At 36.4% G+C, this 72,089-nt stretch overlaps 3 protein-coding genes and 1 non-coding gene across 5 annotated transcripts; all 4 read right to left on the bottom strand.

Moving 5' to 3' along the window:
• Positions 1 to 13,466: 13,466 nt before the first annotated feature.
• LOC122039614 (auxin-responsive protein IAA27-like) lies at positions 13,467 to 14,113 on the bottom strand. Of its 2 annotated transcripts, none has more exons than XM_042599150.1 (2): positions 14,053 to 14,113; positions 13,467 to 13,947 (listed from the first exon to the last, which is right to left on the bottom strand). In XM_042599150.1, the coding sequence occupies exon 2, from the start codon at positions 13,939 to 13,941 to the stop codon at positions 13,477 to 13,479; it is 465 nt and encodes a 154-aa protein (XP_042455084.1). In that variant the 5' UTR covers positions 13,942 to 13,947; positions 14,053 to 14,113; the 3' UTR covers positions 13,467 to 13,476. The 2 variants fall into 2 exon arrangements, with proteins under 2 accessions (XP_042455084.1, XP_042455085.1); XM_042599151.1 differs by having other exon boundaries at positions 14,032 to 14,113.
• Positions 14,114 to 15,971: 1,858 nt separating this feature from the next.
• Positions 15,972 to 16,076, bottom strand: LOC122044632. The gene has a single exon (XR_006129663.1). It is a non-coding gene; the product is annotated as a small nucleolar RNA R71 (small nucleolar RNA).
• Positions 16,077 to 69,709: 53,633 nt separating this feature from the next.
• LOC122043650 lies at positions 69,710 to 70,204 on the bottom strand (the record flags this gene model as incomplete). Its single annotated transcript, XM_042604255.1, has 2 exons — positions 69,710 to 69,846; positions 69,934 to 70,204. Coding segments are annotated over 2 exons (408 nt in total), but the record flags the coding sequence as incomplete, so codon positions are not given.
• Positions 70,203 to 71,265, bottom strand: LOC122039615. The gene has a single exon (XM_042599152.1). It carries the CDS (start codon positions 71,216 to 71,218, stop codon positions 70,220 to 70,222), a length of 999 nt encoding a protein of 332 aa, XP_042455086.1. The 5' UTR covers positions 71,219 to 71,265; the 3' UTR covers positions 70,203 to 70,219.
• Positions 71,266 to 72,089: the final 824 nt, after the last annotated feature.

Genomic DNA, 72,089 nt, shown 5'->3' on the forward strand with positions numbered 1-72,089 from the left:
TTAGTGTTGGATTTTATTACAGTAGAAGATTTCATTTAATATCAAGCTACAATGTTATGTTAGCTTCGGGTAATGGAGTTTTAGTTCCTTAGAATGGTATTTCTTTCAGTATCAATTGCCATGCTATATTAGCTTGCATCTGTTTATGAATTGTTGTTCATATTAGAAGGAATTCCATAAATATTATCAGCCACGTTCTGTTAATTTTTACCTTAGTATTGAAGTGTTAGAAGTTTAAGAGAAATTCCAAGCTTTACATAGGTTTGAAAATCCCAGCAGGTTTTAGCTTGAGTTGGTTTTTGGAAAATTGAAAACTGCCAAGGAAATTGAGTTGTCTACTTTTTGGTTGATGACCGTTATGTGAATTGATTCCTTATCCTGTAAGCATACGGTTTTGTATTACAAGTTCTAGATGCTAATCATGCACTGAATCCTTTGAATTGAGACTAAAGATGATTTGAATTGATGTTCTGCCATTATAAAATTAGTAGACTGAATTTCATATCAGATTCGGTTTTATGTATTAGGTTTCAGATTTAGTTTGGGTGCATATGTTATGAACAATTAGTCTCAATCTTTAGGTTCCTAAAGTATGAAATAGTTTCAGTTTTTAGGTTGTTTGTGACCTTAACTAGCTTTAGTTTTGTGTTGAATTACTAAGTGTGAACAACCTTTGGAGCTACTATACACTTTAGCTCACTGTTTAATTGCCGAGGCAATCTTAGAGCTTATAGAGCAGAATTCTGTTAGCTTAGCGTGCAGAATTTTAAGTGCAGATTTCTTTCATTAAATGCAGATTTAGTTTAGTTCTTTAGCAAATGCAGCTTTCATTTATGCTATTAGTAGAGCACGAGCAGTATTTCTCATTTGCTATTAGAATAACATGAGCAACCTTTCTTTTAAAGCATTAAGGTTCTAGATATCTTTTTGTATACTAGCTTGAGGTGATTTGTTTGAGGCAAAATATAGATTTAGGTTTCTTTGCTATTTCAATATGCATGATTGTGTGTTACCTAGTTAGTGTCACTCATAGATGCATATGGAAAATATCCTAACAGTATTTTGGGTTTAAGAAAAGTATAAGAAAGATGAAGAAAAGTATAAGAAAGATAAAGAAAAGAAAGAAAAGGCCAATGCCTTAAGTAAATCCCAAGGTCAAGACTTTAGGGATTTTGGCACACAAGATGCTATTAAAATGCCAAGGCATTTAAAGAAGAAGTAATCAAGATAATAAGTATTTTACTTTTAAGAAGAGGCTAATACCCGACTTCCAAGGTTGTCGTTAAACAAATCCAGGTGTCCAATTTCAAGGTCTTGGCCCTGGTAGACCAAGGTCTGCTCTTTTAGGATTGGTGGCTCGCTACCCCAACCTATTAGGGAACACGTATAAGATGGTACTAAGCCTGGGCCCAAGAGAAGTTGATTATTATTTTCAAGTATTAAAGTATAAATTTTAAACAAGTGAAATAAAAGAATAAGTTTAGAGTAAAAGAAGTAAGTTTCACTTTATTTTAAAGATCAGCAAGTTTAGCTTTCTTTTATGCTAGCAGCTTTTACATGTTTAGTTTCTTACATGTTATTTATTTGCAAGTTGATGAGCATGTTTTGCTTTATATGTTAGTATTCCAGTAGTTTGCTTTCTTTATTAGTTTATGAGCATGATTAGCTACACATGTTTAGTATATCAGTTAGTTGATTTCTTTGCTATTTATGAGCATGAGTAGCTATACATGTTATCTTTTCTGTTAATTGATTTCTTTGCTATTTATGAGCATGAGTAGCTTTACATGTTAGCATTCAGTTTTAGCATGTTTTTATTTATATTCATGCATATCGAGTTTTTGTGAGTAGATAGCGCTCACTAAGCTTTATGCTTATAGACTGCACTTTCTCCTACTGCAGATAAAGGAAAGGAAAAGATTTAGCAAGGAAGGCGACAAGGTGGTGGTGATGAAGGTGTGTGATGGCTGGACTATGGGGAGATCAAGAGTTTGCTAAGGAATTGTCAAGACCTTTCTGTTTAGAGTTCTTTTTGGTTTTCCTTAAACGCTATTATGAAGTTGGGACTGTAATTGAGTTTATTCCGTACTTGTAGGCTGATATGTCCTATTGTTGGAGTTTTATATTTGTTTACTATTGTTAGAATAGTTTCCTTTGAGTTATTGTGTTATTATTACTGCGTGGTTGTGGAAAAATATGTTCCAGCCGCCTGTGGCTGAGTATATATTATTTGTATTGTTGATTTGGTCACCGGTACAAGGGAAACTTTGCCGAAATTTTTCGGTAGGGTTTCCATGTGATTTTTAATCATACCGGTTAAGTAGAGTTAGTAGTTAAGTAACGGTCATCCTTAGAGAGTAATAGTAGTAAGAAGGGTGGTTGTTACACCTTCTTCTCGATTAGGCTTTCTCCTTGGCTCCTTATCCCTCAAACATCGTGCAAGTCCTTCTTGTCCACTGGTGTACTCTTCCGCAGCACCTCGTCCCTTGGATGCACCGATCTTGTTGGCTTCTTTCTCGTGTTATCCTTTTCGCTAGCTATATCTTCCGCTCGAGTTCTTGTGTTTCTAAGCTCCTATACACTTAAACACAAGGATCAAACATAAACATGACATAATATAACTTGGTTGAGCACATCAAAACTACCATGGGGTATTTACAATTTCCCCCTTTTTGATGTGCATCAACCCAAGTTAAAGTTAGGGTTAAACCATAATGAAATAATATAATTAAGTATATTGCATTTAAAAAAAATTGCTATACATTGAATTAACTAACTAAGAATATTGCAAAATTCATACAAGGATAAAAATTCTTAAAATATCCTTACATCCCCTCAACTTGTACTTATTTCTCCCCCTTTGATCACATACAAAAAATAAAAAATAAAATAAAATAAACTATTAGAAAATTTGAAATATTTTTCTAGGGGTACATAACAAAAAATACCAGTAGGCCAATATTTTTTAGAAATAATTTCAAAAATATTCTATTTTTACTTATTAATCTTTTGTTTTGACAAAAATAATTTAAAAATTAATTTTTAGTTTTAAAAAATTCTAAATTTTTTTTGTTAAAATTAAACTAAATAATCTATATTAGCAGAAAGATTTTCACAATAAAATATTAGTTTCATCGAACATAATTAATTTATCTCATCAGGACAACTTAATTTTTGAAAATAAATTTTAAAAAATATACTTTAAATTCTAGAAATTATATTAATTGTTTTGGATATGTAAAATAGATTTTTTTAATGCCAAAAAAAAATCAAAGTTTCCAAATTTCTATTTTCTTTAATTTTTAATATTAAATATTAACTTTTCAAAAAAAATGTAATAATTCAGATAATATTCAAAATTTTTTATTAAGATATAGAACATTATGTTTTATTATAAAAAAATAATTTTTTTTTCAAAAACTAGTAAGAAAAATATTTTTAATTTTTAAAATACTATTCTCTTTAATAAATTCATAGAAAATTACTTAACAGTCATAAAATTTCAAAATTATTTCATTTAATAGAGAATATTATATTTTATCACAAAAAATAAATTTTTTAAAAATAACTCTATGAAATAATTTAATTTTAAAGATATAATTTTTGTTGAAAAATTCATAAAAAATGATACAGTGGTAAAAATTTTTAAAAAATTTTCCTACAGGTAAGTAGGAAATCCTCTTTTTCGAAAAAGTTATGTTCTAATTAATTTTGTATAGAAAGATTATGAAACAAAAAGAAAATTTTAAGCATGCAATAAAAATATTACCACAAATAAAAATTAGAACATGCATGAAAATTTAACTTGAGCATGATTTTAAAACCTAATATAGATTCCTACCTACTGAATTAATTAGAAATTTTTTAGGAACATATTTTTATAAATTTTTTATAATTTGACCCTTATAATATCTAAATACTAATTTAGTCCTTGATAATTTCTAACATGTTGAACATGTAAGCATGTATCATCCTTGTTTAATTTTTCTAATTGTTCTTTTAACTTTTTATTTTTAATTTTCAAATTATCAAAGTCTTCCCGTCTGCATACATTTACTAATGTTAACTTTAACTTTTTTTTTTTTTCTAATTTAACCATATTTCTAATAAGCATTTTAATAAACTGGTATGATTGTTCAGAAAATAAAGCATGTACCTCACTTACCCTGTGCTCTAATGCTCCTTCTTCATCGACGCTTTCTTCTGATGATGCTCCCCTTTTATCGATACTTTCTTCTGATGATGCTTCTCCTTTACCAATGCTCATCTCTAATGTGCTTTCTTCATCCCTCTGATAGTTCGCCACTAGTGCCAGTCCGACATAGGCTTCGATCTCAGACTCGGAGGACGATGATGTAACGACCCAATTTTCCCTATTTTGAGTTCTGAATATCTTTAAAAATATTGGAAAATGCTTTTAAAATATTCTAGAGATTTTTAGGAATTTTTAGAGTATTTTTATACAATTTTTTTAGTCCGTTTGGTATTTTTACCGAGTGGAGGAAGTTTGAAAAAAAAAATAATAATAAGTTGAAGAAACTGGGTTTCGAACCCACAGCCTCGGGCCCAAGCAGAACCGGCCCGACCAATCGAGCTAAGCTCGTTTTGTTAACCTTATATGGAGTGAATAATATTTAAGGTATAGTATTTGATAAAATAACCCTAGGTTATAAAAAGAGGTTAAGTTAAGAGAGGAAAACCTAAAATTTTCTCTCGAAATTTCTCTTCTCTTCTCATGCGACGGCGCCGACTCCTGCTCGGGCGAAAACGCAGCACCTCCTAGGGCTCCGTTTCCGGCGGCCGGCGAGGATTTCTTTTCGGGTGTTGTTCACAGATTCGTGGTCTCCTCGTCAAGGAGAACACGCGGATAGGAAGGGATCGCCGAGACCTTCACTTCATCCAAACCCTAGAGCACTTTCCCTCCGGTTGTAAGTTCAAGAACCCAAGGTGAGTTGCTTCTCACCTGCAGTAGGAGTAGTTCCGATTCGTTTATGTTTTCTGGTTGTTTGAGTTTCCTGTGAAGCATGCTAGGGTTGCTGTTTTACTGCCGTGTACTCTAAGAAGTTAGACAAAATCCTTTTGTGAAGTTTGATCTGTAAAGAATTCTTCGATTGGACTTAACAAAGGCTTAATACAAGATTTTTGATCTCTAATCTATGAAGAACCAACTATAGTTTCTGTGGTTTCGGGTTGGTTTATAATGGTTGCTGCCATAATTGTTAAATCCGAATATGCTAGGTGGATTATGGGATCATTTTATGGTTGAGTAAGTCAGATTTGAGTTTGTGCCATGCAATGGGTATAGATCAACCTTATTTGAGAGAGTCCTGTTGGTTTCTTTTAATGGCTTAATTTATTTCCTTAAGTTTAGAACCATGTTAGAACAGTTTGAAGTTAGAAGAGTAGTTAAGGAAATATTTTGCAATGAGCTAGGTTTTGGTTCCTTATATGCTTAATGTGCATGCTTAAAAGTATGATAACAGCAGCATTCTTTTAGTTGATAACTACATTAAAGCCTTAATCAGAATGCTCATGTTCCTTTACAAGTTTTATTAGTTTTGGCTTGGTTTTAATAAGCAATGAATATGAGATAGCTTGATTAAATTTTGGGCTTGTAGTTAGTTTTCTGTATTGCTGTTAGAAGTTTAAAAAAAAAAAAGAGACCAAAGTCTTAATAGAATCCCTAATCTTTTTAAGAATTGGGATCAGTAGCATATCAAGTGCTCAAAGAAATGCCAAGGCATTTTATCAGAAGAAGTATTTAAAGTAAGATATAAAGAAAAGTATTTTATTTTTAAAAAGGGCATGTACCGGACACAAGGTCCAAGGGATGGGCTCCAAGTTGCCCCTAGACATAAAGTCTAGAAGTGTCTTAATGGTTTTGGGATTAGCTACCTCAATTCTCATTAAGAAAGGCGCGCAAAGTGGTACAATGTCGGGCCCAAGTAAAGTTGAGTACTATTTTAAAGTATAAAAGTATTAAATTTGGAAACAAATAGAACAAGTTTCTTTTATCTAAATTGAAAGATTCTAACAAGATAAATTGTTGTTTCCTTTAGAGATGCATGATGTAGTTTCACTTCTATTTCATGTTGAGCATGTACCTCCTGTTTTCTTTTACGTATATGCAGTTCTTATCGGATTTTGTGAGTAGAAAGCACTCACTAAGCTTTTAGCTTATAGATGCTATTTTTCCTCCTACTGCAGATATGGATAAAAATAAAGGAAAGGCTAAAATGGCATAGAAGAAGGCGACAAGGAGACACTGGTGGTGTGTGTGTGGATGGCGGTGATGGAAGATTTGGGGACCTTGCTTTTAAATTTCTGCAAGTTAAATTATTTAGGTTTCTTCTTAAATAACTAGGAGAATTAATAAAAAATTCAGATTCTTTATGCTCTCCCTGTTTTACTGTTTTGAAGTTGATTAAATACGTTGGTTCTGTTGAGTACAATATGAATTGTTTGAGTTATATGAAATTCGCTTTTGGTGCATTGCTTAAATCTGGAGTTTCAGATTGTTGCCGTGGAGTTTGGAAAATTCAGATCCTTTCATGTTGCTTAAAAACTGTAAAGTCCTATATTATTGTAGCCTGAATTGTATTGCTTAAGCTTGAGAACTATTTCGGCCGTGATACTTATCTGCTCTTGTGTTATCTGTTGCTGCTGGAAGTTTGGTTTTTTTTTAATTGCAAAGTAACTTTCTGTGAAAACTGATATGCCATGAGTTTGCTCAAGATGAGTAATAGCCATATATGCTAATCTGTTAATGGTTGTTAGATGTATGTTTGGTAGAAGTACATGCAAAATGTTAACTGGTAGTTACAAATTTATCATGTGCAAGTTTGCTTAAATTCTTAATGTGAACAAATGATGGAATTCGTTTGCTGGGTTAACTAATTCAGGTTGCAAGTTTTAAATGCCTACACATTTGTGGCTATACATGTTAACTGGAATTCGTTTGCAAGTTAACTGAATTGGTTTACAGATCTTTACATGCCTATAAGTGTTAAATGCTAAACACTGTCATGGTAACATGTTAATATATTTTAGCATGATTGTTAAGCTTGGTTGAGAGTAGTACTGAGATAATTAGAAGTGATAGCATGTAAAAAAAAAAAAAACAACAACAGATATCATGACAAGTTTATTTTCTTTAAGTTAAGAGAAATTTCAGTTTAGTAGAACGAGTAGTAGGTAACGGTCGTCATCAGAGTAGTAGTGGTAAGGAGGGTGGTCGTTACAGATGATTCATCTCACGTAGCTTTTTATTTCTTTGTTAATCTAGATTTATGAATTTCAAAGGTAGAAAATAATTCTTCTAGATTACTTACCTCTAAGTCCCTAAAGATGTAGTATGCATCTATTAAGGTTGACCATTCTAGTATTCTTGGAAAAGTGTTAAGCGTATACCTTAGTGAATCTCAGTTGGTTACCTTTTCTCTGAGATTCATGAGTTTGGTGATTAACTCCTTTAGCTTGGCATGTAGTTGAGGGACCGTTTCACCTTCCTTCAGTTGAAGATGTGTCAGTTGGCTCCGAAGTAGATCTCTTCTTACAAGCTTGACTTTGGAAGATCCTTCATGAAGCTCTAGGAATTTTTCCCAAAGATCTTTTACAGACTTGTAGTCTCCGATCTTGTTGACCTCTTGTTGTGGCAGCGCACTCAGCAAATGGAATTCTGCTTTTCTGTTGGCCACAAATTTGGCTTGTTCTATCTTTGTCCAGTTGTCCTCTTTGTTTAGATTGCTATTGTTTTCGATAGGTACTACAAAACTATTTTTCAAAATTAGAAAAATATCAAAGTCTATTTTGAAGTATACCTATATTTGCTTCTTCCAATGGGCAAAGTCTCCTTGAAACTTAGGCGGGTGGATACTTGTTCCAACCATCGTCTTCTGTGCTTTTATTGGCGGTTAGTCCTTTTGAAATGGTTGGACTCTAATATCACTTATTGGTCCTGTGTGGACGGTAAGAGGGGGATGAATTACCTGCAAAATAAAAATAACCCCTTTCTCGTTCTTTTTACTTAATTACATAACACTATTAAATTTAACAAAAATGCAGTGCATAAAAAATGAACAACTAAAGAAAGTAAGAAGGCTAGATTTACTTAGTTACAACATAGGTGGTTATTAATCCAACACATTGAAAAGTTCTACTAGAAATACCTTCATTAAAGGCAGAGTATCCTCTTACAGACGTTGGCAGCTCAAGAAAAAGACTAGGAAAGATTATAGTAGTTGTTGTTCAAGTTGTTTTCTAATTCCTAGCTCCAGGGGATTTTTTATAGCTCTTGGAAAATGTTATCCGAATTTGGAAGGTGCTTTCAAGGTGGTCCAAGGCACCTTCAACATGCCAATTCTTATTACTGAAGATAAAATTTTATCTTCGGCTAACAATCATTCGAAGGTTCCTTCAATAGGTTGGAAGGCACCTTCGACACTGTTCATGGAAGGAGCCTTCCAAGCCATTGAAGGTGCCTTCCCTGAGGTAGATAGGCTCCTTTGCTGATCATCTTCGCGTGGGTGATGCTCGGTTAACCAGAGTTGAGCTCACTCGAACTCAACTTTGACCTTCTCCTCAGCAAGCTTCCTTCCTGGCTTCTCATCTCTCGAACATCGTGCATGTCCTTCTCATCGGACATCCACCGATGTACTTTCACTACAACAAAAATCCTCATAGACATCGGTTTTCCACCGGTGTCTATTTCATTTTCGACCGATGTCTATGAAGCCGATGTTAAAAGTCTGCCATTTTAGACATTGGGTTAAAACCGGTGTAGTATCACTTAACGACACCGGTCTTCGAATCGGTTATTAACCGGTGTAGTATCACTTAACGACACCGTTTCATCAACGGTGTAAAACCGATGTAATATTGTATGTTAATAACACCAGTTTTGGCAGTGGTAAATGACCGATGTAATATTAGTTAATAACATCGGTTTTGCAGCGGTGGAAAACCGATGTAATATGTATATTTTTTAACAGCACAAATTTGATTTCCGAAACAATGAAAAACCGACAATAATAAAAAAAAAACATAAATATTCACAAATTATACAAATATTTTTCATTCAACAATATCCATAAAATACACAAATATTCACAAATTATATAAATAATCTTCTTACAACAGTATCCATAAAATACTCAAACATTCTTTTTACATCAAAAGCTAGCTAATAGATATCAAAATCAAGGTAGAACATTCTTTTAACACATCAAGGTAGAACCGCACTTCAAATGTAATCTAGCATGCATTCAACCCACTCGAACCGCACTTCATCAATTTCAACTCTAGAGTACTTGAGATTTGTAAACTGTAAAAACACATAAATAATATATTAGTAAACCAAGACCAAAGATCATAGTTGAAAATGCAATAAGAGCACCAGGTAACAAGATGACTAATTGGAATGCTTAAAAAGATAAACATTCATCAATTATCTCAACCACATCATATAGTGATAGATCTATGAATAACAAGTTCAAATCTAACCCTTGCATCCTTTTGGGAGGCAATCTAATTTGATAAACGAGCAAAAAGATGATTTACTCAAAATTAGTTTGCATTTGTAAAAAACAATATCACTTCTGATACTTTATTTTGTACATTTTATCAGTTAAAAGGAAAAAAATACACTTACCACATTGAACACAACAGGGGCCTCTTTACCTGGAGACAAATTCATGTTCAGAAACAGATACTGAGACAAATCAAATTAATAGATGTGTAAATATTAGTGGAACTGTTTCTTTCGTTTTCGGTTACCTGTTTCAAGATCATGCCAAGGATGGGCAGCCACTGATCTCTTGGACAATGACGACAATATCCTTTCATTCAACTTTGGAGCTGCAACGTTCTCTTGTTGTCCACTCATATTTCTACATACATAACAACATAATAAGGAGTATTTGAGGAGATTGCAAGAGTTTATTGATAACAAAAGTCCAAGGTAACTCATGATCCATGAAAAAAATATATAGAGAGAAAACAAAAAACTAGCAATCTGGAAGTTTTGTGCCTTGGCATTATCAGACTTTCAGTAATATGATAGCTGACGTCAAATAGAATTGCAAATCCAAAAGATGGCCATTTGTTCCCCTATTATGGAAGTTAATTAACAATTGAACTTGTATCCAACAAATTAAAGAATGAAAAATTACTGGACAAGTTGGAAAATATGTTATTGTTTCATTTTTATGCTCGCATAATCATTGTGGTACTAATGAACCGTATACAAATTACAGGGCACTAATTGGATAATCAACCAACTGCTTGCATTTAAAGCAATGTAGAAGGTTTCATCACTTAACAAGACCTCATAAAAACAAGTCCTTCATCAAGTTCACCAGCATTACTACAGCAGATCGATAATTCACGAATAGTTTAATGATTTTAATGCAAGTAAATGATCAAAATCAAGACTAAAAGAGATTAAAGCAGGAACTAGAACCGAGAGTGCGATGCTTTTACCTTGACGAAGGAATCGGAAGCGATGAGACAGAACCAACAATTGAGTTATTGGAGATGGATACCAGCCATTCCCTATGACCTTGATGACTGTTATCACCATCATGGACTTTCACTGCTACTTGAAGGGGTTGCAGCCCATCCCTGAGATCTTCACTGATCAAACCTTTGTAAACTCTACCAAATCCTCCAACACCCAAAACATGATCCTGCCTAAAATTCCCAACTTATTACTGAAAATGCCATACTAATTAACTCATGCCATACTAATTAATATCTATAACATGCCATACTAATTAACTCATGTATCTTGACATCTACATACCGAAAATGGCTCCATATCATATCTATAAATGGGATGTCCCTTGCTGTCAGATTCTAATTGCTTTCTCTCATAATTCCTTGGTCGAATTACTTCTTCTTCAAGTAGTTTCCACCTTTCAGAAAACGGCAACTACACCACCCAGAAAAAGCAACATGAGATAACTCTTGAGACACTTAGCATATACAGTGGAAATTCATGACACAGACATGTATTGAAATTGTAATCACTAGAAAAGAATAGGATTTGAGCTGGTAGAGAAGGATAAAAATGAAAACTGTATGGCACGAGACTAGATGATAACTAAATAGGTCATAGGCTAGAACAGTAAGGTCATAGCAAAATATAGTAATACACAAAGTTATAGACATCTGGAGATGTTTTAAAATACATCTTTTACATCAATGTTTCAAAGGGAAGGAATGATAAAAGCTTTTGGTTGCTCATTCTAAAATGCAAACCAGCCAAAACATGGTTACATGGGAATTTAAGATGGAAACACAATATATGTAAAGCAATAGATTGTTTGTTCCAAAAATCCAAATATACATTCATAATTTTGCAGATTTGAACATTGAAACACAATGAACTACTAGCTGTCTTTCACGTCAGGCTAAAGATGTTAAATAAATAAGGTATGTATATACACACACACACACACACACACACACACACACACACACACACATATATATATATATATATATATATATATATATATATATATATATATATATATATATATATATATATATATATATATATATATATATATATATATATATATAAAGACACACCTGTTAAGAGAAACTGGATGTGAACCAGGAAATTGTGGGTTTGTTCTTCCCTAATAACCAAGAATAAGAAACAGAGAACTAATAACAAATAAAATATAAATGAGTTAATACGATCAAATAAAATCACAGCAAATAAGACCAAATCGCATTGTGAAAATGTGACTGTTAATTGAAAATTTTAGTAGGGTTGGATCTAAAGTATAACTATATTAGTTACCAAAATAACAGGTACTTGTGAATCAATAAATAACAGAGGCTCCCTGACTGATTATGTATAACAGATTCATAAAGGTTTGAAAAATAAAATTCATAAAGAAAGACCATAAAAGAAAAGTGGCAAACTGAGAAAAAACTGAATCATAAATCAAGAGGTGCTAGAAGAAGGAAAAAAAAGTAGAGGTTATGATCTAAAATTCCAGTGTAATTGCAGCAACTTCCTATTACAGATGTAGTATTATTTAATGACCATTTAATGTGGATAATATAATTGAAATAAATAACAACTATTACAAGGTGAAGTATCCATACCGTAGGCGGCATTAAATCAAGGAATTGGTAACAGAGGTGGCACATTGCATCTTGCTGATCATAAGGTATTGCATCACCTAGAACATCATCATTTGTTAAAATTTTAATATCCACATTCTCCTGAAAAAGAAAGCAGGTGTAAACTTTAACATTCACCAAAATTGAAAAGATTATTGATAGTACAGTGCCTCTACTGACTGCTAAACCCACACAAAGAATAATAAAAATAGAGTCTTGTGTAAAGGATATCCATGACATATATACATACATTTTATAGCTGACACGATATGATGTCAATACCTCATCAAAGGTCTAATTATCCATGTAACAATTAACATTCTAGAGTAGATAACAAATACTAAAACCATATAAAATGTGAAATAAATCTTCAAGAAGAATGAGACCTTTTGAGAAAAAAAAATAGAAAGGCATATTTTCTGATACCATTAAAGAATTTTGTCATTTACCGTCAAAGAAATCATCTAATATCAAATTATCAATTAATGGTGATAATGAACTTTAATTTTTCTTGTATTCCAATACACTACTGTACTTCCAGCAGAATCAAATTGCTTATTTCTAGATGAATAGGCGCAAACATAAAAATTAGTAAAATTAAAATTAAAAAATGGACTTACCTTAGCTAATGAGATGCTAAACGACACAAAAAAAAGTTATGCTTAAATGTCTTGTTTTAGTAATGTCATACCTTTAAGAGTCTGGTTCAGTAATAGTTTACAAGTAGGAACAAGAAAAAAAGTAAGCATTCATATACATCTGACTATTAAATGAATGCTTTAGTTTAAAGTAATTGATTAAATTACTTTATGATTTCAGTATCAAAACACTCAAGTCTAGAAACCCAGAAGTAGACAAAACTTGAATACATATGTTAATGTCCAAGGGAAGATCTTAGTCTCTCAAAAGCATACATAATATTTTACATAAAGTAATTGATTAAATTCCTTGCTTAGTAATGTCATTTCATGGATACAAAGATCTTGGCGCCGAGAAAAAAATCGATTCTTCCTATTAAATGAATGGCAGAGTTTATACCATTGTAAACCCTTGTTGAACCACAAACCACCAAACGGATGTCACCCAGATTCTACGTTTGTGCACCCAAAAAAGACTCTATTTTCACCGAACATAAGGAAGAAGGGGAAAAACAGCGAAGAGCAAACAAGAAAAAGAAAAAAATCAGTGAAACGACGAGGGAAATTATAACAAATTCGATTAAAAGATCCAAGCTATGCCAAAAGGGGGAAAAAAAAAGAAACAAAAAACAGAAACCAGAACGCATGAAGATTTATGAATCTATGAAAGAAAAATTTAGGATCATTTTTATCACACTTACTTCGCTGCAGGAGCTACCGGACTATCATTCCCAACAGAACCACAGCCCTTCGGGGTGACCTTCCGCTCCTGCCCAGCCGCTTTCACCGCTAGGTCCTTCCCCACATTCCCTTGCCCAGAAAGCTGCCCTGCACTGCCACCGGACGCAACCTCCCCTCTCCCCGAAAACAAGCCGCCACCTTTTACCGAGTTCACTTCAGATCCGCCACCTTCGGCGGCAAATCCCCACGTCCCGCCCCCATCGTTGGCGTCGGAGAACCCCCTCTTGGCACCGGAGACGAAGCTCTTGGGGAGCAAATCCAGGGTGAGCCCGATCTTCTCCACGCGGTGGGGCGACTCCGACCCAGGCAGCCCAAACCTGAGTTCCGTGGCCTTGAGGTTCAGAACCCCTCCCTCGACTCCGCCGGCAGAGGAGTTCCGCTCCGACAGACCTATGTAATCATGCTCCACCGTCGACGACATCAACCTCTGCATAGAGAACAGGAGATCATCAAACTTCTGAAGATTCAAAGGTAGTCGAACAAACAATCGCAAAGGGCAGAGGAGTAAAAACAAAAAAAAAAATGGAGACACCTTTGCGTCTGGTTTTGCTGATCGTTAGCAGCTTCCTCTTCCTCCTACATTAGACACTTTGGGCTTATCATTAGCCCATATCCGTCGGAGAGGGAGGCGACGACGACCGACAAGAGATCAAGGGGCGACGCCTTCTCGGAACCTATCTGCATCTTGGCGGATCGAGCGGTGAATCGGAAGCACAGATCTCCGATCTTTGTTTCTGTCTGCTTCGAATTGGGAGAATAAAGGAGGTCGAGATTGGGTCAGCGATGGGAGGGGAGGAGAAGATAGAGGTGGAGAAGGTGAGTCGCCCGAAGACGGCTCTCTCTCTGCCTCCCGTGGACGACATCATATAGGGTTAGGTTAGAGGGAAGAGTTGAAAATTTTAGCTAAGTATTGGTGGGAAAATTATCATAGACATCAGATTTTAAAAATCGATGTTAAAATCGGTGTCTATTAACGAAAAAACGGACGCTTATAGACATCGCCTAAAAAACCGATGTCTATGAGCGAAAATCTGCGCTCATAGACACCGGTGTAAAATACTCAAAGACATCGGTTTTTGCTTAAAACCGTTGTTGTTCCACTGATGTCTATGAGGGTTTTTATTGTAGTGTTTTCAATAGCACCTCGTCCCTTGAATGCATTGAGTCCATCGACTCCTTTCCCGTTCCATCCTTCTCGCTAGTTGCATCTTCCGCTCAACTTCTTATGTTCCTAAATTCCTACACACTTAGACATAAGGATCAAACACAAACAGGACCTAACGTAACTTGATTGACCACATCAAAACTACCATAGGTTACTTACAACTTCTTCTATTTAATATCATTAATCTACTGTTAGGAAGTATATTAGATGACTCTAGTGATTATATGACCCGGGGGACCTAGGGTAACCCTTTAATTCCACTTTCTAGTGATATTTCTTTACTTAATGGCATTAGAACTTGGGTAAACTCTTCGATGTGATCTTCACAGGGTTGTGTTAGACTTTGGATAGATGACCTACAAGAATATAAGCATGGAGTTAGGTAGATAAATAATGCATAGGGACATTAACTAGCATCATAATAAAACCAAAATCCTAGGTCATCCCTAAATCCAACTTCACCATCTCCCTACATCCACTTACGTTCACACTCTTTCCCGCTCTCTTCTCTCTCTTTACTATCTACTCTCTCCTTGTTCTCTCTTTCCTCCTCTCTTTCTCTTCTCTAAATAACTCTCTCTCTTTCTCAAGTGCTTGTGAACTAACTTTTAATTGTCTAGATAACTCGCTGTATAAAATTAACTAGTGTTTAGTTGATAGTTCCTATGTGATCGATATTTTATTACTTGACAACATAACCGTGCACTTATGGTTTCCTGACATTAAGTTTTTAGCACCGTTGTCATGGGTTGTTTAAATTAGCATTAGTTAATTAGCATATGAGTTACTCTAGACTTATTACTAGATTTTTCATTTACTTGTTTATTTTATTTTTATATTTTTCTTTCTTGTAATTTAAATTCTGCATTCCAGTTTTTCTAATAATTCTGGTTTTATAAGATACAATGAGCATTAACATGTCAAGCAGACCTTTAGGAGAATTTTCACACCCATTTCTATAAGATTCAGTTCTCATATTGTGCAACCTCATATTGAAGTAGATAACTTCCAACTAGGCCTAGAATGAATCTTCATGATGCAAGGTCACAAATTTGGAGGAGAAATTTTAGAGAACCCATACTTTTACCTTAAGTCATTTATTGAATATTTCAACATGGTGAACTAAGGAGTTTTAGCAAATGTCATTCAGTTAATGGCATTCCCCTTTAGTATCAAGGATAAAGCAAGAACTTGGTTGTATTGTCTCCCTCCATAAAGCATAACAAGTTGGTAACAATTGCAGCAACTATTTCTGAATTATGTTTTTCCTCCAAGCAAAATAGTGTATATGAGGAATAACATTACAAATTTGGTCAGGTAGATGGAGAATCACTATTTGAAGCATGGGATAGATTTAATGGTTTATTAAGATAGTGCCCTCACCATGGTTTGGAAAAATAGTTGAAGCTTTATCCATGCTCACAATGGTCAGTTAACAGTAATCGACAACTCAAGGTGCCTCTATTGGAGGCGTGAGGGAACCCTCCATGGAGGCTAGGGTGCCTTCCATGGAGGTGCAAGGGTGATAAACCCAAATTCTGTCATGGGTACAAATAAAATACCGAACCCCTCTAAGATAATGAAGCATAGGGAATAGCCTGGATCGTCTCTCTCAAGGAATATAAGCAATGATTGAATCTTAGGATCAATTTATTAGAATTGGGGTTTTGGATTTTTAGTTCTAAATCTAACAAATGAAGACAATGTAAGAATGAAACTAAATCTAATGCAATAGAAGGAAACCCTAACTAATCATCAACAATGAATCCACAATATACTATCACTCTATGCTATAGATTGTAGGATCGTAGATGTGCTAGAAGGGGGGGGGGGGGTGAATAGCACGTGTTGCTTTTTTGTTTGTTTCATAAAACTCAAAGTAAGTATGCAGCGGAAATAAATAAAGAACCAAAGGCAATCGCTAACACAATTTATTTTACTTGGTTCGGAGTCTGTGGCGACTCCTACTCCGAGGCTCGCGATCGTTGATCGCTTTCGGTGGGCAATCACTATAAGTTCAGAAAGCTTTACAAAAAAATAATACATTACAAATATCAATTACAACTAGTTATCGACGACTTGGTGAAATCAATCTTCTGGCTTTGGTCGTCGTCGGAGCAGCTTTTAGACATTCCGGAGTGCGCACAGTTGTTTGTTCTTGATCTCAGAATTGTTGTTGTAGCACCTGGTTGATCCCTCCTTTTATAGCCGAGCTTGATCTGATCTATATCCACTAATCTCGGGATTAGTGTTTGACTCGTCACTAATCGGACGACCGATCCCTTAGTTCGATCGACCGATCCCCTAGTTCGGTCGACCGATCCTACCTCGATCAGCCTCGCTTCCCGTCCAGATTCTGCCGCTTCGGATAACCCTTCGTTTGGTCGACCGATCCCGATGTTCGGTCAACCGATAAACCGATGATCTCTGCTCCGATCAACTCGGCCTGATCCAGTCATCACTTATCCTTGGTTCAATTGACCGATCCCGAGGTTCGGTCGACCGATCCCGAGGTTTGGTCGATCGATCCCCTGATTGAACCCGGTCCACTTGCTAGAACTCTGATCTTGCTACTTAGAGGTTTGGTCGACCGATCTAGACGTTCGGTCGACCGATTTCGGTCGATTCTAACCTTGCATAAAGTGTCAGTCTCCTGTAAAACAGAGTTAGCATATAGCTGATAATATGTAAATAAAAGTTTTGACAGCCTTCAGACTGTCCAGTTCTGATTTCAGATTTCCTCCGAAAACCCTAGGTCAAACTGACGCCTACTGTTCCCTCACAGGAGAACGCATCCCCACCTACTTCTCTCAGGAGAGTTTATCTATTGCCAGATCGGTCCTCCTGACCGACTGGACTTTCCACTTGTTAGAATATATACTAAAAGTCTAGCTTTTTGTATAAACATTTATTTTGAAATAAGAATCACATTGGTCAAATGTCTACATTTACATGCTAAATGTAATTGTTTATTTAATTTATATTGAAGATAACATAGTGTGTGGTGTCACACAGAAGATCATGTTATCAGTTCTTTATAAATTATAAATAGTTGCTGACAACCAAGATGAAATGGGGCAAACCATTGAAATGGTTGTAGTGTAATTTGGTATTAGTTTATCTTGACTATAAAATTAATGGATATTCGATATCTTAAACACAGGGAGACTAACACACTCATGATAAGAAGGAGCCCATATTGTAATATGGGATTGGTGCGGTAGTGCAATAATAACTCTTTATTGGAATGAGATATTATTGATGAACTTGAGTTGGGTGTTCGGGGCGAACATGGGAAGCTCAAGCTCATTAGGAGACCAAAACCAATTCCTCCTCTCGGTCCCTGTTGTAGCCTCTTATTTATAAAGCCTTATATCTACCCAAAGCCTAGCTTCTTAACCAAGCTTAAGGGCCGACCACATCCTTGCTTGGAGCCCAAGCAAGGGGCCGGACAAGCCAAGCTTGGAGCCCAAGCTAGGGTCGGCCAAGCCTTGCTTGGTGCCCAAGCAAGGGGTCGGCCATGCACACATAGAAAAGGAAGTTTTATTTTTTATAAAATCTTTCCTTTTATAGAGATCCATTTAAAGGATTTAAAAGGATGATTTTAATTATAAAACATTTCTTTGTTAGATCGATCACAAAAGCAAATAAAAGGGAGTTTTTATTTTGTTAAAAATTTTCCTTTTATGATGCTTTCCACATGGTTTTAAAAGAGAGTTTTAAATTTTTAAATCTTTCCTTTTATAGCTTTCTATAAATGATTAAAAGAGAGATTTGAAATCTTTCCTTATTTGTAGTTATCTATAATGTTTAAAAGAAAGATTTTAATTTTAAACTTTCCTTTTTTGTAACCATGATATAAAAGGAGTTTTATTTTAAATCTTTTCTTTTGTAGACATCCACAAAATGATTTAAAAGAGAAGATTTTAATTTTATAAAACATGCCTTTTATAGCTAACTACAAAAGGGATTTTAAAAGAGAGATTTTATTTTTTGTTTAAAATCTTTCCTTGTTTGATGCATAAGTGATGGCCGACCATGTAAAGGAATAAAAGGAAGTTTTAATTTTTTGTTTTAAAACTTTCCTTTTTTGGATTCACCAAGGATTATAAAAGAGAGGGAGAGGGTGCCTCATGGAGAACAACTTAAGCCTTGCATCCTCTCTATTGTGGCCGAAATTCCTCTCTTCTATTCCCTTAGTGGCCGGTCCTCTTCTTTCTCTTTTCTCCTTTTGTTTTCTCTCTTGGAGGCCGGTGGCATCAAGTATGGTTTTCTCTTGGTAGCTGGTTGTTTGAAGGAGAAGAAGAAGAGAAGGAACCTCTCTTGTCTAGCATGCCTTGGAGGTTAGTTGGTGGCCGAAACTTGGAAGCAAAGGAAGAAGCTTGGGTGGATTTCATCTTGGTAGATCGTCGCCCACACGACACCCAAGAGGAGGAGAGAAATATGACAGAAGATGAAGAAGTCTATAAGCTACTAAGAAAGGTATAACTAGTTATTTGTTTCCGCATCATAGCTAGTTTATCTTCTTTGTATAGATCTTGAAAAACCAAACACAAGAGGCTATCAGTTTTAGGTTATGGTTTTGTTATCGATTTTATTCATTGATTTCATGTTTCGATATTGTGCTTCTATTGAGGTCTCTATAGTTAAACCTAGTTTACTATAAGTTAAATATCTGATTTCTTTGAAAGGCTTTGTCTAGGAAGTGGTGGATGATCTCATACTCAAGAAGGCCTAATGCCTCGCCATGTTTAACCTAGAAGCCGATATTTGAAATATATTTTTAATTAACTTCTGTAATATGGTTTAACTTATGAAGAACACATCGGTTAAACTTGGAGTAAAAATGTTAAGTATCGTTTCCAATCCAAGTTTAACTTCTGAATGACATTTGGATTAATAATGTTAAGCATCGTTTGCAATCCAAATTTAACTTCAGTAGAGCACATGGGTAGCTAGGATAGTTCTATGCATGTACAAATTTGTGTACAGGAGAACTAGAATGGTATTCAGAGTAGCAACCAACAATAGGTATCAGAGCTAGGTTTATGCCTCTGTGTGTTTGGTTTTTACTTTAGTTATGCACATGTCATACATATTTTAGGCATGAAAATAGTAGGATGTGCAAATAGATTAACTCTGTGGTTGCAGGCTCCAACTATTATGACCTATTATGATTATGTGTCATTGGACCCTCGGATATGTCGAGAGTATTTTATGTGTGTGCATGATTGTATTTATTAAATACAGCAGGAGCTGTATTAGTTTTAGGATTATACATTTTGTTTGATCTAGACTTTATGTACATTCCTTTGTGGAATATAGGATCAATATATGTAAAATTTTATTTTTGTCGCGGATCGTATCCTTCCGAGGCGTGGTGCTATTTGAGGACCAGAGGCACAGCGAAAAAGGAAGCTCGATGGATGCGACGACATGAGCCCTAGGGCTGGCGGCTAGGTTTGACGACTGCTAGGGCTGGCGACACATGGAGGGCAGTGATGAAAGAGGCCATAATAGTTGGAAAATTATTTTTCCATATTTATTGCTTTTATTTGTTGTGATGTGTGTGTGTGTGCATGTTAAAATCCTCATCTTAAATAACTAAGTGGAAGAGGGATTTCTAAATAAATTCCACGGTCTCCATTACTGGTTTGTAAGTGATGCAAACAAACTTGCGCGTTGGCTTTGAATGCCTTCCTCCACATCAGATGAGTTTGTTTGTGGATCACTAGATCAAACTTCCTTTATGGATGATTATAGGAAATTATTTAGGAGCGTGTGATCTTCTCCATCTGAAGGGGCACAATCCTATTTAATGAACTTAGTATCAAGTAATGGTATACACTTAGGCGCATTTAATAGTATCCTTCCCATCGGAGTCACTGCTATTATTTGTGTGATCGAAGAAAAACCAACTATTAATTTGTCATAAAGCTAGGTAAAGCCCCCTCTTACAAATGATTGAATTTGTATACGATGTTTGAGGTAATAAAGTTAGGTTGACAAGATAATTAATGGGCAAATCCCTCCTCTTACAAATGTTTGAATTTGTATACGTTCATACTATTGTGGCATACAAAAATCACGGTGTTTGAGGTGTTGGTGAATTTAAATGATATTATTTGAGGAATCAATATTATTTTAAATTCTAAGGTTTTGACCAAATATTTGATCGAAGACAGATCAACTATTAATTTTATTTGCCATAAAGTTAGGTTGACAAGATAATAAAATTAATGAGTAAAACCTCCTCTTATAAATGTTTGAATTTGTATACGTCCATACTATTGTGACATACAAAATTCATGGTATTTTGAGGAGTTGGTGAATTTAAATAATATTGAGGAATCAATATTATTTTAAGGTCTTGATCAAATATTTTGTGATTCTTAGGCTTTCAAATGACTTTCAATCCCCTAGCTATTATATTAGAAGAAAACAAACTTACTAGTCCTAATTATATTGATTGGAAGCAAACGGTAGACCGTCCTCGCAAAATTGAGCACAATAAAGGTGTATCTTATTCATTAGTTGTTGAAACATGTTTAGTGGTATTATCTACCGGTACCTAGTGTGTAGATACGAGAGCCACTGATCATGTCTGCAATTCATTGCAGGGGTTCTAGGAAACCTGACGACTACATGAAGGGGAAATCACCATAAGCATGGGCAATGCTACGAAAGTGGCGGCTGTTGCAGTGGGAGATGTTTATTTATCCTTTAGAAATAAAACATTGATTTTGAGAAATTGCCTTTATGTACCAAGTTTTAGAAAGAATTTGATTTTAGTTTATAAATTGTTTAAGGATGGATATTCTATTTCTTTTGATGACAAAGTGGTTGTCAAAAAAAATAGGGAGATTGTCTGTTCTGGTATATTGGTTGGCAATTTACTCTAAATCTAATAACTCCCACGATGCAACAAATGGAAATTAATAACACATCTTCTAAAAAGAGAAAGCAACCTTCGAAAATGAACCAAACATATCTTTGGCATCTAAGGCTAAGTCATATTAACTGAAGTAGGATTCAAAGGTTAATAGCCAATGGACTTTTGGGTTCATTAGTGTCGGAATACTTTCCAACCTACAAGTCTTGCTTGGAAGGAAAAATGACCAAGAGACCTTTTAAGGCTAAGGGGTATAGAGCCAAAGATGTGTTGGAATTGGTTCATTATGATTTGTATGGACCTATGACTATCCAGGCAAGAGGTGGTTTCGAATATTTCATCTCTTTTATAGATGACCATTCGAGATACGGGTACATTTACTTGATGCGCCACAAGCCTGAGTGCTTTGATAAGTTCAAAGAGTACAAGGCTGATGTGGAGAAACATCATTGTAAAAGTATCAAGACACTACGATCTGATCGTGGTGGAGAGTACCTCTTAGGAGAGTTTAGGAATTACTTATCAGATATTGGGATTCAATCCCAACTGTCTGCACCTGGTACACCCCAACAGAATGGTGTGGCCGAACGAAGGAATAGTACTCTTATGGAAATGGTTAGATCGATGATGAGTTATTCTGAATTACCAAATTCGTTTTAGGGATATGCTCTAGAAATGACAGCATACATTCTGAACTTAGTACATTCTAAATCAGTATCCTCTACTCCCATAGAATTGTGGAATGAGCGTAAGCTGTTGGGTTTTTCGGGCCGCGAAAACTGCTTTTTCCCATCGCGGAAACCCCGAAAGCCCCTAGCCAACGGATCCGTGCAAAGAAAGAGTTTGAAAAACACACGAATATGAGTTTCTACCTAGATCTACACTTAGATCTACAAAAGAAAGGTTATACCTTTGAAGCGAAGCCCTTCGCGTTCCCGCTCATCCAAACGGTGCTGGATCTCGTGAGTATCAAAATAGATACCCCTCTAGAAGTATCCACACGGACACGTAGGTGGAGAAAAACCACACAAAGGGTGTGCTAGAACCTTGTGTGGTTCGGCCAAGTTGAGGAGGAGAGGGAGATGGAGAGCTAGAGGAAGAAGATGGAGTGAATGAGTCTTGAATGAAAATTCATTCCAATTCATCCTCTTGTGTGGCCGACCACTTTAGTAACTCCCACTCATTTAATGTGGCCGGCCACATTAATGGGAAAGGAGGCTTGTAACCTCTATGAGGTGGCACACCATGATGATGTGGAGCATCATCATTGGTCCACATCTTGCCATCTCACTTATGATGTGGCAATTAGTCAAGTCAAACTTGACTCTTCCTCTTCCTCTCAAGTCAAGTCAAACTTGACCAAATCTCTTCCATGGTTGATCTAATCTAACCATTTGATTCAAGCCAACTTAATATAATGAATCTAATTCATTAAATTAAGTTGATTTAATGAGTCATAATTTAAATTAGACTCATTGAATACATGAATCAACTTGAGTCCAACTCAATTAGCCCAATTTGGATTACTCTTAATCCAATTTGATTCATCAAATGAATCTAATCCTCTTGGTTCATCATATGAACCTAATCTCCATCTAATTGTCCTTAGTGTGTGACCCTATAGGTTCTTGTAACGTTGGCAATGCCCCTAAACCCATTTAAAAGCATAAGTAATGAGCGGTATCTAGCAACACATCATTACTACCCAATGTTACAAGAATATTGAGATCCAACATCACCTTATGACTACTAATTGTGACTCCTCACAATATATGACAAGTGTCCTTCTATCCTAGACATCTAAATTGATCAATGTGAGGCATAGACCGTGTCATCCTCTGATCAATCTAAATCCTGAACTCCAAGTAGACTCACTAAATCAAATGAGCTCAATATCTCATATTGACTCATTTGGGCATGACCATGCACTTCGTGGTCTCACTCTATCAAGAATACCAATGTCGCTCCCGTCATATAGGAGGGATAGATCCCATCTACATCACTCACATCCCTCTGCATAATTCGTTACATACCCAGTAATCGCCTTTGTAGTCCACCCAGTTACGGGTGACGTTTGATGAAACCAAAGTACATAACTCCTTATGTAGGGAACTATGGTAACTTCAGGTCGAATGACTAGTAGTCATACTAATAGCCACATGAGAAAGTATATGACACTCATATAACGATCCATGATACTTTCTCATGGCGGGTCATTCAGTATACATTCTCTAATGTATACCCATGTGTCAATTTAATATCTCTATATCCATGACTTGTGAGATCAAGTCATCGAGTTGACCTATATGCTAGTCTTATTGCATTAACATTGTCCCTGAATGTTAATACTCGACTAGGAATGATTAAGAGTAGTGTTCCCTATATTATCTCACTATCGATTCAACCAATCGATTGATATAGGTAAGAACCTTCTACTCAAGGACGTTATTATACTTAGTTTATTTGGCACCAATACAAGTAAGTATAATAACCAAAAACTAAATGCCTTTATTTATATAGAATATGATACAACAAGTCCAAAATACAATCATCAAATGATTGGCTCTAGGGCTCTAGCTAACAATATCCCACTAGCACTAGTGCCAATCAGTGTAGGCTCTAAGCCCCAATGACCTAGTGTGACCATCATGCTTCCTCTGTGACAAAGCCTTGGTCAAGGGATCTGCGATGTTAGCCTCTGTAGGTACTCTGCAAATCTTCACATCTCCTCTCTCGATGATCTCTCGAATGAGATGGAAGCGCCGTAGTATGTGTTTGGTCCGCTGGTGTGAGCGAGGTTCCTTCGCCTGTGCTATAGCTCCATTGTTGTCACAATAGAGCTCAATGGGGTCAGCAATGCTAGGAACCACCCCAAGTTCAGTGATGAACTTGCGGATCCAAACTGCCTCCTTTGCTGCCTCTGATGCAGCAATGTACTCGGCCTCTGTTGTAGAATCAGCTACTGTGTCCTGCTTCGAACTCTTCCAGCTGACAGCACCACCATTAATGCAAAATACGAACCCTGACTGCGATCGGTAATCATCCTGATCGGTTTGGAAGCTGGCATCACTGTAACCCTTTACAGCTAGCTCATCATTGCCTCCATATATCAAGAAATATTCTTTAGTCCTTCTTAAGTACTTAAGAATATTCTTGACCGCTATCCAGTGACTTTCACCTGGATCTGACTGGTATTTGCTCGTCATGCTCAAAGCATACGAGACATCAGGTCGAGTACATAGCATGGCGTACATGATCGATCCATGCGGTTTCTCTCCTCTCTAGAAGAGGGACCTTGAGTCTTCGAAAGACTCATGCCATGTGACATCGGCAGAAATCCCTTCTTGGAGTTTTGCATGGCAAACCGAAGGAGTACCTTGTCAATGTATGTACTCTGACTTAGGCCAAGCAATCTCTTAGATCTATCTCTATAGATCTGTATCCCTAGAATGCGGGATGCCTCACCTAAGTCCTTCATTGAGAAGCAACTCCCTAGCCAGGTCTTGATAGACTGAAGCATAGGGATGTCCTTCCCAATGAGTAGTATGTCATCCACATACAATATGAGGAAGACAACTATGTCCCCTACAACCTTCTTGTAGACACAAGGTTCATCTTCGTTCTTGATGAAACCAAACTATTTGATTGCATCATCGAATCAAAGATTCCAGCTCCGAGAAGCTTGCTTTAGTCCATAAATGGACCTATGCAGCTTGCATACTCTGCTAATATGTCGTGGATCTACAAAACCCTCAAGTTGTGTCATGTACACATCCTCGAGTAGGTTTCCATTCATAAACGCTGTTTTGACATCCATCTGCCAGATCTCGTAATCGTGGTAAGCTGCAATAGCAAGCATGATCCGAATGGACTTAAACATCGCTACTGGAGAAAAGGTTTCATCATAGTCAATACCATGAATCTGCTTGAAACCTTTAGCTACCAAGCGACCCTTATAGATAAGTCCATCCATGTCAGTCTTTCTCTTAAAGACCCACTTACACCCAATGGGTTTTACCCCTTCAGGTGGATCAACCAAAGTCCATACTTGGTTGGTGTACATGGATTCCATCTCCGATCTCATGGCCTCTAGCCATTTCTCGGAATCTGGTCTCATTACAGCTTCCTGATAGGTGGTAGGCTCATCATCTATGAGCACAACGTCATCATGGTCAGATAAGAGAAATGAGTATCTCTCAGGCTGATGACGTACCCTATCAGACCTGCGAAGAGGTATGTCTACTTGAACTGGTTGTTGTTCCTCAACTCTTTGTGGAACAACATCATCCACAACACTTTATGGTTCCAGTTCAACTTCCATCGAGGCTTCAGTGCTATTGTTCGCATCTTGAACTTCTTCAAGATTGAACGTGGTCCCACTAGTCTTTCTAGAAACAAAGTCCCTTTCTAGAAAGACCCCAGTCTTTGCCACAACTACCTTGTGCTGACTGGGAATGTAGAAGTAATATCCCTTAGTTTCCTTGGGATATCCAATAAAGTAGCACTTGTCGGATTTGGGTCCTAATTTGTCTGAGACTTGACGTCTAATGTAAGCCTCACAACCCCAAATCCTCATGAAAGACACCTGGGCATCTCTCCCAGTCCATATCCTATATGGTGTCTTTATCACGACCTTTGATGGAACTCGGTTGAGTATAAAAGCTGCCGTGTCTAGAGCATAGCCCCAAAGGTATGTCAGAAGATCTGTGTGACTCATCATAGATCGTACTATATCTAATAAGGTACGATTCCTCCTTTCGGATACACCATTCCACTGTGGTGTTCCAGGAGGAGTGGGTTGGGATAGAATCCCACACTCAGCTAGGTAGTCACGAAACTCATGGCTAAGGTATTCTCCACCTCGATCTGATCGAAGTATCTTAATACTCTTGCCAAGCTGGTTTTGTACTTCATTCTTGAATTCTTTGAACTTTTCAAAGGATTCTGACTTATGTGTCATCAAGTACACATAACCATATCTACTAAAGTCATCAGTAAATGTGATGAAGTACCTATAACCACCTCTAGCAGCGACATTGGAAGGGCCACATACATCACTATGTACAAGTCCTAACAAATCAGTCGCTCTCTCGCTGTGCCCACTAAAGGGAGTCTTGGTCATCTTGCCTGGTAGGCATGACTCGCATATCTCATATGATTCAAAATCAAATGAGTCCAGTAAACCATCCTTATGGAGCTGGGATAAGCGCTTGTCATTTATATGACCTAAGCGACAGTGCCAGAGGTAGGTTTGGTTCATGTCATTTGACTTGATCCTCTTGGTTTTTATGTTATAGATAGGGCTCTCAAGGTCTAGAATATAGAGTCCATTTATCAGAGGTGCACTACAATAGAACATATCGTTTAAATAGACGGAACAACATTTGTTCTTTATTGTAAACGAGAAACCTTTCTTGTCCAAACAAGAAACTGATATAATGTTCTTAGTTAATGCAGGCACATAACAACAATCGACTAACTCTAGTACATGCCCAGAGGGCAGAGATAGAAAGTAAGTTCCTACAGCAACAGCAGCAACCCGTGCTCCATTGCCTACTCGTAGGTTCACCTCGCCCTTTGTCAATGCCCTGCTATTTCTCAGCGCCTGCACATCAGTACAAATGTGAGAAGCACATCCAGTATCTAATACCCATGATGTAGAAATAGATAGATTGACTTTTATAACATATATACCTGAAGTGAAAGTCTCACTTCGCTTCTTCCTAAGATCCTCCAAGTATACCTTGCAGTTCCTCTTCTAGTGCCTGGTCTGACCGCAGTGGAAGCAGGTAGCATCCTTGGCGACCCCTCCTTTAGGCTTCAGTGCCTTACCTTTGCCCTTGACTTGGGACTTTCCCTTGCCTTTGGGCTTGCCCTTGCCCTTATGTTTCTGAACCATCAGAACAGTGTTGGGCTTAGCCTTCTTAAGGTTCAGCTCAGCAGTTCGCAACATACTAAGCAGCTCGGGTAGTGGCTTGTCAATCTCGTTCATATTGTAGTTTAGAATGAATTGACTGTAGCTATCCGACAAGGATTGCAAGATCAGGTCAGTGGCCAGCTCTTGGCCAAGTGGAAACCCCAACCTTTGTAGGTTCTCTATGTACCCAATTATTTTGAGTACATATGGGCCTACAGGATCCCCGTCTGACATCTTGCACTGAAACAGTGCCCTTGAGATCTCAAATCTCTCATGCCTCGCTTGACCTTGATACAGTTGACGAAGATGTTCAACCATATCGTAAGCGGCCATTAACTCGTGTTGCTTCTGAAGCTCAGAGTTCATGGTCGCGAGCATTAGACAAGACACATCTAATGCGTCATCTTGATGCTTCTTGAAAGCATCTCGGTCAGCTCGCGGGGCAGTGGCATGAGGAGCCTCCGGAATGGGCTGCTCCAGAATGTACAGTTTATGTTCTTGGGTGAGAACTATTCTCAGGTTCCTATACCAGTCCAGGAAATTTGCTCTGTTGAGCTTGTCCTTCTCGAGGACAGATCGCAGGGAGAAGGTGTTCGTATTCGACGTCATGGTAATCTACAACAGAAATAAATGTAGAAATAAGTATCATATTCTTAATCATTTAATTAGGCCTTTAACTAAATGATGCTCCCACTGAATTCTATAATTCATGTGGGACAAGATCCACATCATACTAACCCTTGAGTTAGCTTTGGCTAATACGCCCAAGACTTAGTATGATCGGTAGGTAACGATTACCAATTACATCTCTATGCAACTCTTGTTTATAGGATCAAAAATCCGTATTTATATTAAATCTCGAGTTAGCTTTGGCTAATACGCCCAAGAGTTAATATAAACGTGATTTTGACCTATCTACCAACCATTGGATAATGCCTATAGTTAAACTCGATCCAATTGAGTTAACTAGTTACTCAATCTAATTGAGTTGTACTCACCCATGCGTTGATAGGCGGGACCAAAATTGTCCCTCCGTACCCTACCAAGATAGTATGTGTTGCTTTGCTTTGGCAAATTCAACAACAACATGCGATCGAGGTAGTGGTAGGTATCACGGCATGGTACGCATTACGAGTTGACGCGATTTAGATCTAATCTAAATGATGATGCATATCATATACTCGATAGATCTAATCTAATCGAACGGTGCATCATGTGCACGACTTAGATCTAATCTAATCGTTAGGCACTAATTAATTACTTAATTAACTAGCATGCATCACATACACACTAATGCAATTAATTAAATAATTTTGTGATTATGTCATGGCCCTACTACGATCTTCTCAAGCCAATGAGAAGATCGGATGGTCAACCTAAGGTCAATAACTTCTCAAGCTCCTTCCTTTGACCACCTCGTGTTGCTCGCGCCCTCCTCGTAACTTCGTCTCGAGTGGACCTTCCACCGCTTCAAAATTTACATTACATTTTAAAACTCGAGTTACATTCGAGTCTAAATCTAATTTACAACAAGAATAAAAGAGAAAGGCATGACGCGCAGGTCGCGAAAAAAAAATAAAATACAACACGCACATCACATCACGGCACGCAGGCCGTATTTTGAATTACAACACGAATTATCCAATCAAATTGGGTCTTTGGGCCATGACTATCACAAAAATAATATATAATTCAAAATTATATATTTATATAATTTTTATGTAATTTTTCTATAATTTTTACAATTTTTACGAGTACAATTTCCCGGCGGTTCCGTTTAGCGGTTTTCGGGAGCAATCGCGGAACGAATCCCCTTGCGGGGCCAGGGGCAGCGCCCCTACCCACGATCTAACCATCGCGAGGGTTCCATTGCGATCTAACAGCGCCTTAGCCCACTGTCCCAAAAAGTTTTGGGGCGAAACATGGCCATTTTGGAAAATTCTTCTCGGTAGTCGAAGCCTACAAGTATCAAAACACTTGTGCTTCGCTTCTACGAGAAAAATACCCATAAAAACTATAAAAATGATAAATTTACAGAATATTACAGAACTGAAAATTTTTCATAAAACACAAAATAAACTCGTATTCGTCTTCGCACGTGGCTCTGATACCACTGTTGGGTTATGGGCCCACCACCGGATCCGTGCAAAGAAAGAGTTTGAAAACACACGAATACGAGTTTCTACCTAGATCTACACTTAGATCTACAAAAGAAAGGTTATACCTTTGAAGCGAAGCCCTTCGCGTTCCCGCTCGTCCAAACGGTGCCGGATCTCGTGAGTATCAAAATAGATACCCCTCTAGAAGTATCCACACGGACATGTAGGTGGAGAAAAACCACACAAAGGGTGTTCTAGCACCTTGTGTGGTTCGGCCAAGTTGAGGAGGAGAGGGAGATGGAGAGCTAGAGGAAGAAGATGGAGTGAATGAGTCTTGAATGAAAATTCATTCCAATTCATCCTCTTGTGTGGCCGGCCACTAGAGTAACTCCCACTCATTTAATGTGGCCGACCACATTAATGGGAAATGAGGCTTGTAACCTCCATGAGGTGGCACACCATGATGATGTGGAGCATCATCATTGGTCCACATCTTGCCATCTCACTTATGATGTGGCAATTAGTCAAGTCAAACTTGACTCTTCCTCTTCCTCTCAAGTCAAGTCAAACTTGACCAAATCTCTTCCATGGTTGATCTAATCTAACCATTTGATTCAACCCAACTTAATATAATGAATCTAATTCATTAAATTAAGTTGATTTAATGAGTCATAATCTAAATTAGACTCATTGAATACATGAATCAACTTGAGTCCAACTCAATTAGCCCAATTTGGATTACTCTTAATCCAATTTGATTCATCAAATGAATCTAATCCTCTTGGTTCATCATATGAACCTAATCTCCATCTAATTGTCCTTAGTGTGTGACCCTATAGGTTCTTGTAACGTTGGCAATGCCCCTAAACCCATTTAGGAGCATAAGTAATGAGCGGTATCTAGCAACACATCATTACTACCCAATGTTACAAGAATGTTGAGATCCAACATCACCTTGTGACTACTAATTGTGACTCCTTACAATATATGACAAGTGTCCTTCTATCCTAGACATCTAGATTGATCAATGTGAGGCATAGACCGTGTCATCCTCTGATCAATCTAAATCCTGAACTCCAAGTAGACTCACTAAATCAAATGAGCTCAATATCTCATATTGACTCATTTGGGCATGGCCATGCACTTCGTGGTCTCACTCTATCAAGAATACCAATGTCGCTCCCATCATATAGGAGGGATAGATCCCATCTACATCACTCACATCCCTCTGCATAATTCGTTACATACCCAGTAATCGCCTTTATAGTCCACTCAGTTACGGGTGACGTTTGACGAAACCAAAGTACATAACTCCTTATGTAGGGAACTATGGTGACTTCAGGTCTAAGGACTAGTAGTCATACTAATAGCCACATGAGAAAGTATATGACACTCATATAACGATCCATGATACTTTCTCGTGGCGGGTCATTCAGTATACATTCTCTAATGCATACCCATGTGTCAACTTGATATCTCTATATCCATGACTTGTGAGATCAAGTCATCGAGTTGACCTACATGCTAGTCTTATTGCATTAACATTGTCCCTGAATGTTAATACTCAACTAGGAATGATTAAGAGTAGTGTTCCCTATATTATCTCACTATCGATTCAACCAATCGATTGATATAGGTAAGAACCTTCTACTCAAGGACGTTATTATACTTAGTTTATTTGGCACCAATACAAGTAAGTATAATAACCAAAAACCAAATGCCTTTATTTATATAGAATATGATACAACAAGTCCAAAATACAATCATCAAATGATTGGCTCTAGGGCTCTAGCTAACATAAGCTTAGTCTAAGACATGTTCGGATTTGGGGAAGTCCAACACATGTGCTGAAGGGAGACACTGATAAGTTAGAATCACGTATAGAAGTCCGCTTGTTTGTGGGATATCCTAAAGGAACGAAAGGTGATTTGTTTTATAGTCCTAAAGATCAGAAGGTCATTGTTAGCACCAATGCTTGATTTTTAGAAGAGGACTATGTAATAAACCATAAGCCCATAAGTAAAAATGTTCTTGAAGAAGTAAGAGAGGACATGTCTAATTTAGTACCAACAGTACAAGATGAGATACCACAAGAAACTGCAACACGTGTCACAAATGATGCACAATTACAAGCAGGGCCACGTCGTAGTGGGAGGGTTGTTCGGCAACCTGATAGATTCATGTTTTTGGGAGAGTCTACGGACTTGATCCCTGGTAAACATGAACTTAATCCCTGCACATATGATGAAGCACTCCAAGATAAAGATGCAGCATCTTGGCAAAGAACAATGAACTCTGAAATAGAATCTATGTATTCTAACAAAGTTCTAACAAAGTCTGGGAGCTAGTAGAACCACCGAATGGTGTAAAAGCTATTGGATATAAATGGGTCTACAAAATAAAAAGAGGGGCCGACGGGAAGGTGGAAACCTTCAAAGCAAGGCTTGTTGTGAAGGGGTATACTCAGAAAGAGGGAATCGATTATGAGGAAATCTTTTCACTGGTAGCTATGCTTAAGTCTATCTAGATACTTTTATCTATTGTTGCTCATATGGATTATGAGGTTTGGAAAATGGATGTCAAGACAACTTTCCTTAATGGAAGTCTTGAAGAAAACATCCATATGAAGCAACCAGAGGGGTTTATTGTAAAGGGCAAAGAGCATCTTGTATGTAAGCTCAATCGGTCTATTTATGGACTAAAGTAAGCTTCAAGATCTTGGAACATCCGGTTTAATGAAGTAATCCAGTCTTATGGATTTATTCAGTGTCCGGATGAGTCTTGTGTATACAAGAAGTGTGACGAAAATGTGGTGGTATTTCTTGTACTATACGTAGATGACATTTTATTAATTGGCAACAATGTCAAAGTGTTGTTAGAAGTAAGGGTATGGTTGTCCAAGCAATTCGATATGAAAGACTTGGGAGAATGTGGACATATTCTTGGGATCAAAGGAATAAGGGATAGCAAGAAAAGAATGTTGTGCTTATCCCAAGCTTCATATATCGATACTATCCTAGCTCATTTTAGCATGCAAAACTCCAAGAAAGGTTTTCTACCTTTTCGGCATGAAGTATCTTTATCTAAAGAGATGTCTCCTAAGACATCAAAAGAGATAGAGGAAATGAAGGCAGTTCCTTATGCTTCAGTTGTAGGAAGCCTAATGTATGCAATGTTATGCACGAGACCAGATATCTATTTTGCCGTGGGCATGGTTAGCAGATATCAAAGTAATCCAGGACAGAGACATTGGACTGCCGTAAAATTAAAGTACCTGAGAAGGACTAGAGATTATATGCTGGTTTACCAAGCAGATAATTTGCTCCCTGTGGGTTACACGGATTCTAACTTCCAATCAGATAGGGACAATAGTAAGTCTACCTCAGCTTGTGTGTTTACTTTAGGAGGTGGAGTCATAGCATGGAGGAGTGTTAAGCAGAAATGCATTTCAGACTCCACCATGGAAGCTGAGTATGTGGCAGTCTCTGAGGCAGCTAAAGAAGCTGTATGGTTCAAGAACTTCTTGATGGACTTAGATGTAATTCTTGGTTTACCCAAAATCATCACAATTTATTGTGATAATAGTGGTGCAGTAGCAAACTCGAAGGAACCACGAGCCTATAAGGCGAGTAAACACATTGAGCACAAGTACCACCTGATACGAGACATTGTAAAGCGAGGAGAAGTTGTTGTCGCTAAGATTGCATCAGCAGATAACCTGGTAGATCCTTTCACTAAGGCCCTTCCGGCGAAAGCTTTTGATCGACATGTTGAGGGGATGAGAATCAGATGTATGGTAGTATAGTCTTTTAGTATAAGTGGGAGATTATTAGAATGTATACTAAAAGTCTAGCTTTTTGTATAAACATTTATTTTGAAATAAGAATCACATTAGTCAAATATCTATATTTATATGCTAAATGTAGTTGTTCATTTAATTTATATTGAAGATAACATGGTGTGTGGTGTCACACAGAAGATCATGTTATCAGTTCCTTATAAATTATAAAAAATTGCTCACAACCAAGATGAAATGGGACAAACCATTGGAATGGTTGTTGTGTAATTTGGTATTAGTTTATCTTGACTATAAAATTACACTAGTACACTCTGAGTGTATTGAGTAGGACCATTTGAGGTTGTTCTTTTTATACTGATTGTCAAAAAGAACAAGACCTCTGTTATTATGGAAGTGTGTACTCTTAATCATGATATAATAACAAGCACGTATACTTAATATTTATTTCTTTAATTTATCAAGGGTGCGATTTAGTTCGTTAAATTAATATGCTCAATAAGTTGGGAAATGATATTATTTATATGGTGTGTTATTGATTATAGAATGAAACTGTGTCCTAGTAATCTAGGTTGATGATGTCCCATTGAGAAGCTCATAAGGATTGTCATGTAAACCCTGCAGGTGGACTTAATCCGACATGACAATAAGGTTGAGTGGTACTACTCTTGGAGCTAAGATATCAATTAAGTGAGTTGTCAGTAACTCGTTTAATTAGTGGGCATTCGATATCTTAAACACAGGGAGACTAACACACTCATGATAAGAAGGAGCCCATATTGTAATATGGGATTGGTGCGGTAGTGCAATAATAACTCTTTATTGGAATGAGATATTATTGATGAACTTGAGTTGGGTGTTAGGGGCGAACATGGGAAGCTCAAGCTCATTGGGAGACCAAAACCAATTCCTCCTCTCGGTCCCTGTTGTAGCCTCTTATTTATAAAGCCTTATATCTACCCAAAGCCCAACTTCTTAACCAAGCTTGAGGGCCAACCACATCCTTGCTTGGAGCCCAAGCAAGGGGTCGACCAAGCCAAGCTTGGAGCCCAAGCTAGGGCCGGCCAAGCCTTGCTTGGTGCCCAAGCAAGGGGCCGACCATCCACACATAGCATCTTCTTTCCCCATACAGAGAGTTGCTCCACTCATTCTTCTTGTCCCGCTCGCCTATCGGCTGCCGATGTTATAGGTTACAGTGCTAGCCGATCGGCTAACACTTATTGTTGTTGTTGCTCGATCATTTTTGCTGCTCGGGCTTGAACGAGCATCACAAGCTCCTCCTAAGTGAGCGTCACGGTGGTGAGTCATCCAATATCTTCCATCTTCTCGGCTTGGATGCAAGTGACGTTCCCACAGACGGCACCAAATATGATCCTGTCTGAAAATCGATGAGATGGATGTTGGGGGTGTGGAACTCCTGTTGACCTCCGGTACACTTTGCTCCGACCTGCAATACAAGCGGCGTCAGTGTCGAGACAGGGAAGGGGTCCCTGGCGATGGCCCTCTGACGCTCAAGTCAGTCTCCATCTAAGAAGAAGAATCAAAGAGTGGAGCAACAAGAAACTGTAGCGCAATAGTAAATATCGCATACCTCCGCTGAAGCTTGAACCCCCCTTTATATAGAGCTTCGGTAGCACACGTGCACGCTTTCCAAGATGGACACACATCTCAAAGCTTCCCCTGAAAAGATGTGTCAGTAAAGTGTCCCTGACACAGTACCTTAACGGGTCGGGCATATCTCTAAAGTGACAGTGGAAGCTTCCGCTTTACTATCCTCTGTCTGACCATGCCACCTGTCAGCAGCACTAGCTCCCAAAACGATATCAAAAGATAACCTGCTATGTCTGTTGCTTGGTCAAATGAAATAGTCGCTCGATCAGAATTTTGGTGTCCACGTGTCGTCTGCTGTCGGGCCAAGTAGGATAGCCGCTTAGCCGAAAGTCCACTATCCAAGTGTCGTTCGTTGTCGGGCCGAGCGGGAAAGCTGCTCGGCTGAAAGTCCAATGTCTGCGTGCTCGGCTGATGTCAATTCTGTTGTCAGGTCGAGCAGGGTAGCCGCTCGGCCGAAGCTGAACTTGTTAGAGTGTATAATAAAAGCCTAGCTTTTGGTATAAACATTTATCTAGAAAATAAGAATCACATTGGTCAAATATCTACATTTATGATAAATGTAGTTGTTCAATTAATTTATATTGTAGATAACATGGTGTGTGGTGTCACACACAGAAGATCATGTTATCAATTCTTTATAAATTATAAACAGTTGCTCACGACTAAGATGGAAAGGAACAAACCATTGGAATAGTCGTAGTGTAATTAGGTATTAGTTTATCTTGACTAATAAATTACACTAGTACACTCTAAGTGTATTGAGTAGGACCATTTTAGGTAAGTTCTTTTTATACTGACTTGATAAAAGAACTAGACCTTAGTTATTATGGAAGTGTGTGCTCTAAATCCTAATATAATAACAAGCACATATATTTGATATTTATTTCTTTAATTTATCAATGGGTGAGATTTAGTTCGATAAATCAATAAGCCTGATATGTTGAGAAATGATATCACTTATAGTGTGTGTTGTTGATTATAGAAGGAATCTGTGTCCTAGTAATCTAGGTTGAGAATGACCCCAAGAGGAGCTCATAAGGATTGCCATGTTAAACCCTGCAGGTGGACTTAGTCCGACATGACAATAAGGTTGAGTAGTACTACTCTTGAACTAAGATATTAATTAAGTGAGTTTTCAGTAACTCATTTAATTAGTAGGCATTCATTATCTTAACACAGGGAGACTAACACACTCATAATAAGAAGGAGCCCAAAATGTAATTTGGGATTGGTGCGGTAGTTCAATAATAGTTCATTAGTGGAATGAATTATTATTGATGAAATTAAGTTATGCGTTCGGGGCGAACACGGGATACTTAATTTCATCGGGAGACCAAAACCAATTACTCCTCTCGGTCCCTATCGTAACCTCTTGTATTTAGAGATTTATACCCACCACATACCCACCTTCTTACCCACTCTTTGGTGGCCGGCCAAGCTAGCTTGGAACCCAAGCTAGGGCCGGCCAAAACCCAAAGGATGAGCCAAGTTAATTGGCTGGCCATAGCTTGGAGCCCAAGCTTGATTGGTCGTCCATATTAAAAGGGAATTTATTCTTAATTAAAATTATTTCTTATGTGGATATCATGTTTTTAAAAGAGAGTTTAAAATTTAAATCTTTCCTTTTATAGCTTTCTACAAAAGATTAAGAAAGGATTGGAAATCTTTCCTTATTTGTAGATTGAAAGGTAGATTTTAATTTTGAGAAAACTTTCCTTTTTAACCATGTTCATAATTTAAAAGAGAGTTTAAAAATTAAATATTCTCTTTTATAAGTATCTACAAAAGATTAAGAAAAGATTTGATATCTTTCCTTATTTATAAATTAAAAGAGATTTTAATTTTTAGAGATAACTTTCTTTTTATCCACATGTTTAAAAGAAAGATTTTAATTTATAAAATTTCCTTTTTACTAACCAATCAGAAAGGGATTAAAATTATTGGAGACAAATTAGGAAGTTTTAATTAATTAAAACTCTCCTTGTTTATAGCTTGTGGTGGCGACCATTATTATTAAAAGAAGAAAATTGTTTTTAATTAAAATAATTTTTCTTTTTCATGGCAAAAGAATTAAGGAAGTTTTTATTAAAATTTCCTTATTTGCCAAGACCAAGGATTATAAAAGAGGGGGTAGAGGTGTCTTCATGGGTGAACGACTCTATTATTCTTCTCCTCTCTTTTCCTCCTCGGTGGCCGGCCCTAGCTTCTCCCTCTTCTCTTCTTCTTGTGGCCGGCGGCAACCCCTGTTGGAGCTCTTGATGGTGGCCGGTTCTAGCTAGGAGAAGAAGGAGAGAAAGGTTTTTTTTGTTTCTTGCATCCCTTTGAGCTTGGTGGTGGTGGTCGGACCTCTACTTCTCTTGGAGAATTGTGATGGCCGAAACCTAGAAGGAAGAAGAAGGTGCTTGGTGGTTCTCGTCTTGGAAGATCGTTGCCCACACAACGTCCGAGGTTAGAAGAGAAATACGGTAGAAGATCAAGAGGTTATTTTTGCTTACAAAGAAAGGTATAACTAGTAATTGTTTTCCGCATCATACTAGTTTTCTTTGTATAGTTATTTATAGAAATACCAAACACAAGAGGCATATGATTCTAAAGTTTTCGAAATAGTTTTTTTCGAGTTTGTGTTTTCTTCTTTTTCGAATTTATGATTCGATTATTCTTTTTGGTTAACCTAGAGTTATTTAAGGAAATAAATATTAGCTTTCCTTAAAAGGCTTTGCCTAGGCGGTGGTGGTTGCTCCCATATCCAAGAAGGCCATGTGCCTTGCCATGCAGTCCTGGAAGCCAATTTTGGAAATTAATATTTATGGAATTAATAACTTAGGTAGATTTGAATCAGTAGTATTAAGTTCCGCTTGCGATTCAAATCTAAACCATTAAGAACAGATAAGTTAAATTTGGAATCAATGATGTTAAGTTCCATCTGCGATTCCTAATTTAACTTCTAAAGAACACAATAGGTTATTTAAGGAAAGGTTCGACACTTGTACAAAAAATTTTTTGTACAGTGGAACCAGTATGATTTTCTTAGGACTAACCAACAATTGGTATCAGAGCTAGGGTTTGCCTCTGTATGTTTGGTTTTCAAATTAGGTTATGCACATGTCATACATAATTTAGGCAGGATAATAGTAGGATATGCTAACTTTGTGGTTGCAGGCTCCAACTATTATGGCATATTTTTATTGTGTGTGATTGGACCCTTGGACATGTCAAGGGCATTTAATTGTGTGTGCATGATTGTAAAATTAAATACAACAAGAGCTGTATTAGTTATTAGGATTTTACATTTTTTGTTCGATCTAGAATATATGTACATTCCTTTATGGAATATAGGATCGATGTATGTAAAATTCTATATTTGTCGTGGATCGTATCCTTGCGAGGCGTGGTGCTATCGGAGGACTAGAGGCGCAGCGGAATAAGAAGCAAGATAGATGCGACAACTCGACCCGATGGTGGTAGCTAAAGATGGCAGTGGCTAGGGTTGGAGCACACGGAGGACAGTGATGAAAATGTCATAGTAGTTGGAAAATAATTTCCATATTTATTGCTTTATTTACTGTGATGTGTGTGTATGCATGTGATGTATGCTAGGATAACTTAAAATTCCTCACTTTAAATAACTAAGTGGGAGAGGGATTTATTTTAATAAATTCCACGGTCTCCATTACTGGTTTGTAAGTGATGCAAACAAACTTGCGCGTTGGCTCTGAGTGCCTTCCTCCATATCGGATGAGTTTGTTTGCGGATCACTAGATCAAACTTCCATTTAGGATAACTATAGGAAATTAATTAAGAGCGTGTGATCTTCCCCATCAGAAGGGACATAATCTTATTAATGGACTTAGTGTCAAGTAATGGTATACACTTAGGCACGTCTAATAGTATCCTCCCCATCGGAGTCACTGCTATTATTTGTGTGACTAAAGGAAAATCAACTATTAATTTGTCAAAAAGATAAGTTGACAAGATAATAAAATTAAAACCCCCTCTTACAAATGTCGAGTTTTTGTATACGTCCACACTATCGTGGCATACAAAATTCACGGTGTATGAGGTAATTTTATTTGTCAGGATGACAAGAAAATAAAATTAATGGGAAAAACTCCTCTTACAAATGTTTGGTTTTGTATACGTCCACACTATCGTGGCATACAAAATTCACGGTATTTGAGGTAATTTTATTTGTCATAATGACTTATTGACAAGATAATTAATGGGTAAAACCCTCCTCTTACAAATGTTTGAATTTGTATACGTCCACACTATCGTGGCATGCAAAATTCACGGTGTTTGAGGTGTTGGTGAATTTAAATGATATTGTTTTGAGGAATCAATATTATTTCAAATTCAAAGTTATTGACCAAAATATTTGATAGACCAACTATTAATTTTATTGGTCATAAAGTTAGGATGACGAGATAATAAAATTAATGAATAAAATCTCCTCTTTGTTTTTGTATACGTGCACACTATCGTGGCATACAAAATTCATGGGGATTTTAAGGTGTTGGTCTTGATCAAATATTTTTGTGATTCTTAGGATTTAAAATGTTTGTCAATCCCCTAGTTGTTATACTATAGAATAGACTTAGTAGTCCCAATTGTAATGATTGGAAATAAGACTTGGACATTTAAGGTAGACTGTCCTCTTAGAGCTAAGAACAAAATAGGTGTATTTCATTCATTAGTTAATACATGATTAGTGATGTTATCTACCGGTACCTGGTGTGTAGATACGGGAGCCACTAATCATGTCTGCAATTCATTGCAGAGGTTCCAGGAAACCCGATAACTATATGAAGGGGAAGTCACCGTCTACATGGGCACTACTGCAAAAGTGGTAGTTGTTGCAGTGGGAGATGCTTATCCTCTGATAGGGATAAAATATGGATTTTAAGAAATTATCTTTACGTACCAAGTTTAGAAAGAATTTGATTTCGGTTTCTAAACTATAGAAGAATAAATATTCTATCTATTTTGATAACAAACTTGTTATCAAGAAAATAGGAAAGATATCTGTTCTGATACGTTGGTTAACAATTTATAAATCCAATAACTCCCACGATGCAATAAATGAAAATTAATAACACATCTTCTAACTATTAAGAGAAAACAATCTTCAGAAATGAACCAATTATATCTTTGGCATCAAAGGCTAGGTTATTTTAACTTAAGTAGGATTCATTGGTAGCTGATGAACTTTTGGGTTCATTGGTAGTGGAAATCTTTCCAACCTGAGAGTCTTACTTGGAAGGAAAAATAACCGAGAAGTTTTTAAGTCTAAGGGATATGGAGCCAAAGATATAATGGAATTGGTTCATTCTGATTTGTGTGGTCCTATGACTATCCAGACAAGAGGTAGTTTCGAATATTTCATCTATTTTATAGACAACTATTCGAGACACAGATATATTTACTTGATACATTGTAAGTCTAAGTGCTTTGATTAGTTCAAAGAGTACGAGGTTGATGCGGAGAAATGTCAAAGTAAAAATATCGAGACACTACTGTGAGATTGTAGTAGCAAATACCTTTTGGGAGAATTTAGGAGTCACTTATCAGAAGTAGGGATTCAATCCAAACTAACTGCACTTGGTACATCCCAACAGAATGGTGTAGTAGAAAGAAGGTATAAGGCTCTTATGGAATAATTAGATCGATGATGAGTTATTTAGAAAATTGCCAAATTCATTTTAAGGATATACACTGAAAACGGAAGTAAACATAGTACCTTCTAAGTCAGAACTCTCTACTCCCACAGAATTGCAGAATGGGCGTAAGCCTAGCATATTCGGATTTGGGTGGTCTAGCACGTGAGAGACGCTAAAAAATTGGACATGAGTTCACTTGTTTGTGAGTTATCCTAGAAAAATGAAAAGACGTTTGTAGTCCTTAAAATCGGAAGGTCATTGTTGGCACCAATGCTCGATTTGAGAAAAGGACTATACTATAAACCACAAGCCCATGAGTAAAAATTGTTCTTAAGGAAATTAAAGGACACGTCTAATCTAGTACCAACTGTACAAGATGAAATACCACAAGAAACTGCAACACGTATCACAAATGATACACAATTGCAGAAAGTACCTTGTCGTAGTGGGAGGGTTGTTAGGCAACCTAAAATATTCATGTTTTGGGAGAGTCTTTGGACTCGATCCCTGGTGGACATGAACCTGATCCCCGGACATATGACGAAGCACTCCAAGATAAAGAGGTAGCATCTTTGCAAAAAAGCAAAAAAAATACAAAATTAGAATATATGTATTCTAATAGAGTCTGGGAGCTTATAAAATCACCAAATGGTGTAAAAGCCATTGGGTGAAAATTAGTCTACAATAGGAAAAGAGGGATAGACAGGAAGGTAGAAACTTTTAAAGCAAGGCTTGTTGAAAAAGGAAACCTTTTTACTGGTAGCCATGCTTAAGTTTACCCGGATTCTTTTATCTATGAGATTTAGCAAGTGGATGTCAAGACAGCTTTCCTTAATGGAAGTCTTGAAGAAAACATCCATATAAAGCAACCAGAAGGGTTCATTGCAAAGAACAAAGAAGCATCTTGTATGCAAGCTCAATCAGTCTATGGACTGAAGCAAAGCTTCAAGGTCTTGGAAAATCTGGTTTAATAAAGTAATCCAGACCTTTGGATTTATTTAATAACTGAATGAGTCTTGTGTATACAAAGAGTGTGATGGAAATGTGGTGGTATTTCTTGTACTATACGTAGATAACATTTTTGGTAGTTGGGAACAATATCAAAGTGTTGTCAGAAGTAAGGGTATGGTTGTCCAAACAATTTGATATGAAGGACTTGGGAAAATGCATATATTCTTGGGATCAAAGGGATTGCAAGAAAAGAATATATTTTACTTATCCCAAGCTTCATATCGAAACAATCTTAGCTCATTTTAGCATGCAGAACTCCAAGAAAGGTTTCTTACCTTTTAGGCATGGAGTAGCTTTATCTAAAGAGATGTCTCAGAAGACATATAAAGGACATGAAGGCAATTCCTTATGCTTCGGCTGTAGGAAATCTAATGTATGCAATGCTGTGTACGAGACGGGATATCTGTTTTACCGTGGGCATGATTAGCAAATATCAAAGTAACTCTGGACAAGAACATTTGTCTGCGGTAAAGCATATATTGAAGTACCTTAGAGGCACTAGAGATTATATGCTAGCTTACAAGGCAGATAATTTGGTCCCTGTGGGTTGGACGGATTTTGACTTTCAATCGGATAGGGACAATAGTAAGTCAACCTAGGGGTTTTGTGTTTACTTTAGGAGGTAAACTCATAACTATCGAAGAGTGATAAGCATAGGTGCTTTTTTGGACTCTACCATAGAAGCTGAGTATATAGCAGCCTCTAAGGTAGCCATAGAAGTTGTATGGCTCAGATACTTCAAGATAGACTTAGATATGATTTCTGGTTTGCCCAAAATAATTTGATGTAGTAGCAAACTCGAAGAAACCATAAGTCCATAAGGCAAGTAAACACAATAGAGCGCAAGTACCACCCAATACAAGAAATCGTATAAACGAGGAGAAGTTGTTGCCGCCTAGATTGCATCAGATGATGACCTATAGATCTTTTCACTAAGGCCCTTAAGGCAAGAGCTTTTGATGGGCATGTTGAAGGGTTGGGCATCAGATGTATGGCAGCAGATATGACAGCTTAGTCTTTTAATATAAGTGGGAGATTGTTAGAGTGTATACTAAAAGCATAAACATTTATCTAGAAAATAAGAATCACATTGGTCAAATATCTACATTTATAATAAATGTAGTTGTTCAATTAATTTATATTGTAGATAACATGGTGTGTGGTGTCACACACAGAAGATCATGTTATCAGTTCTTTATAAATTATAAACAGTTGCTCACGACTAAGATGGAAAGGAACAAACCATTGGAATAGTCGTAGTGTAATTAGGTATTAGTTTATCTTGACTAATAAATTACACTAGTACACTCTAAGAGTATTGAGTAGGACCATTTTAGGTAAGTTCTTTTTATACTGACTTGATAAAAGAACTAGACCTTAGTTATTATGGAAGTGTGTGCTCTTAATCCTAATATAATAACAAGCACATATATTTTATATTTATTTCTTTAATTTATCAATGGGTGAGATTTAGTTCGATAAATCAATAAGTCCGATAAGTTGGGAAATGATATCACTTATAGTGTGTGTTGTTGATTATAGAAGGAATCTGTGTCCTAGTAATCTAGGTTAAGAATGACCCCAAGAGGAGCTCATAAGGATTGCCATGTTAAACCCTGCAGGTGGACTTAGTCCGACAAGACGATAAGGTTGAGTGGTACTACTCTTGGACTAAGATATTAATTAAGTGAGTTGTCAGTAACTCATTTAATTAGTGGACATTCATTATCTTAAACACAGGGAGACTAACACACTCATAATAAGAAGGAGCCCAAAATGTAATTTGGGATTGGTGCAGTAGTTCAATAATATTTCTTTAGTGGAATGAATTATTATTGATGAAATTAAGTTATGTGTTCGGGGCGAACACGGGATACTTAATTTCATCGGGAGACCAAAACCAATTCCTCCTCTCGGTCCCTATCGTAGCCTCTTGTATATAGAGATTTATACCCACCACATACCCACCTTCTTACCCACTCTTTGGTGGCCGGCCAAGCTAGCTTGGAACCCAAGCTAGGGCCGGCCAAGACCCAAAGGATGAGCCAACTTAATTGGCTGGCCATAGCTTGGAGCCCAAGCTTGATTGGCCGACCATATTAAAAGGGAATTTATTTTTAATTAAAATTATTTCTTATGTGGATATCATGTTTTTAAAAGAGAGTTTAAAATTTAAATCTTTCCTTTTATAGCTTTCTACAAAAGATTAAGGAAAGATTTGAAATCTTTCCTTATTTGTAGATTGAAAGGTAGATTTTAATTTTGGGAAAACTTTCCTTTTTAACCATGTTCATAATTTAAAAGAGAGTTTAAAAATTAAATATTCTCTTTTATAAGTTTCTACAAAAGATTAAGAAAAGATTTGATATCTTTCCTTATTTGTAGATTAAAAGAGATTTTAATTTTTAGAGATAACTTTCTTTTTATCCACATGTTTAAAAGAAAGATTTTAATTTATAAAATTTCCTTTTTACTAACCAATCATATAGATATTAAAATTATTGGAGACAAATTAGGAAGTTTTAATTAATTAAAACTCTCCTTGTTTATAGCTTGTGGTGGCCGGCCATTATTATTAAAAGAAGAAAATTGTTTTTAATTAAAATAATTTTTCTTTTTCATGGCAAAAGAATTAAGGAAGTTTTTATTAAAATTTCCTTATTTGTCAAGACCAAGGATTATAAAAGAGGGGGTAGAGGTGCCTTCATGGGTGAACGACTCTATTATTCTTCTACTCTCTTTTCCTCCTTGGTGGCTGGCCCTAGCTTCTCCCTCTTCTCTTCTTCTTGTGGCCGGCGGCAACCCCTCTTGGAGCTCTTGATGGTGGCCGGTTCTAGCTAGGAGAAGAAGGAGAGAAAGGTTTTTTTGTTTCTTGCATCCCTTGGAGCTTGGTGGTAGTGGCTGGACCTCTACTTCTCTTGGAGAATTGTGATGGTCGAAACCTAGAAGGAAGAAGAAGGTGCTTGGTGGTTCTCGTCTCGGAAGATCGTTGCCCACACAACGTCCGAGGTTAGAAGAGAAATACGGTAGAAGATCAAGAGGTTATTTTTGCTTACAAAGAAAGGTATAACTAGTAATTATTTTCCGCATCATACTAGTTTTCTTTGTATAGTTATTTATGGAAATACCAAACACAAGAGGCATATGATTCTAGAGTTTTCAAAATAGTTTTTTCGAGTTTGTGTTTTCTTCTTTTTCGAATTTGTGATTCGATTGTTCTTTTTGGTTAACCTAGAGTTATTTAAGGAAATAAATATTTGCTTTCCTTAAAAGGCTTTGTCTAGGCAGTGGTGGTTGCTCCCATATCCAAGAAGGCCATGTGCCTCACCATGCAGTCCTAGAAGCCAATTTTGGAAATTAATATTTATGGAATTAATAACTTAGGTAGATTTGAATCAATAGTGTTAAGTTCCGCTTGCAATTCAAATCTAAACCATTAAGAACAGATAAGTTAAATTTGGAATCAATGATGTTAAGTTCCGTCTGCGATTCCTAATTTAACTTCTAAAGAACACAATAGGTTATTTAAGGAAAGGTTCGACACTTGTACAAAAAAATTTTTGTACAGTGGAACCGGTATGATTTTCTTAGGACTAACCAACAGAACTCTGTCGATGCCAGGCCTCATTGTCTGGCCGAGCGGCATAGCCGCTCTGCTCATCTTCTGTGTGTCGTTCTCCCTTGAGCGTCGGTTGTTTTGAATGTTCCTAGTGTCGAAGTCGACGACGGGGCGAGGCGTGTTTCGCCCGACCAGCCGATGCCTTCTATGCATTGACCTCCTTGACTTTGACGGAGTTAACCTCCACCATGGCAGCAGGGTAGGGCCCCTCATCATCATCGCATCACCAATTATGGAGTATTTGTAGGAATTTTTTTCTCTAAATGGAGGGCGCAACCAAAGGATGTTGGGTTTCTGGGCTGGTCGCCGCATGCACTTCTTGATTTATCCTAATGGCCAATGGAAAACTTCCGTAGGGCTGAGCTGGTCACCTTTAGGGATAATCAATGAGACTAAGTAGGATTATCATTCTCCTTCATAAAGAGTGATTCAAACTCAACCCTTAGAGTTTAAAGTTTCACCTTCTTCACCTTGTCTACTCCTATAATAGAATTGTGAAGCGTATACCATGCTTTCTTTGATGTTGTCTCATTAGCTATTTTCTCGAACATATTTTCATCCAAACCTTGATGGATGATGGTAATGTTGGATCGTGAAAGTCGATGGAGGAGGAGGGGGGTGAATATCGATCGAAAAAATTATCGTAGCAGACTACACAGCAGAAAAGTAAAAGAACAACGCTAACAAGAACCAATTTACTTGGTTCGAGCCTTGGTCGACTCCTACTCCAAGGCCCACACTTGTTAAGTGCTTTCGTTGGACAATTTACTATCAGTTCGAAAAGATGATTATAAAATCAATTACAAGTGTAATTAAACAAAAATACCAACAACAAAAATAAAGGAGAAAAAATCTTGGTAGCACGTTGTCGGAGGATCTTCGCAGCCTCGTAGGAGCACAACGCAGTAGAGCAGATGTCATTATTGTGTTTTGCTTCAGGGCTTACCCTCCTTATATAAGATGCTTCGGGCACTCAGATGCCATCCGAGTGCCTGGACCGTGACGTAGCCCAGCCAACCAGTGAGCTCCACGTGCGACGACTGCGTCAGGATAAGATTTGCCTTCTGGACGCCCGAACCAACTCCGGGCGCTTGGATCCCTTCCGAGCGCCCGAACCACCTTTCTCCAGAATGCCCTTCTCCTGCAAGAAAGAGTTAATCTGAGGCAAAAATAATAGTTTAAACTACCCTACAAAATAGAAGTTAGCACAATAGAAGAAGAGTAGTAATTAGATTTCGTCTCACCGAGACCGAAATCTAGTCAAGATCTCAATTTAGAGTTCCGAAATGGTTCTAAGTTGGATCGACACCTAAGTTCCCTAACCGGGAACGCATCCTCACCAAGTCACTCTCCTCTAGTGACTTACCTTAACTTATCTATCAAACGTTTGATCAGCCCGCCGATCCGTCTGGACTTCGTGTGAGCTATCAGGTCAGCCCGTCGACCTAGCTGAACTTCGTGCCAGACATTTGGTCAGCCCGTTGACCAGTCTGGGCTTTGTGCCAGCTATTAGCTCGATCCATTGACCTAGCTGGACTTTGTGTCAGACATCTGGTCAGCCCATAGACCAGTCTGGGCTTCTCCTGCACACTTTGTTAAAGTGTTAGATCACAATGAAACTAACTTAACTTACTTTGTCATTCATCAAAATCTGAGTTAGACCGTTAGTGCTAACCGCACCAACAAATTTCCCCTTTTTGATGCAATGATAACCTAGGTTAAGTTAGTGAAAATATATGAAAAAAGTAAGCAATCACTTAAAATGGTTTTAAGGTTAGGGTTTAGGGTTTGATATTTTGTATTTTGTTTGTTAAGTAACTTAAACCCACCTAACCCTCCCCCTTTGACATTCATCAAAAAGAATGTATAATAGATACAAGTAAATGGTTAAGTGAAAAAAAATGAAATTGCGAATCCGAACTAAAGTCAGATTGACTTGGGGGAGTTTAAAGTAGAAAATATATAAAATTTGCTTTAAACTTTATCTTTTAGCTTTTCAAAAATAGCTAAGTTTGAAAAAATAGCTAACTTAGAGAACCAACTTTGCAAAATTTAAATTTTTATCTACTAGCCTTTTTTTTGAAAAAATTTAAAAATAATTTACAAACACAAATTTTTATAAAGGCTAATTTTCAAATATACCTACTTTACAAAAGTAAGATTAACAAAAGCCAAGTTTGTAAAATCGAATTTTCAAAACTAGGTTTGTATATAAGTTTTATATAACCATCAATTTTTTAAGAAACATAAGATTCTAATTTTTAAAGACTTAGTTTTATAAAAACTAGTTTCCAAAAATAGATTTATTAAATTAGATTTGTAAAAATAAGTTTATAAGGTCAGATTTAAAAAGAATATTTTTATGGAAATATTTTTCAAAGATATTTTCAAAGTGGAGAAAATAATTTTGGTACTAAGTATGAAAATAAGTTGAACTAATTCTCCCCCTGAACCTGACATCAAAAACAACTGTCTAACTGATTAGTTACTTGCTAACTATCAAAGGATAGTAGCTTTCACTGGGTTAGTCAGATTAAGTTAATTGCAATCAGTTAGTGTTTGACTAAGCTGAATAACTTAACCTGATTGATGTGTGGATTGTAATTAACGCCCAGACTTATGTCGATGCACTGAAATAAGCATCTTAAGTCTAGGCAATCTGCCTATACATCTCACCCCTTTCTAAGTTCAGAAATATACAAACAAGTTAGCCCTAGTGTGTTGGTGAGATGCTCAAACCTTATATCTATAGGAACATGCTTTCTAAGGGATTGATCTAGTCTAAGGCTAAAGCTGATTTTCAAAAATTTTAAAAATTGGAAATTTTGAAAACATAAAAGTTTTATCCTAGAATTTAAGAAAAACATTTTTGAAAACACTTTCTGCAATTTAAGAATCCTAGTCTATTATACACATTCCTAATTTTCGACGTAGATTACTAAACTCACTTTCAGGAAGGGGTTTAGTGAATATATAAGCTAAATTAGACTTGGACTCAATCTATTTGAGTTCAATATCTCCTTTAGTGACATGATCCCTGATAAAGTGGTGTCTAATTTCAATGTGTTTGGTTCTTAAATGATGCACAAGATTTTTTGTTAAGTTAATTGAGCTAATATTATCAATTAATACTTTTACATTTGTAAGATCTAAATTAAAATCTTTTAGAGTGTGCATCATCTATAATAATTGTGTGACACATTTACCTATAGCTATGTATTCTAACTCAATAGTAGATAGTGCAACACAATGTTGCTTTCTACTGAACCAGCTGACAAGTGATGAGCCCAGTAGTTGACATCCACCACTGGTACTTTTTTGGTCTAATTTACAACCAGCGTAATCTGAGTCAGAATAGCCTATTAGTTCAAAAGTGTTAGTTCTAGGGTGCCAAATTCATACATTTGGCATTCCTTTAAGATATCTAAAGATTCATTTGACTTGAGTTAAATGAGATTCATTAGCACAGATTTGGTATCTAGCACACATACTAACTGCAAATAAAATATCGGGTCGACTTGCAGTTAAGTTTAGTAGGCTACCTATGACACTCCTATAGTATTTTAAATGAATTGGTTTACCTTTAGGGTCATCATCTAGGATTGTGTTAACTGTTATAGGTGTCTTTATTTCTTTAGTATTTTCCATCCCAAACCTTTAAGTAATTTTTTAGTATATTTTTGTTGATAAATGTAATTACCTTCATTTGTTTGTTTGATTTGTAATCCTAAAAAGTAAGTTAATTTACCTACTAAACTCATTTCAAATTCTTGTTCCATTAGAGTTGTAAATTCTTGTAAAAATTCTAAGTTGGTTGATCCAAATATTATGTCATCTACATAGATTTGGACTATAAAGATATCCTCCTTTATTGATTTGACAAAAAGGATTGGGTCGATCTGACCTTAGTTGAACGCTTTGGAAATTAGGTAGGAGGTCAACCTTTCATACCATGCCCTAGGTGCTTGCTTAAGTCCGTATAATGCTTTCTTTAACTTAAAGATATAGTCAGGGTGATCTAAATTTTCAAACCCAGGTGGTTGTCCTACTTCTTCTTTTATTAGTCCATTTAGAAAGGCGGATTTGACATCCATTTTGTAACGACCACCCTTCTTACTACTACTCTCTAAGGGCGACCGTTACTTATCTATTACTCTACTTACTAGTGTCACTTATGCTATTATTAGCAACACTTAGATTTATCACGGCCCCAGAGGAATTCCTACCGAAAAATTTCGGCAGTCTCCCCTGTACCGGTGACAAAATCAACAATACATGCACAATAATACCATCAGCCACATGCGGCTGGTATATATATCTCACAACCACGCAGTAATAAGACACAACAACTAAAAATAAAACTATTCTAGCAATAGCAACGAATAAAGCTCCAAGAATAGAAAACAACCAAACTAACAATGTGAAATACTCTCAACTAGCAACATAAGAAAAGGAAATGACTCTTTAACAATCTCAACTTCTCTAATAATAGTAAAGGACTCTAAACAACTTCTTAGCCAAGTCCCGAGGCTTCCATAGTTCAACATCACACACCATTCATCATGCATCCTCCTTGTCGCCTTCCTCTTTATACTTTAGCTTTTCCTTTATCTGCAGTAGGAGGAAAAATAAATCTATAAGCGAAACGCTTAGTAAGTACTAATCTATCTCACAAAAGCTCATAAGTGCATAAGATGCAAAAGATGCTGAGACTGAAATGCTAAAAAGGAAAGACTAAACATGCTCATCTAATAGCAAAGCACTAAAATAAACTGCATACTCATGATATAAGAATAAATCTGCATGCTAGAAATAAAGCTATGCTCAATAAACTCATACGGAAAGCAAATGAAAACTAATACGATATGCTTAGAATTAAAAGAGCTAATCTTGGCTAGTTTTAAACATAGGTGATACTTGTTTCATTTACTTATAGCTTTATACTTGAAATTAATTCTTAACTTTCTTCTTCTCTTTCTGGGGCCCAGGCTTAGTACCATCTTATGCGCGCTCTCTAATAGTGACTGAGGTAGCGAGCCTCCAGTCCTATGAGGATAAAGACCTTGATCTTGCTAGGGCCAAGACCTCGGAATTGGTCTCCTGGATTGGTTTAACGACAACCTCGGAAGTCGGGTACTAGCCTCTTACTTTAATTTACTTGTTATCTTTTCTAACTAGACCTTGGTCTTTTTCTTACTTGTAGTTACCCATAATCCTCAAAAGGTTTAATAGGGCACATAATCATTCCACTAAAATACATGGCTATTCATCTTATTAAAATAGAAAAAACAACTAACTATATGCTTTAGATTAAAGAGCTATTAAAAGCTAACTAACACATATATGCATATGTATCAAAACAAGAAACTAGAAACTGATTTAAGAACTAATATTGCTAGTGAATTTCCCATGCTTGTAAACAGCAAAACAAAGGAAACTGTTCATGATCAAGAAAACCAAAAACTAACACTACATACTATAGATAAAGGTTGTTCTTGCCTTTTTGAGTAGCAAGGAAAGCTAACTGTATGCTTCAATTTAAAGAGCTATTAGAAGAAAATGAACACATATAACATTTTCTACTGTAAGAGAAAAGAATTGCTACTGTAAAGAACTAAAACAAAATGCACAGCAAACCCGAATGCATTTATACTAGCAAAATCCTGCACTTGTTAGCTTAATAAAATTCTGCATTATAACTTAATAAAATCTGCATGCCATACTAAACTAAAGTACCTAAAAATAACATGGTACAACAAGGAAAACTACAAACTGCATGCTAAAAGGAACGGAAGCTGTTCCTATTCGGAACTCATGGAAATCTAAAGTTAAAATACTAAACTTAAAGTTAATCATGTTCATGGAATTAACAAGGAAAGCTAAGCTACAATGGTCACCATGTACAGCTGTTCGTACCCATCGCATAGCAAGAAAACTATAACTGAAATTAGCTAAATTGCTGAAATCAACTAATTGGAATTGAATACTTTAACAACTGAAACTGGGTGCTTAACAATCTGAAATTTAAACCTTCTGGAGTTTAAAATCCCATATAAACTTATTTTCATTCCAAATTCTTAGCACGAACAAAACTAGAATCTGCAAAACTTCTCCTAAGACATAGGTTATTCATGCCACTGCAATACAAACCAAAAGCCAAACATCCTCCTGTTCAGTACCATGGTAAGCAAGCAAAAGAAACCAAAATGCTACCCATGACCATCCATTTCAGTGACCACAAAACCAATCCTTCTCCTCCTTTCTTTAAAGTTCACGGCAGCAAGCGCAGAAAGCACTAAAACTTCATTGTTTTAAGCCTTAAATACCAATGATCACTGCTAAACAATAGAAAAGGGGACATAAACTCACAGCTACCCCTAGATTAAAACTGAACAGCATTACATGGCACAGAACAACCTCACGGCAGCAAGCACAAGTAGGAAAAATCTGTACAGCATGCTTCAAATTCAAGAGATACAAGGAAACATCCAAACAAATTCAGAGCAACTCCTACCACAGGTGAGTAGTACTTACAGCGTGTTCTTGGATTCAAACCGAGAAGGAAGGGGGTTCTAGGGTTCGGAGACAGTGAAGATCTCGGCGGCTTCTTGGTGTTTCCGAGCTCCCCTCGTCGAGGTGGTCACACACGGGTGGAGACCGGCCAGAAAAACCCTTCGCCGGCGCAGGAGATCGAGCCCTAACGCGCTGCTGCGTTTTCGCCCGAGAACAGGGAACACCGTCGGGAGAGAAAGAAAGGGCAGATAGGTTTTTCGGCGAGAAAGGGAAAACTTAATCCCTTTATAAGTAGGTTTAATTCTGTTCTAATTACAACTTAAATATATTTCGTTGTAGGTTTAATTAAGAAACATTCGACTGGTCTATTGGTTAAGCGAATCTCTGCTTAATCTGAGGTTTTCGGTTCAAACCTTGGCTTGGACATTTTTTGTCAAAACTTCTTTTGTTTAGTAAAAATACCAAACGACCTCCCAAAAATTATATAAAAATACTCTAAAAATTTCTAAAAATCTCTAGAATATTTTAAAAGCATTTCCAAATATTTTTAAGGACATTTAGAACTCGAAATAGGGAAAATTGGGTCGTTACACATTTGATACAGTTTGAACCCTTTATGCGCTGCATAATTGAGTAACATTCTAATGGACTCTAGTTTAGCTACTGGGGCATAAGTTTCATCATAGTCAAGTCCCTCTACTTGACTAAACGCTTTAACAACTAACCTAGCTTTGTTTCTAGTAATTTTTCTAGTTTCGCTTAATGTATTTCTAAATACTCATTTTGTTTCTATTATCTGCTTATTTTTGGGTGGTGGTACTAAGTCCCAAACTTCATTTCTCTCAAATTGAGCTAGTTCCTCTTGCATAGCTATAACCCAGTTTGGGTCAAGTAAAGATTCAGCTATGGTTTTGGGTTCAATTTTTGAAATTAGAGAGATTTGACTTAGGTTTCTAAAGGATGACCTAGTCTAAACCCTTATGTCTGGATCACCAATTATTTGGTCAATTGGATGATTTGGGTTGACTCTTATAGTTATAGGAGGTTGATTTACTTGAGGTTGATCTTCCTCTTCATGATTTAAATCTTCACTGGTTCCCTCGTGATTATTGTTGCCTTGACTAAAATCAATTGGCTGAATTTAGGTTTGTTCTAGGTTTTGGTTAAATTCCTTGAATTTTACATTTGCGGGTTCTTCAATTTTTAGTGTAACTTTATTATATATTCTATAACCTCTACTATTTAGTGAGTATCCTACAAAGATTCCATTTTCTATTTTAGAAGTAAATTTTCCTAAGTGTTCTCTTGTGTTTAGTATAAAGACTGGATATCCAAATACCTTAAAATATTTTATATTGGGTTTTTTATTATAATATATTTCAAAGAGGGTTTTGTTATGTATTTTATTTATTATGATTCTATTTTGCACATAACAGGTTGTACTAACAGCTTCTACCCAAAAGTATTTAGGTAAATTATATTTATTCAGCATTGTCCTAGAGGCTTCAAGTAGAGTTCTATTTTTCCTTTCTACAATTCAATTTTGTTGAGGTATTTTAGGACACAAAAATTCATGATGATATCCATTTTCAAGAAAAAATTTGTTAAAATTATGATTTTTAAATTCACCCCCATTGTCATTTCTAATTCTTTTGATTTTAAAGTCTTTTTCATTTTCAACTTATTTGCAAAAATTTGTAAAGGTTTCAAAAGTTTCATCCTTATTTTTTTAAGAATTTTACCCATATGAACCTAGAATAGTCGTCTATTATTATTAGATAATATAAACTTCCATTTATGGATTTGACCCCATGGGAGTCAAATAAGTCTAAGTGTAAAAGTTCTAGTATAGAGTTTGTTTGAAGTTGATTAGTTGGTTTGTGAGTGGATTTTGTTTGCTTTCATTGTTGATAAGCATTACAGATTGTTGAGTCTAAGTTAGGTAATTTTGGTAATCCTCTAACTAATCCATTTAATTTGCTTATATTTCTAATGTTTGTGTGTAACAATCTTCTATGCCATGACCAAGTTTCTTCTTTTTGTGTTAAATAACACTTAAGTGAAGAAGTGGTTAGGTTAATTACATAGATGCTGTCTCTTCTAAACCCTTTTAGACTTATTGTAGGATTATCTAAGTGCTTGATTAAGCATTCCGAAGATAAGAACCTAACCTTATATGCAGTGTAACATAATTGATTAATATGAAGAAGGTTATATTTGAAATTTTCAACAAGTAACACATTTGTAATAATAAAGTTAGTTTTAAGTTCAATATTACCTATGTCGATTACCTTGAGTTTGTCGTTGTTCCCAAAGGCAACTTTTCCTAAGCTTTTGTAGGTAAGTTGAGTGAATTTGGTGTGATCTCCAGTCATATGTTTGGAGTAACCACTGTCCAAGATCTACTTGGTTTCTAAAATAGGTAGGAGTTAGGTTAATCTGAGTTTGATTTTACTTGAAATGATTCTTATGTTTAAAATAATTTTTAGGTTACAAAGATAAAAATAATTTTTAAGTTAAAAGGATTTAAAATAATTTTTAAGTTTAAAAATATTTAAGATAATTTTAAGTTAATTTAAAATAATTTTTAAGTTATAATTTTTTAATTTAAAATGATTTAAAATAATTTTAAAGTTAAAAAAAAATTTAAAATAATTTTTTAAGGTTAATTTTTTTTTAAGTTAACAAGATTTAAAATAATTTTAAAGTTAAAATAATTTTTATATTAAAAAAGAAAATTATTTCTAAGTTAAAATAATTTTTTAAGTTAAAAAAAATTTAAAATAATTTTTAATTTAAAATAAATTTTATGTTAAAAAATAAAATAATTTTTAAGTTAAAAAGAAAATTAAAATTTAAGTTAAAATAATTTTTAAGTTAAAAAGATTTAAAATAATTTTTAAGTTAAAAAGAAAATAATTTTTAAGTTAAAATAAATTTTTAAGTTTAAAATAATTTTTAAGTTAAAAATATTTAAAATAAATTTTAAGTTAAAATAATTTTTTAAGTTTAAAATAATTTTTAAGTTAAAAATTTTTATAATAATTTTTATGTTAAAAAGAAAATAATTTTTAAGTTAAAATCATTTTTAAAATAATTTTTTAAGTTGGAAATAATTTTTAATTTAAAAAGATTTAAAATATTTATGTTAAAATAATTTTTATGTTAAGAAGATTTTTAAATTAATTTTTTATGTTTAAAATGTTTTTAAGAGAATTGTTAAGTTAAATTTTAAGTTAAATTAATTTTAAACGAATTTTAAAGTTAATCTAAAATTGAATTTTCAGTTTTAATTTAATTTAAGTTAATTTAATTTAATTTACTTTTAATTTAATTTAATTTAATTTAATTTAATTTTAATTTAATTTCAATTTAAATTTGATTTCAATTTTGATTTAATTTTAATTTTAATTTTTTAGTCTTCTCACCCAATCTAAATTTCAATCAGGGAATCTTATTGTTTTGTGAGATGAATTATGTTCAGTTTTAGGGTTTAGTTTAACTTTGTGTTAGATTCAGGTTTAGTTTTAGCCTCAACAAACAGACATTCTTTGGATAAATTTCTGGACTATGGTGAGTCAATTGGACATCATTAGAGTAACCATGCCTTCGAGATTTTCCAAATAGTCCTATCCACTGAACTTAATACAAAATCATGGTCTAACTGGTTAAAATCTGTAAGGGGTAGTTTCAGTTAGTTCCACTAAACCAAATGCACCAGGTCAAAGCCATATCTTCCTAGACATGCATAGATAAAGTTTCCCTAACATACTATCATCTAAAACTTCACCAGTACCGTTGGTCAAGTTAAACTATTATCCCTTTTTAAACTAGTCCTAATTATCCTGTCGGGTAGGTTAGTTTTTGGTTACCCTGCCGGGTAGGTTAGTTTTGGAGGTGCCAGCTATTCTGGAGCCTCCCCCTGAATTATTGATCAGATTTAGGTTTTAGTTATGGGTTTATATCGATTACTTTTATAATTATATTTAACTTGATGATAGTCTGATTTTTGGTAGGTTCTAAAGTTTGTTTTTGGTTTGGTTGGTTTAGGTTTGTATTTTGGTTTTTGATTTGGTTTATTTGATTTTACATAATATATTTTATCTTTGGGTATATAATATTGGTTAATTCCTACTTGCATGGTTAAGCACGCTTTCAGAACCTAAGCTTTAGTTTGTTGTTTATGTTGAGTTATTAGTGATATAAACGTTTTATTCGAACTTGACTTGTAGCCAAGTCCGATTTTATTGCAAACATCTTTTTGACTATTTAAAATAAGATCTAAAGTTTTAGATCTTATTGTAAATTTTTCTAAAAGTCCTTTTAATTTATTAATTCCTATTTTTAGCGTTAATTTTTCCTCCTCAAGTGTTAAATCTTGAGTTGGATTAGAAATTGTGATTTGTTCCTTGAGGTTTTAGTTTTCCTCAAGAAGCAATGTATTTTCTTTTTCAATTGCAGTTAATTTTTTTATATAAACAAGCAATGACTTTGAAAAATTTCTTATTTAGACTAAGGTATACCTCTTCGGGCCCTTCAGAAACGAGTACGGACTCGTGGCTCAATTCGGGTTCGGACTCGTCTTCCGATTCGTTCTCCGATTCTAACTCGCGAGCCATCAACGTGAGGTGGCTTTGGTGCTTCTGCTCCTCGGCTTCCGGCTCTTCTGAAGACGAGTCGTTCAATGTTGCTTTGAGAGCCTTCTTCTTGGTTGTCTTCGATTTGTCGCTCTTCAACTTCGAGCACTCATTCTTGTAGTGGCCTTTCTTGTTGCACCCAAAGCAAGTCACGTTCCTTGGTTCAATTGGGGAGTTGATCTTCTGTAGGTCTTTTCTACTGATGTTCTTCTTCCTCCTGGTGAACATCTTCCTTACCGGGTTCACCAGGTACTCTTCGTCTTCTGAATCTTGGTCGGACTCATCTTCAGGTTCATGCTTGGTCTTTGTCTTTTCTTTGGAGGAACCTGCAAACAAAACAATACCTTTCTCGGTTCTGGCGTTAGTCTACTCGTGTAACTCAAGTTCGTAAATAACTCGGCTAATTTTAATTTAGAGAGATTCTTCGAAATCTTGTAGGCATCCATGATGGATTCCCACAATGCATTTCGAGGAAACGCGTTTAGAGCGTACCTGATTAAGTCGTGATTCTCTATTTGGTAGTCAATCACGTGAAGTCCGTTGAGGATGTCTTTGATCCTTGGATGGAGCTAACTTGGCGTTTCTTCATCCTGCATTTAGTTACCTTGGCATCGCTTGTTCCTTCGTATAGTTCGACCAGCTTGTCCCATAATTCCTTCGCATTTTGGTGTGGGCCCACTCGGTTCATCTCTTCCCTCGTCAATCTCTATTGCAGCGTGTTGAGGACTTTGAAGTTCGTTGATGCTTTCTTTTTCATGTCCAGAATCCACTGTTCCAGATCCAGTGGATTCCGGAGTTGTAGACCGGCGCCTTGTATCCTCTGGTGATGTTGAATCACTGGTCGAAATCGATCTTCAGATAGACCTCCATTCTCTTCTTCCAGTAAGGAAAATCGTCACCGTTGAATAGAGGGGGGCGGACTGTGTTGAAACCTTCGATTTGAGACATTTCTTTCTTGCATGCACAAAAACAAAATAACAAAAGAAATCCTAAGACTTGGTCTTGGATTAGCAGTGTAGGAGAAAGAAAGAAATTTGAACTTGCAAACAAAATCCAAAAAGACAATAATACCAGTTTGAATTGTTCCGAAAAATTTAAAGCCGAAAAAAAGGGAAAAAAAATTAAAAAAATTTCACCCCCTTGTCTGATTAGTGGTTGCACCAAACCTGAGTAGGTATGATACCACTCGTTGATCATGAAAGTCGATAGAGAGGGGCACTACAAGAAAGTCACTTTCCGCAGCGCATCATCAACGGCGTGCATTTAAAGCGCGCCGTTAATAATAGTTTTTACGGCGCGCCTAATTATGTGCGCTGCGGAAAGTATAATATTTATACAAATAACAGCGTGCAGAAAAAGTGCGCTGTCAATACAATTTTCAACGACGTGCAAAGTACGCTGTTAAAATTTAATATTAACAGCGCGCAGAGCGCGCTGTTAATAATTATTAAATATTAACAGCATACAATAGGCGCCATTAATAATCTTCAACATTTTCTAAATTAATATTTAATCAAAATTTTTCACGTAGAAATAAACCTGCCGCGAATAATTTTCTCCCAATATTTTCCGCGCTTCTTAAGGCCGCGAATTATTCTCACCCAAGCTGCCCGCGCGGTGAAATAATCTTATATTCTCCCGCAAAACCTAAAACGCAGCCTCTCAAAAGAAATTCGCTTCGCCGAACCTCTCTGCCGCAGCCCAACTCCTCTCCGCCAACATCTTCGCCGGCGAAGCACTCTCAGCCAAAGCCCTCCTCCTCACACAATCTCTCCCCATCGAAGTCCTCTCAGCCGAAGCCTCCTCAGGCGAACTCCCTCCGCCGAAGACTCTCTGCCGCAACCCTAATATTGTCTCTCTGCTGAACATCTCCATCCTCTCCCAGACGAAGCGCTCTCCTGTGAAGCCCTTTCCTCCGAAGCTCTCCACCAAATTGAATATCTTCGTCGATCCTTCCCTTTCTCAGGTTGGATTTTCTTTTTTTTTTTCTTGTATTATGTTGTCGCTGCTTTGAATTAGGTTGAACAATTTCGTTTTAATTGATCATGGAGCATCAATTCCGTTTACAGTTGGAACAGAGAACTTGAAGAGGGGAGGTTTAAGTTTGTTGCTACATGTGTTTTAATTTTGTTTTGGTTTGGTTAATTTGGTTTTGATCGTGGAGCATCAATTGGTTTTTTGTTGCTACAAAGCGTACATGTATCACATGGACTGGTTGGGCTCGGCGAGAATCCCTTAGAAATTGAAACAAACCAAATCAGGGGTTCTTTTGGTTTACTATTTATTTTATTCAGTATGAAATCATAACTAAATTATTGGTTAGATGGTTATGTTACTATTTCTTTACTATAGTCATTAGAAATTTTCTTTAGTAATATTTTTATATTGGCAACTACTTTTATTTTATTTAATCAAGTCATTCAGATTATTTCGATACAAGTTACAATTTTATTTTGTCACACTGTTACTAATTCGAGATAGATTTTCTAGTAGCAATTTAGTTAACTGGTTTGGTAATAAGTAAAAACATCGAGTATTTTCATGTGTGCGCATTTTTTAATCTGTTTCTATCCTCTTTTCTGCTGGTAACTATTTTACAATCGTATCTTTTTAGTTTTTGTATCAGTTATATCTGAAAAATGTAGGGAAAGTTGATACAATTTATATGCATTGATATCGTGAAGTGTTGATTAGAAACAATACCATGAAGCGATTAGCTATACCTCATGTTGTCAAGTCATAGACAAGAAGAAATATAATGTGCTTTTTTTAACAGACTTCTCATGATTTATAGAATTTACAATAAGGATATTCATCTTCAACTGCTCTGCATATGAACTGAAGACCTATTTCAATTAATAAGCAATAACAGTCTAGAATATTTTTGTTTAAGTTAAAAAAAGTGTTTGAAGATCAATTTCTGAGTTTAATTCGAAAAGAAGAATTATAAATAAATTATTGTATGATCCATTATAAGTTTTTATATGTATATTTTTATTTGATTAATTATATTAAAGGAGATTTTTGATCCAATAGTAAAATTATTGTTGTGTGACCCGAAGGTCATAGATTCTAGTCTTGAAAATAGTCTCTTGTATAGTACAATAGATCATTCCTTGGGATCCATGTTGACAGGAGTTTCTTGCACTTTCCTTTTGCTTTATTAATTATATTATTGTCTACATTGAACTAAAATCCTAGCTCCGCCCCTGTTTATCTTCCATTATGCTTGAGTTAGTGTAATTGCTATTGCTGTTGTTAATTTGGTATTTATGTTTCTTTTTGGTATTATTTTTTAAAATAATTAATTTAATTTGGTATTTTGTGCACGAGGCTTAAGCTATGTTTGCTCCCCTTGTTGTGAGACAGAGGCGACTTTTTTTAAATCGGAAGCTTAGATCATTTACGAAATGGATAAGGAATGGATGCATCTGCCTTCAAGGCTTGTACCTGAGTATGAAGAAGGGGTTCAAAAATTTCTTACACAAGCTAGGAACTATGCTAAAACACGTGAAGTAATCTTATGTCCTTGCAAGCGTTGTAAAAATAAAAAGTATATGAAATTTGACCAAGTGTATGAGCACTTAATTATTAAGGGGATGGATCCTTCTTACACTAGTTGGGTCTTCCATGGTGAAAGTTATACCCCACAATTTCAAGAAGAAGGTAGATCAGGAGGAGTTCAAGTAGATGATGATAAAACTAGAGAGGAATATCACTTATATAGGAATGTCTTTGTGCCGGAAGAAGAGGTTGGACACACTATATCTGAGGCAAAGGATTATGAATTTGCTGATTTATTAGAAGATGCAGAAACTCCTCTCTTCCCTGGTTGCACAACTTACACAAAGCTGTCAGCAGTCGTCACATTATACAATTACAAGTCTACTAATGGTCACACTGACAACAGTTTCAATGAGCTCCTTAAGATCTTAGGTGGCATGCTTCCAGAAAAAAACACACTTCCAGAAACTGTTTATTTAATGAGAAAGATGTTGAAACCATTTGATTTAGAATATGAGAAGATTCATGCTTGCCCAAATGATTGTTGTCTATTTAGAAAGGAGTTTAAAGATTTGGACTCATGTCCAAAGTGTGGTTCCTCAAGATGGAAGGTGGACAAAATAACCTCCAAAGTTCGTAAAGGAGTTCCTGAAAAGGTACTACGGTATTTTCCCGTAATACCAAGATTAAAAAGGATGTTTACATTAGAAGAAAAGGCTGAAGACTTGATTTGGCATTCCAACAACAAAAGTCAAGATCATATGATGCGTCATCCAGTTGATTCAGTAGCTTGGGATACAATAAATCATAAGTGGCCAACTTTTGCATCAGATCCTAGAAATCTCCGACTTGGTCTTGCTACAGATGGATTCAATCCTTTTGGTGACCTTAGTTCCAAATATAGTTGTTGGCCAGTAATTTTGGTAAATTACAACCTTTCTCCATTGATGTGCATGGCGAAGGAAAATCTTATGCTAACATTATTGATTCCAGGCCCAAAACAACCTGGAAATGATATAGATGTCTACTTGGAACCCCTTGTGGAGGATTTGAAAGAGTTGTGGGACATAGGTGTAGAGGCTTATGATGCATTTAGCAAATCAATGTTTAATCTGAAGGCTATTTTGATGTGGACGATCAATGATTTTCCTGCTTACGAAAATCTAGCTGGATGTACCACAAAAGGAAAAGTTGGTTGCCCTATATGTGGTGAAGACATATGTTCAATGTGGCTTAAGTACAGTAGAAAGTTTGCATACATGGGTCATAGGAGATTTCTTGCTGCTGATCATCCATTTCGTCAGAAAAAGAAGTGGTTTAATGGAAAAAAAGAGAGAAAAGGGAAACCTAGACCTTTGACTGGGCTACAAATTCTTAATGCAGTGAAAGATATTGAAAATGATTGGGGTAAAAAACAAAAGGGTCAGACTATCAATACATTTCAGAAAAAGAGGAAGACGCCGGATAATTCAAAAAGGGTACAAAAAACAGTTCAAATGTGGAAGAAAAAGTCAATTTTTTTCGATTTGCCATACTGGAGTGTAAGTTATTTGACTCTCTATTTAATAGTTTTTAATAATTTGTTATATTTCTGAACTAATACTATGAATGATTACTTATAGGGGCTTCTGTTACGTCACAACTTAGATGTGATGCATGTTGAAAAGAATGTTTGTGAGAATATCATAGGCACATTGTTAAACGTGAAGAAAAAATCCAAAGATGGTGTTAATGCTCGCAAAGATTTGATGCACTTAAAAATTAGAGAAGAATTGCATCCTCAACAAAAAGGGAAAAACATGTATCACTTGCCTGCTGCACCTTACACATTGTCTAAAAAAGAAATGGATGTATTTTGCTCTAGGTTGAAGAAAATAAAGCTACCCGATGGTTATAGCTCAAATATTGGTAATTGTGTTTCTTTAGAAGACCGTAAACTTATTGGACTGAAATCTCATGATTGTCATGTTCTAATGCAACAATTGCTATCAGTTGCATTGAGAAATCTTTTATTGAAAGGTCCACGCAATGCTCTATTTTTGCTGTGTGCATTTTACAATGAATTATGTCAAAGAGTGTTAGATAGAAACCGTTTAGAACAACTCGAGGAGAATATTGTGGAAACTCTATGCATGTTGGAAAGGTATTTTCCACCTGCTTTTTTTACCATTTCAGTTCATTTGACAATTCATTTAGCTAGAGAAGCTCGCTTGTGTGGACCAGTCCAATTCCGCTGGATGTATCCATTTGAAAGGTAATAAATATTATACAACGAATTAGATTTTGTTATCAATACTTCTTTCATCTAATTTATTTTGTTATTTAGATTTATGAAAATACTTAAAGGTTATGTGAAGAATCGAGCAAGGCCAGAGGGTTGTATAGCTGAGTGTTACCTCGCAGAAGAAAGAATGCGATTTTGTAGTGCTTATATTAAAAAAGCTGCTAGTATTGGTGTTCGTTCTAATCGGAATGCGGATTTGGAGACTGGATTATTCGAAGGTCACCCAATTTCTCAAGGAAAAGTTAAGATTTTAGAAGACCATGTGTTACAAGCCGCACATCGATATGTGTTGTTCAATACTGCAGAAGTTGAACCTTACTTACAGTAAGTATAGTTAATTGCAAATCCTATTAATCTTGGTCTAGTACATAATTTATATATTTTAACAATCACTCTTCAATGATTTTAAATAGGATGCACATTGAGGAGCTTAAACAAGTAGATCATCGTTTCATAAGGAATGAAGGGTTGTTACAGAAACAACATATGGAAACATTTGCTCAATGGCTATCAAAACATGTTCCTATTACCTCTTCAGGCAGAATTCAATGGCTAGCACATGGTCCAAGAAAGCATGTTATATCTTATACAGGTTATATTATAAATGGATATCGGTTCCACACAATTGATGTTGGAAGGTCGACACAAGATAGTGGTGTTTCAATTGAATCAGATACTGTTTGTCAATCTAGTGGTAATGATTATTCATATACCATAGGAAGGTTATCATACTATGGGGTTATATGAGATATTATTTTACTATACTACTATTCTTTCAAAGTGCCTGTCTTTAGGTGTGATTGGGCCAATCATGGAATTGGTATTAAAATAGAAGATGGTTTTACACTGATCAACTTACACCAAGGACTAAGTACTTTTGAAAGTGATCCTTTCATTTTAGCATCACAAGCAAAGCAAGTATTCTATTCTAGGGACGATGATGAATCAAATTGGTATGTGTTGCTAAAAGCGCCGCCTCGGGGTATTCATGACATGAATTTGATTGAAGAGGATGCCTATACATCATCAACACCTCTTGATGTGTCTAGACTTGAGATTAACATTACCGAGAATGAACCATATGTAAGGAATGAGTGTGAGGGAATTGATGTAACTGATTCATGACTTAAATTTTATGGTGTAGATTTTATAGTTAATTACTCCATCTAATGAATTTTCTTTTCAAGTTTCATTATACTTTATTTACTGTTTTATTATATTTTTCTAGTTTGTTTATTTTTAGCGATGATCATGTCATATTGTAAATAAGCAGGTTATTAATTATTCAAAAGATGAGAAAAATGAGGGGAAAACGTAGCAAAGCAGTTGTAGATGAAATTCAGGTGATGTTGTATTCTATTTTAAATCTTGGTTTATTTCAATAAAGTATACTTATACATTTCAATTGCTTTATGCCATTTTGCAGGAAAATATAGATTCCAATAGTCCACATAACTCATCACAAGATTTGTATGGTAAAGAGAAAATTGATGATGAGAAAATTGATAAGAAAAAGGGGCGTGGTCCATCAAAGTTGAATTTGGTTAGTGGTCAACAAAAGCCAAAAGAACTGGAGCGTAATGAATTTGGACAATCGATAGGAGATAATTCAGTTAAGTACGCTTCTTTCCTAGGTTGCATGATAAAAGAATTTGTGCCATATACATTAAATGGATGGAATGACGTAGACAAAGAAGTAAAGAATAGGATGTGGGATTGTCTTCGGGTATGTCTTCGGTTACTAATTTTTTCTTGTCCAATATTAATTATAACAAAATGTAAATATATTTTCGTGCTTCTTAATGTACAGATGAATTATAATGTTGAGGAGTGGGAAAAGAAATCAATCTTTCAAAAGTTGGCTAAGTTGTGGCGTGATAGGAAGTCCAAACTACAAATACTTATACGAGAAACTAATGCTCGTCCAGTTGCTTCACGAAATCTTAGTCTTTTGAAGCCTGAATTTATGGATCAAAATCAATGGGAATTGTTTGTAAAGAGGACACTATCATCCGCTTTTCAAGTAAGTATTTAATTAATAAATCTTGCTTTTAATGGTTAAAGTTTTTTTTATTATTTTAGGTACTTCATATACATTATTTAGTTTACATCTATATTGTGACATTATTAAAACAATGTATTTTAGCATAGTACTCAACAAAGGAATCATTGGGTGGATTTAGTCCATCTACTTGTACCAGAATCATCGCTTTCCTCCATATGCTGGATAATTAAACATATAGCAACAATAAAATAAAGAACTTTTCCTAGTGTTAAAGTTCATTGGCTAACTACTCATTTTGTAAGCTTTATGTGTTAGAAAAGGTACCAATTTTATATTTATATATTCGACAACCACAATTGTCCATATGAAATTAATAGCATGGAGCTTACTAGCTTCAACATGTTTCTTTATAACGATTTTTAATTTGAAAAAGGTAGTATTCAAACCCAAGAGCTCCTGCTATGCACTACACTTATCCAAAAGCTTGCTGTTAGGCAAAAGACCAATTTATCCAGTAAGCTAGTCTGACATTCCACAATCTTGAAAATCTCCAGTATTGTTATCGCTGGTTACACCGGAAAAGGAAAATGATACAGCTGATTGAACTTGTAGAACTGGTAATCCCTCACTAGAATCTGCATTTCCTCCAGGATTAGACATCAACAGATCAGCAGACACGGCTTTGCTGCATGTTACTGCTTGAGTGAAACAGGTGCTAAATTTAGTAGTTTATGCTGCAATGACAGATCAAACCATCACCTACAATTTACAATTTACAATTTACAATTATTCAGTCAGCATCCTGAATTTGTTCTCCTGCATTTGTAACGCCAGTGATATTTTACTGCCACATCTTTTGTTTTTTTTCTCTGCTTTTATGGAAACTCCATGACTGTTCCATTGACTGCAGCCACAGCGATGACTATGTTTGAATATGTGATAAGAATCAAGAGAAGCAAAAAATCTCCTAGCCATGTTTTTAATACCAGAAAAGTTGCATATCCCATGCATGAATCACTACAACAAAAGTTGCATATCCCATGCCTTGTCTAAATAATTACTACTGTTTATTTTATTTTCCTTGTCTAAGAAATTATTATTTATTGATCTAATGAATAATTAATTATATATGAATATGATAGACATTTTTTTATTCTCAGGAAAAAAGTGCAAAATTCAGAACAATGAGGGAAAATCAAGATCACATTCACACAATGAGTCGTAGAGGTTATGCCTGTTTGGTTTGCATGATGGTAAAAAATTTTATTTATTGAACTTTATACAAAAACATTTACATATACACTTAATTAGTAACATTATTTGTTCTAACACTGTTTATATGTTTTATACTGCAGGAAAAAGCAAGTCCTGCAGATACACCAATTACACGATCAAAAGTTTGGATCGAAGGTCACAAGAAGAAAAATGGAGAACCTAGTAGTCAAGCTAGTGGAGAGAAAATAGTAATAAAACCATCTCTTTATTATTTGTAGAATTCGCAAAAAAAAAAATCTAAATTTTTTATTTTAGAATCTGCGATATATCATTTTTAAAAGTTATATTTTTTTATTTGCAGAAAGAAATAGAACAGTGTCCACCTGAATCTCACAACACAACTAACATTCTTGATGATGCAATTAGTCTTGTATTTGGCAAGGAAGCTCGAGGTAGAGTGCGTGGAATGAGCTTTGGAGTAACACCATCGAAAGTTGGAGCATCTGTGCAACAAAATGGAACTGTTAAACGACTTGAAAGTACGGTGAATAACCTTCAACAAGAAATGCAAGAAATGAAGTTCTTGTTTTTTCAAAATATGAGGCAACAAAATGAGCAAGAACAGGTTAGTAATTAAAAACAAAATATATAATATGGAAAAGTTTGCCATTAATTGTGTTAATTACTTTGAGTTATTTTGTATTCTTGTTAGTAAAATTATCTTATGGTGATATTAATTGACACAACTTGTTTATTAAATTAGGTTGGTAGCGGTGACATTGGTAGCGGTATTGGTAATTATGTTGGTGGCAGTAGTCATGGGAAAAAAAATGGTAATGTTAACCAACCTCTAACTGTAGCTCAGGTAATTATTTTGTAATTTTTGTTTTCTAAATTACATATTTGTTATAAAATAGATATGGTAGAATTAATAATTTTGTATGGTTATACAGTCAAAAATGAAGGATGTGAGTCATGGAGATATCAGGGATAATGCTAAATGTAAGCTACTTCATTGGTGTGTTGATGGAGTTGTGGCAGAAGGTCGAATCGCATCTACAGATCCAAAAGCAAAAGTGCATCACGTTCTTCTTGGTGGATCATGCTGGAAAGTTTGGGTTGATAAAGTTTTTGTAGAGAAGGTGGATCTAATTAGACCGAATGATGAAATGCTTTTTCTCGAGGATGCAATAGGAAGTACAGTTGCTTGGTTAACAAAGTTTATAGTTGTGTATGACTGATATAGATTCTATTTAGTTTAAAGTCATACTCTATTTAGTTTATAGTTGTGTATGACTGATAGGAAGTACAGTTGCTTGGTTAACTGTTTTTTGGTATAATGAAATGACTTTTATTTATTGTGTGTGGATTGGATTTGTATTTAATTTATTGTGAAATGTTTATTGATTATTTTAGCATAATAAAATTATTTTTTTTATATTCATTAGACCATCCGCGGCGCGCAATGCACGCCGCGGAAAATAATATCCGCAGCGCGCAATGCACGCCTTGGAAATTACTATCCGCAGCGTGCATTGCGTGCCGCGGATATTATTTTTCGCGGTGTGCATTGCGTGCTACGGAAATTACTATCCGCGGCGTGCATTGCGTGCCGTGGATATTATTTTTTTATTTCACAGAAATTACAATCCACAGCGCGCAATGCATGCTGCGGATAGTCTTTTCCGCGACGCGCAATGCGCGCTGCGGATAGTATTTTCTGCAGCGCGCAATGCGCGCCACAGATAGTATTTTCTGCAGCGCACATTGCGCGCCGCGAATAATATAGGACTTTCAACAGCTTTCAACTACGCAGCATGCAATGTGCGCTGCGGAAAGTGAATTTGCGCGCTGCGAAAAGTGATTTTTGTTGTAGTGGGGGTTGAATATCGATCGAAAAAATTATCGTAGCGGAGTGCACAACGGAAAAGTAAAAGAACAACGCTAATAAGAACCAATTTACTTGGTTCGGAGCCTTGGTCGACTCCTACTCCAAGGCCCGCACTCGTCAAGTGCTTTTGTTGGCCATTTCACTATCAGTTCAAAAAGATGATTACAAGATCAATTACAAGTATAATTAAATAGAAATACCGACAACAAAAATAGAGTAGAAAAACTCTTGGCAGCACGTTGTTGGAGGAGCATCGCAGCGTCGCAGGAGCACAGCGTAGTAGAGTAGATGTCATTGTTGTGTTTTGCTTCAGGGCTCACCCTCCTTATATAGGATGCTCTGGGCGCCCGGATCCCTTCTGGGCGCCTGGACTGTGACGTAGGCCAGTCAACAAGTGAGCTCCACATGCGACGATTGCGTCAGGATGAGATTTGCCTTCTCGGGCGCTCGGACCAGTTCCGGGCGCTCGGACCAACTCCGGGCGCCCAGATCTCTTCCGGGCGCTCGGACCACCTTTCTCCAGAATGTCCTTCTCCTGCAAGAAAGAGTTAGTCCGAGGCAAAAATAATAGTTTAAACTACTCTGCAAAATAGAAGTTAGCATAATAGAAGAAGAGTAGTAATTAGATTCCGTTTCACTGAGACCGGAATCTAGTCAAGATCTCAACTTAGAATTCCGAAATGGTTCTAAGTTGAATCGGCGCCTAAGTCTCCTAACCGGGAACGCGTCCTCACTAAGTCACTCTCCTCTAGTGACTTACCTTAACTTATCTGCCAGACGCCCGGTCATCCCGTCGACCCGTCTGGACTTTATGTCAACTATCAGGTCAGCCCGTCGATCTAGCTGGACTTTGTGCCAAACATCCGGTCAGCCCGTCGACCAGTCTGGGCTTCGTGCCAGCTATTAGGTCGACTTGTTGACCTAGCTGGACTTCGTGTCAGACATCCGGTCAGCCCGATGACCAGTCTGGGCTTCTCCTGCACACTTAGTTAAAGTGTTAGATCACAATGAAACTAACTTAACTTACTTTGTCATTTATCAAAATCTGGATTAGACCATTAGTGTTAACCGCACCAACATATAAAAGCACCTTGATCTCTCTCTCTTTCTTTCTTTCTCCAAAGCATCCTTTTGGTTTTGAGGTAGAGTTGCTACATCTAAGAGCTCTTCAAAATCATTTTCAATAATATCCCACACTCCTTATGATTGACAAGTTGGAATAGTTTGATTGATCGTGAAAGGAATTGCTTTGGAAAGCTCTTTATTGAATACTTACCTAATAAGCATGATTCACATAATTGATTAGAGTGATTAATTTTTAGAATCCCTTTCACTATCTTATGATCTCGCAAAGTTTTTGAGAGTTTATCACCTTCCAACAAAGTGGTACTAGAGCTAATAACATCAAAATTAGATCAACTTTTGGGGAAAAAAATGCCCTCTCGTTTCAAATGGTTTATATGTGCAAATGCAATGGCTATTGGTTTATATGCCCTCACTTTATGCAAATGCAATGTACATAAAATGCCCTCCTTTGTTTCTTCTAATCTCATTGATCGGTCCAACGCCTATATGGTTGATATGCTTGGGCAAGCAATTAATCAAAGCCTATCAAGTCGACTGAGCTTATTTGATTAGGTCAACCAAATAATAAAGTTAGGTCAATTGGACCAATCAACCCAATTAAGTCGAGCAAATTGTTAAGGCACGTGAGCATTGTTAGTGGGTTGACTTGGCCGACTGGGCTTGTTCGACAGTTTAAGTAGCCCAGACACAGGCAGGCCGAGTATGGTGATCGAAAAGAGTAGACTTGGCGAAGTGATCGTTATCTCTTTAACTATCCTTGCTTTAGAATAAATAAAAGAAGGGATGAATTAAATAATGTTCGGTAACATCTTTACTAACCACCTTTACTAATTCATCGTTCTATTATGTTTTTTACATGGGTTAAAGAGTAAACTGATCATAAAAGATAAGAACTACAGAGTAAATCTTCTAAAAGACCAATAAATATATAGATGAAGTACATATATATGCCTTGAGCACTATACAACGGCAAGGGTACTGAAAACACAGATGAAAGATACGTACGTCTGGATGACTATACAACGGTATAGGTGAATTCACACTGCCAATATATTCGCTAATCTTACGTCGTTTTCGAGCACAATCCGCCTCTCCTTTTTTTTTTTTTTGCTGTTTGGAATATTGGCTGCTTGGAGTTTGGACAGATGAAAATAATTTTTATTCTCACAATATGAGTTCCTTTTCTTCCATTTTCCATTTCTTTTGTTTATATTTATTTACTATTTATTATTGTGCACGAAGTAGGAGTGTCCATGGCAACCAACAAAGAGCTGTAACTTTGAGGGACTATGAGATTCCAATTGTTTTGCCCAGCAACCACATTACCAGTGAAAATTCAAGCATAAACAACGCATGAAGCCATGTCCGATCGACCACGAAGCCGAAAACGGTGATCCCTGCTGGGTTATTCTCCAAGTATGTCACTGAAGTGGCAACAAATTGATTGATCAAATTACAGACATTGTTATTAATTAAGGGTAAAATCAATTTATTATTATATATGTATTCACCTAATGCCTGTCGTTTTTGGTAACAGATGTTGTTCATGTGGCATGGCGTTATCTTCCCGACATCCAAGATTTCCTCACCGTCATCCTTCCTGCACTCCTCGTCTTCTTCCCCGGATTCGTCGTCGCAGCTGGGTACGGGAGTCCGATTCTCCGCGTCGGACTCGATGGTGGCGCAAACGTGCCACGTCGCTGCTTGGCTTGTTATCGCCTGCGCTTTGTGCGTGATCTTCGCAGCGCTTCGTAGGCATATCAGCAATCCCGTCACCAGCCCGATCGAGCAGAGCTGTCACAACAAATCAACATATTTAGCGCAAGCAATGAACTCGTCTTTTATTATTGACAAAAAAACAAAAAAGCCAATTGGCGCGGTGTTAATTTTGTAGATGTATTTCTTTGTTACAGCGAGCTCGCCGGCGTTGTTGAAGTTAACGATGGCGCGGTGGCGGGTGGTGAGGAGCAGAGCAACGAGCTGGCTGGCGGAAACGAGGATGACGCTGTAGAGGATGAAGGAGCGGTAGCGGTGGCTAATGATTCTGAGCTGGCGGCGGATGCGGAGGTGCTCTCCCAGCACCTCGGCCACGTCCGACGTCGGGCCTCCCTCCACGAACACAGCGGCGAAGTCCTGCAGCCGGAGGATCTGCAGGTAGCACATCAGACGAAACAGGACGCAGACGAACAAGAAGAGCGCCACCCGATAGATCCAGCTGGCCAGCTCCAGCGCGCAGGCCACCACGTTCCCGACCGCCATGCTCCCGGCGATGGGGAAAGGAACCCTCTCCGACCCCGAGGAATACCACCAGATCTTGTAGGCCACCTCTCCTGCGAAGCAGGGCATGACGAAGAGAGACAGAAGGCGGAAGGAACGGTTGAGCTGGTCCATGTAGCCCGCTCGCACGCGCTCGCTCTCCCCCACGAGCTTGTCGAGGAAGAGGAAGCGGCGGAGGCCATACCGGCGCACGAAATGGGAGAGGCAGACGAAGGCGAGGGCGGATGCGGAGGTGAGGGAGAGCTGAACCGCCACGTCGTAGGCGCGGCGTCCGGGGAAACAGTTGAGGACGAAGTGGGACGCGGTGGGCACGAAGATGCTGAGCAGGAGGAAGACGGACCAAGACACAACGGCGTGGCATGTGTCGGACTGGTCGACGCACATCCAACGAAGGCAGGAGCGGAACACCCTGAGCTCGTCGTCGGACCGGGAGAGGGAGCGGAGGTACGAGGTCCTCTTGCACGAAAGCAGCGGCTCGCCGCCGCTGCCGCTGCAGCCAGCGTCTCCGTTTCCCACCATTTACCAAGGTCAGTCGGCTCTTTGGATCTCCGGTATCGATGGAATGGTTGTCGTTGACCATAGACGATACTAATTAAATAAGAAAAAACGGAAAAGATGGAAAGCGAAGCGCAATCACCGGTATCTTGTTATTTATACCTGGATACAGAAAAATAAAGCTGTTCAAAAAAAAAAAAAAAAATCATTCCATAATTACTATGCATGGGGACTGTGTTGATTGGAACACCAAATTTGATTAGGTAGGAAAGAATGCAAGATACTAATTTCTTTCTCTTTATAATTAGACAGCTAATATGCTTTGTATTAGTTTTTTAATCAAAGTTTTCAACCGAGTGTTGAATGAAAAGATGGATAAGGATCGTTGCATTGCGCTGTTCTTACACGGTGTAATTACTATTTCACAGTCTGTTCCGTATCCATTCCAGACTATCAACGAAAAATATATTTAGTTTAGATAATTGATAATGATTCATCTCTTATACGTAGGTAAAAGAGAAATACAATTCAAATAAAAAAATGAGATGTTTTTTTAATGGGTTAATTAATTTTTTTTTTGTTAAAAATATCTTTTGATATTTTTACTTTGGAATAAAAATATTCTTAAAATTTTCATAATAAAAAATTTATTTTGAATTATAAAAATTAAATAAAAAAATACAAATATGTGCTATTTTAGAGAGAGGGGAAAGTTAAAAAAAAACAATGTATAGTTAAAAAACAAAATTTACCGTTAAAAATAAAAAATAATAATATGTATTGTTAATTTATGTAATCCAAGATAATATATTAAAATATTAAACTAAATTATAGATTAAAATTTTTAAATAAATAAATATTTTTTACGCTATCTATATTTATATTTTATTCTTCA

The sequence above is a fragment of the Zingiber officinale genome, chromosome 2A (assembly GCF_018446385.1).
Source record: "Zingiber officinale cultivar Zhangliang chromosome 2A, Zo_v1.1, whole genome shotgun sequence".
Taxonomy (NCBI): Eukaryota; Viridiplantae; Streptophyta; class Magnoliopsida; order Zingiberales; family Zingiberaceae; genus Zingiber; species Zingiber officinale.

Bases quoted from the DNA above. Each gene is read 5' to 3' on its own strand.
- LOC122039614 (XM_042599150.1), bottom strand. From the start codon at position 13,941: ATGTCGTCGACGGTGGAGCATGATTACATAGGTCTGTCGGAGCGGAAC.
- LOC122039615 (XM_042599152.1), bottom strand. From the start codon at position 71,218: ATGGTGGGAAACGGAGACGCTGGCTGCAGCGGCAGCGGCGGCGAGCCG.